Source organism: Euphorbia lathyris, chromosome 7 (genome assembly GCF_963576675.1).
Source record: "Euphorbia lathyris chromosome 7, ddEupLath1.1, whole genome shotgun sequence".
In the NCBI taxonomy this organism is placed as follows: domain Eukaryota; kingdom Viridiplantae; phylum Streptophyta; class Magnoliopsida; order Malpighiales; family Euphorbiaceae; genus Euphorbia; species Euphorbia lathyris.
In genome coordinates, this window is record NC_088916.1 from 78966627 (window position 1) to 79038715 (window position 72089).

The window sequence follows — 72089 nt, forward strand, 5'->3', positions numbered from 1 at the left end:
ACTCAGCATTTCCAGGTGCGCTTGATTTGGTCAGTTTTGCAGTTAACTTAGCAAAATATCCTTGAAGTTCAGCGGAAGTGGCATACCCTGGATTAACTTCTGATGGTTGTTGGATTTTGCCTTCAAGCGAGTTCAGATGGTTCACCATTGTGAGAACCAATTTAGTCAACTGTGTTATTTGGTCTTGCCTTGGTTGCTGAGTTTGAATGGTGGTCATAACACTTACTAGATCCTTGAGTCCTCTTAGTTCATTGAGAAGCTGAGTGATTCCAGGCAGTTGAGAGGGCTCAGTATGAGAAGATCTAGCAGCATCAGCTTAAGGAGGGTTCAATTCTTGAAGCAAGGACTGAGCAGAGGCAATGATGCGTCGGCCTGACTCAGTGGCATTCAAGTAGGTGAATTGAGCCGCATTTGTCTCAAAGGCTGGAATTGAGTTTGAGGGTGGAGGAGTTGGCTGTTTGCCAGATTGATTACCCTGATTGGTGACTGGACTTTGATGCAGATTATCTTCAGGAGCTGAGTTGTCAACATGATGAGTTGGAGGTGGAGTTTGGTTAGTCATGTTGACCTACTCATCCTGAGTGGATGAAGTTGAAGCAGGAATTGTTCCATCTTGAGCAGTTTTTGGATTCTCCGGAGTCTTGGCTTGTTCCTCAATATGAGTAACAGAGGCTTGGTTTTGCACAAGATCCGTTGTAGGAGACTCAAGCTCAGCATCATGAGAGAAATATTTGAACTGAATTTTGGACATTTCAGCATCAATATCTTGAGGAGGAGAGTCTGCAAGGAGATCAATAACTTGAGTTTTATGGGCTTTCTTCTTAAGCCGCTTGAACCTTTGTTCCTTGGGAGGAGAGGGGTCAGCATCAATGTTCTCCTCATCAGTATCAACTGTCTCTTCTACCATAGTTGGATGCTCATGTTGCTCAACATGATCCTCAACAGCAACATTTTCTTTTTCCTCAACTCTTTGCTCAACATCACCCTGAGGTTGCTCAACATCAGCATGTTCTTCCTGCTCAGTATGGACGTTTTCCTCAACATGAGTTTCTTTCTCAGCTTCCCTTTCTTTTTCAACACTTGCTTTCTCAGCTCTTTGCTCAATTTCTTTCTCAGTTTCCTTTTCTAGGTCAGTTCCATGACCTTTGGAGGATACAACCCAATCTAGGGGACCAGCTTCAACTGTCTTTAAGGTATTAACCTTCTTCCTTTTCATCAAAGGGGATTCCGGAGTTCCCTCTTCTTCATCCTCAGGCTCTTCTGGCCTCTTTCTCTTCTCTGCCGACTCAGCTTTCTCCTTAGCCTTGTCAGCTTTAACTTTTTCTTGAGACACTAGTCTCACTTTCTTTGGGACAGCATGGATGTCTTTGGAGCATGTTTCAATGGCCTTTCTCTTCTTCGTCTTCTTTTCCTTAGGTGACTCAGCAGGAGCCTCTACTTCTTTCTGAGGCTCATTTTCAGGCTCAATTTCTAGCTCAGCTTCATCATTTTTCGCAGCATCTACAACTTCTTCATATCCTTTCAACAGTTGATTGTACAACAGTCCAACCAGCAAAGCTGCTGTGATCTCACTTCCCAAAGTGTCAGTTTCATTTATGGTCTCAATCTGTTTGTCCTCAATGATCTTAGTTATCAGAGAACCCATCCTGAGCTTCTTTCCACTGCGTTGAAGAGCCCCAACCAGAAAGACGGGCATGTTAAGTGGAGTGTAGGTCAACATGTGCCATATGAAGCACTGTTCAAAATTGGAGGCAGATGAGGCTGGGTTGAGTTTGGGGAAGATGAAGTTGGTCAGCATGTAGTGAGCCATCTTCTGTTCTTGCCCCATACAGGTGTTGGGTATTTCACCTTTATGATCTTTGGGTTTGCAGAACCCCTTGATCTTGTCAAGCTTCTCCTTTGGTACCTTCTCTTTTGTTGTCCTAAATTCTATTCCTTCGTCTGGTAAATCTAGAAGAGTAGCCAGATAGGCAGGGGTTATGGTGATTTTCTGACCTTTGACTGTAGTCTCCAAATAGTCAGCATCTTCTTCATCAACAAATATGTTGGAATAGAACTCTCTTACCAGTCTAGGGTATGTTTTTCCGGCGAGTGAGAAGAGACCGGTCCATTTGTTCTTCTCGATCCAGTCGCAGAATGGCTTCTCAGAAGTGACGAATCCTGGAGAAAACCATCTGCACTTCAGAACCTCCAAGTTGTTGACCTTTTTATGAACCTTGATCATATTCCTTTCTATTTGCTTTGAAGAACCAGCAGGGTCAGCTTGAGTGGGTTTGCCAGAGGTTTGGCCAGGCTGAGTGGTGACGTTAGGAATTTCATTTTTGCCGGAAGCCATTGTTGCAGATGAAGGTTTTGAGGTTTAGGGAGAGAGAAGGATTCGATTACAGAAGATCGTAAGCGTAAAGGGTAATGAGTGGGGATTCTTCCACTACTTATAGAGTTTTGAGTCATTAATGAACTAGCCGTTTTCATCTTGGGACTTTAATCGACAAAGATTCTTCCATTTATGACAGGTTCGGCGCATGGGTATTCATTATTACTTGCGTTTTTCTAGGTATGATTTGTTACACGTGTCATTGTTTATTGGTGCGAGTGGGCATTTACTCAGTTTGCCAGAATATGAGTCGTTTATGATACTGAGTATTTAATTCTACGTAGATGGATTTCCTATCTCTTAGTAACTCAACATACGTTCATCACACAACATGTACATTCACTCAGCATAAGGTGATTACTCAATATGTCTATCTACTCAGCACAGAATATTTACTCAGCATTTGTATCTACTCAGCATAGACTATTAAGCTCAATGTGCAGTAGTTACTAGCATGATAATCATTCAACATTTATTCAAATACTTAGAATTATTGAAGAGGATTAGACACACCGATAGCTTCCCTTAGTATGTTAAATTGTTCACGGGCCAAGGGCTTGGTGAAGATATCTGCAAGCTGTTCATTTGTTGGCACATAGGTCAGCTTGATCTCACCCTTTAGTACGTGATCTCTGATGAAGTGATGCCTTATACTGACATGCTTCATCCTGCTGTGTTGAATAGGATTCTTGGATAGATCAATGGCACTTTTGTTGTCACATTTGATCTCTATTGTCTCAGTTCTTACTCCACAATCCTCAAGCTGTTGCTTTATCCATAGGACTTGAGCTACACAGCTTCCAGCAGCAACGTACTCAGCTTCAGTTGTAGATAGAGCAACTGATGACTGCTTCTTACTGAACCAGGATACTAGACAGCTTCCAAGGAAATGGCATCCTCCTGAAGTACTCTTACGCTCTAGCTTATCCCGTCCATAGTCAGCATCAGTGTATCCTATGAGTGTGAAGTCATTTGAGGCTGGATACCACAAACCTACATCAACTGAGCTCTGCAAATATCTAAAAATTCTTTTTACAGCAATTAAGTGAGATTCCCTTGGGTCAGCTTGATATCTTGCACAATAGCATACTGAGTACTGTATATCAGGTCTACTAGCAGTGAGATAAAGTAAGGAGCCTATCATACCTCGATAGAGTTTACTATCTATTGACTTACTTTTCTCATTTCTGCATAGGACAGTATCAGTACCCATAGGGGTTGATATGGGCTTACAGTCTTCCATATCAAATTTCTTTAACATCTCATTGGTGTACTTGGACTGACTAATGAAGATGTCGTTCTTACCTTGCTTAATTTGAAGTCCAAGGAAGAAGCTGAGTTCTCCCATCATAGACATTTCGAACTCAGTCTGCATCTGTTTGCTAAACTCTTGACACAAAGATTCGTCAGTAGCACCAAATATTATGTCATCTACATAGATTTGTGCAAGTAGGGTATGTTTACCCTTTTTCTTAATGAACAAGGTTGTGTCAGCTTTTCCTCTGACATAATTCCTGGTCAGCAGGAAGTTGGTCAACCTTTCATACCAAGCTCTTGGAGCTTGCTTCAGGCCATATAAGGCCTTCTTGAGTTTATAAACGTGGTTTGGAAATTTTGGATCTTCAAAACCGGGAGGTTGATTAACATATACCTCTTCGTTTATAAAACCATTAAGAAATGCACTTTTAACATCCATTTGATACAATTTAAAGTTCATGAAACTAGCATATGCACACAATATACGTATAGCTTCTAACCTAGCAACTGGTGCAAAGGTTTCACCATAATCAATGCCCTCTTGCTGACTATAGCCTTGGGCTACAAGTCGAGCTTTGTTCCTAATTACATTTCCATGTTCATCTAGTTTGTTTCTAAAAACCCACTTAGTTCCTATGGATTTTTGATTCCTAGGTTTAGGTATTAAATCCCATACCTCATTTCTCGTGAATTGGTCAAGCTCCTCTTGCATGACATTGATCCAATACTCATCATGCTCAGCATCAGCAAAGTTCTTTGGTTCATGAACTGATATGAAAGCAACGTTGCTGAGGAATTTTCTAAGCTGGTCTCTAGTCATTACTTTATTGTTGGCATCATCCAGGATGGATTTTTCTGAATGTCCTCTTGGAATTTTTATCTCCTTGGGTAATGTTGAGTTGTTTGGAACAGGTGTTTCTACAATCTCTGCAGGGACAGATTGGTCAGCAAAGGTAATTTCAGTTTCGATTTTACCTTTGGTCAGTTCTTGTGCTGGTGACTCAGCATGTCCATTCTGGTCAGCAGAAGCTGAGTTGGGTTCTTCCTCTGTGTGTTGAGTTGTTCTTCCTGCAGGGTTAGTTTCATCGAAATCTACATGGACTGACTCTTTTACAACCTGGGTCCTTTTATTATAAATTCTATATGCTTTACTGTTTGTTGAGTATCCCAAAAAGATCGCTTCGTCAGCTTTGGCATCAAACTTTGCCAGATTATCCTTAGTGTTGAGTATAAAACATTTACACCCAAAGGCACGAAAGTATCCAATATTGGGCTTTCTTCCTTTCCAAAGTTCATAAGGAGTTTTCTTTAATATGGGTCTTACCAAGGCCCTATTCAATATGTAACATGCTGATTGACAGCTTCTCCCCAAAAATACTTTGGAAGCCTATTTTCACTCAGCATTGTCCTAGCAATTTCTACTATTGTCCTATTCTTCCTTTCAACAACTCCATTCTGTTGAGGAGTTCTTGGGGCAGAGAAATTATGGTCAATACCATTAGTTTCACAGAATTCATCAAACAATTGGTTTTTGAATTCTCCACCATTATCACTTCTAATGTGAGCTACTCTTAGGTCTTTGTCATTTTCAAGCTTTTTGACTAATGTAGTAAACATCTCAAATGTTTCATCTTTGCTACTCAGCAAGATGACCCAAGTATACCTAGAGAAATCATCCACAATAACTAAGGAAAATTTCTTACCTCCCATGCTGAGTGGCTGGATAGGTCCGAAAAGATCCAAATGTAGTAATTCCAATGGTCTTTTAGTTGAGACAACCTTTTTGCTATGAAAAGACTTTTTGGTTTGTTTACTTTGCTGACAAGCATTACAAAGTTGATCTTTTTCGTACTTTAGTTTGGGTAATCCCTCAACTAATTGCTTTCTAGCTAGTTTGGCAAGGAGGTCCATGCTGACATGCCCAAGTCTCCTATGCCATAGCCAGGAGTTGTCCTCTTTTGACACCAAGCATATACTTTTTGAAAATTCTTTTTCCAAACTCAACATGTAAACATTTTCTACACGAGGGGCTGTTAAAATCAAATCATTTGTTTTTCCCTCGAGTATTTGACACTTAGCATCATCAAATATAACCTTCCTTCCACTCTTGCAAAGCTGAGCTACGCTTAGAAGATTATATTTGAGACCTTTAACTAAGAAGACTGACTCAATTTTAGGGTTACCTCCGATAGTTCCTGAGCCAACTATCTTGCCCTTCTTGTTGTCTCCAAAGCTTACACTACCTCCTCGTTTAAGCTCTAGTGTGATGAACTGAGTTTCATCACCTGTCATGTGTCTTGAGTATGCGCTGTCTATATACCAGAGTTTTGATTTCTCCACGCATGTCAAGCTGACCTGCATTTTAAACTATTCGTTTTTAGGTACCCAATTCTTTTTGGGTCCTTTCTTGTTAGTGTAAACAGGTGCAAACTCATATTTTAACTTGTGACGACATACTTTTGTAGTATGGCCACTTTTACCACAAAAGCCACACATAGTTACCCTTTGAGGGTGATGTTGAGTGTGGTCAGCATTGTTGTACTGAGCATGCCAGCATACCTTGGTAGTATGACCTTTCTTACCACAGAAGTCACATTGGACAGTCTGTTTGTTATGCCAGCACACAGCTTTTGTGTGTCCTTTCTTCCCACAACAGCTACATTGAGTAAACTGTTTATGCTGACCAGTACCTGAGTACTCAGCATGGGGTTTATTCTTAGTTGAACCTTTTATTTGGTTCTGTAAAGTTGTGACATCCTTTCTAAGTTTCTTTGACTCAGTTTGAACCTCCGTGACAAACTTATGTAAGATTTGCATGTTGGTATGTAAATCTGAGTTGTCCTGGAGGAGATATCGGAGGTCACTCAGTTTGACCTCCTCAATCTCATCGCAACGCCTGCTGAGTGCCTTAATCTTTTTGTTACACTTCTTAGTTAGTGTATATAAGTCACTCAGGGCATTTACCATTTCGTTTCTAAGCAAAAGTAAGGATGTTACCTCATTGTTGTTTTCCTCCTACTCAGAATCTCCAGAGAGGTCAGCTTGCTCATATTTAGATTGGTCAGCTCCATCATCTGCCATGAAACATATGTTGGCTGTTTCATTTTGCTCAGCTTCAGATGATGTCGGCTCATCACTGTCACTCCACGTGGCCACCATTGCCTTTTTGCTTCCATTCTTATCTTTCTTCATATTAGGACAGCTTGACTTAATATGCCCAGTTTGATGGCACTCATAACATGTGACGGGCTTGGAGCTGTCCTTTTTGTATCTGGTGTCACTGGACTCAGCTTTATATCTGTCTCCTCTCTTGTATGGCCGCTTACTATTTCTTTCATTTCTTCTGAACAGCTTTTTCATTTTTCTAGTAAACATGGCTATTTCCTCATCATCAGTTGACTCAGCTTCTGTGGAGTCAGCTTTCATCACTAGTGATTTCTGTTTCTTGTCCTCAGATTTTTCTTTAGCTTCAAAGTTTTTCATAGAGATTTCATGGGTCAGCAAGGAACCGATCAGCTCATCATATTTGTATATGGTCAGGTCCTGAGCTTCCTCTACAGCTGTCTTCTTGGCTTGCCAGCTTTTGGGAAGACTTCGTAAGATCTTCTTCACTTGTTCTTCTTTAGTGAAATTCTTACCGAGTCTTTTAAGCTCATTTATTATGTTGGTGAACCTGGCATTCATTGCTGAGATGTCCTCATTGTCAGTCATCTCGAACAGCTCATACAGTCGCATGTGTTGGTTCACTTTGGATTCCTTGACCTTGCTGGTGCCTTCCTAAGTTACTTCCAGCTTTTTCCAGATCTCCTGTGCTGACTCACAACCTGAAATCTTATTGTATTCTGCAGCATCTAGAGCACAGTGAAGCATATTGATAGCCGAAGCATTATTTTGTAATTTTCTGAGGTCATCCTCTGTCCACTCAGCTTCACTTTTAACAATTTTCTCATTGTTAATAGTTTTGTATGGCACATGTGGACCTTGAACAATTGCAAGCCATGCACTCATGTTTGTGGCTTGTATAAAGTTCTTCATCCTATTCTTCCAGAATGTATAATTTGACCCAAAGAATAGGGGAGGTCTAGTGATTGATAATCCCTCAGGGAGTATCTGTGTTGTTTGGTTTCCTGGGAGGAAACGAGTGCTATTCTCACCCATTTTTCGGGATCAGCTCAAGATTGTTAGATCTTTGAGTAGTGAGCTTAGGCTCTGATACCACTTGTTGGTCCCTAGTAATTAGTTCCAAGGGGGGGTTAGGAACTAATGTAACTTTTTCGCTTTTAATTATGCTGACTTAATGTTATTTTAAAAGTTTGATAACTCAGCGTGTTGGTCAGCATGGCCGATTGATTAGTCAGACAGTTTTAGTTCTATGCTGACTAAGACTGCTTGACTTGAAAGTTGGGAATTGACACTTGAAAGGTCAACTTCCAACTTAGCACTCAGATTTACTCAGTTTCAGTTTTAACAATTTATAAGCTGAGTAAATACAACAAGCAACACATGCACACATATATATATATATTGAGAGAAAGAGTTTAGAAGTTACTCAGCACGACTTATCCTGGTTCGGCCTTTCTGCCTACGTCCAGTCCCCAGTTCCTCCTGGGATTTTCAATCCAATACTAAGCTCTTTCAAGGTAGAGCACAAACCCTTTACAAGGCAGTGAGTATGCAAGAGTACGTCCTCTATTCGTCTACTCAGCTCCTACTAAGTACTACAGCCCAGCACTTAGATTTTTCTACCACTGAATACTTACAACCAAGTACTCAGCTCAACACTCTCAATATTTCTATTGATCACACACTTGTTCTTTTTCAACCAAAGAACACCTTAGATGATTACAAAACAATCAATCTAGCATTTACACAGAGAATAGAAAAGTTGGTGTAAGATCTTTTTGTATTTGAGTGCTTTCAAGATTTTCTCTCTTGTATTTTTCTTTTGATACTTCGGCAAATGATCCAAGATTCTTGATTGTCCTTTTATAGATGGAAATCTCATCCTGGATCATTTTGAATTGGTTTAGCCGTTGTGTCCAAAACGGCTCTTTTAGGGAACATCTTCTGGTCAGCTTCAGACTGTTCCTCCATTCCCTTCCTCTGTTTTCTTCAGGCGTCAGATTTTGTCTTCTTGCATCAGACTTGTCTTTTTATGCCAGTTGTCTTTTACCAATAATCCATAGACCCATGTTTCTTGGAATTAGTCTTCTGTGTATTTTCGAGGCTTCAATTATTAGTGCAGAAGATTGGCAGACTTTGTCCTTTAGTGAACGGATCCTTCATGCTGTCCTGACTGTCACTCAGCTTCATTCGTTATCTTCGAATATTCAACTTCTGTGCTGAGTTCCTTCTTAGTCAACTTCGTTCTGTTTGTATAATTCTGAAGGAGTCTTCTAATTTAGTCAGCTTCGTTCTGGCAACTTTGAAGGAAGCTTCTAACGCTAAGTTCTACTCCACTCAGCTTCTATTCTTTTATGCTTAGTTCCATTCAACTCAGCTTGGCTTATGCTGACTTTTGTCCTGTTTAACTTTATATATATTTTTGCACTCAATATTGAACAAACAGATTAGTACAATTAAATCAAAGCATTTAAATTTAATTGCCTCTTAATCATGGATGATTTTGTCAAATCAAAATCTTGTGGAAAGGTGTTTCAACAGGTTCTTGCTAACTGTTTCTCCTCTAAAGTTGCGCTAAAAGCTCGGATGGTTCCAATCTCAGATTTATGTGAGCTCTGTCATGGGGCGGTGGAAGATTCTTATCATATTTTTCTCAAATTTTCTATGGCTCGAGCTATTTGGACTCTTTCGCCTATTGGGGATGTGGGAACCCAATTTCTTAACATTTTTTACTATTGGGGTTGGATCTTCTCTAAACCAGTGGAGCTTGTTGAGCTTGTAGCGGTTTTATGGTGGATTATTTGGTGTTATAGAAACGACATTGTGTGGAATCGGAAGGATTCACAAGCCTCGATCCTGTACCATTCGGGCAGTTCCTTTCTGCTGGCCTGGAAGAGAGCGCAGAAGTCGGTTTCTCCTTCTAGTAGTCCGGCTGTGACAAGCCCGACAGTGTGGCAGTGTCCTCCAACAGGTTTTCTAAAACTGAATGTGGATGGTGCTTCATTTGCAGACGATAATGTAGCTGGGTTTGGGTGTATCGCTCGGGACGAGTTGGGCCGGTTTGTTGCGGCTAAAAATGGTATCTTGCAGAATTATCAAGATGCATCGTTCATTGAAGCACTATCGGTCGGTGAAGCTCTCAGTTGGATCAAAGATCGTGGATGGAAGGATGTAATCATTGAATCAGATTCTTTGATCGTGGTACAGTCTATGGCCCGCCCGTTAGAGGTTTCATCTCCTTTTAACGCCTTAGCCAATGATTATCAATTTTCATTGAACGAGCTTGTTAATTGCTCTATTCGATTTGTCTGTCGGTCCTCAAATTCTGTTGCTCATTTGCTAGCTAGAAGTAGTATTTTACCTTTACATCGGGGTGAGTGGTTTTCTGTACCCCTGATTTTATTTGTAATTTGCTTCTTCTTGATTCTTAATATATGCTTCTTTGGTTGTCAAAAAAAGAGAGGATATGAGTTTGATTCTCACTTTTGTAATTTTTTTGATATTTTTTTAATATATAAATGTTATGGGTAGTCAAGAGTAAGAAGACAAGTTTCATTTCATTACCTCATTTTAGAATAACTATTTTTAATTTGATTAAATTTAAAAATAAAAAAAAAATTCATTTTATTACCTTAAATTGATTAAATTTGAAAATTAAAAATTAATTTATGCAATGATATGAATAAAAATCAATTAGTAAATTTTATATTAAAATAACTCTTACTGTTTGTTTTACCTAGGATCTTTAAATTGTCAGGACCAGTATTTTCAGTCAATGTCTAGCGAACGCCATTCCACTGACTTGTTGTAGTTCATAGAGTTAATGTACCTTATATATCCATTTTGCTTTTGAGATTGTACTTTTTTTCAAGGTTATCAAACCCGGACCGGCCCGGCCGGTTCAACCGGGTTGAACCGGACCCGGTAGGTATTCCGGTCCGGAAGTGGCCATTTTATTACATCTTAGAAAACCGCTAAAAACCCGGTGACTCGGCCGGTTGAACCAGCGATCCGGAAACCCGGTCACGGTTTTTACGGTCCAAACGGTTCAATATTTGTACTGTAACTTTTTAAAAAATAAATAAAAAATTTAACTAATCCAATTAAGAAAAAATTAACTTTGAATTTTATTTAAAAAATAATAATTTTCAAATTAGTATTAACGTAATACTGAAATATTTGTTAATGGTTTGATATCAATAAGTCTTTGTTGGTAATTGATTTTTGTTTGTTCACAAAATATAAACCATTAAATTAAATCATGCTCGATGGATATGTAGTAAAAAAATATTAATAATATATGTACTGAAATCAAATTATATTACTATTTAATTACCTATTATGTATCACAATATAAAATTTATAAGCAATCAAATTATGTTTTTGTTACATTTAGAATATGCAAGTTATAATTCGTCATGATAATTAAGTTATATATTAGGATATAAAATTTAAATTAACATTTTTATTATGTTTGAAGGTGTAAATAAAATTAAAATTATTATTTTTTAGGATTATTTGAACCTCGATTCAACCCCGTTTAACCCTGGTTAAACCTTAAACCCTTCACCCTTTACGTCTTTCGGTTCTTTAACCAGTCCGGTTTTGATAACCATGTTTTTTTATAACAAAATGGTATATATAGTTCTCAAGTATGAGGTTTTTTTTTGGAAATATTATTTTATTTCCTTTTGTTATTTATGTATGCAACCCAAACCACTTCACTTTGCCATTTCCACTTTTTTTTTTTTTTTTTTTTGCCCATCCAGAACAGAACAGACAATAAATATTTATTTTAAATTTTTCTTTTTATATGCTATTTTATTTTCTAAATAAATTAATATAAAAAAAATGAATTAGACAAAAATTCTCTTTTAACTTTAATAATTTTACTAATTTTTTTATTAATAATAAAATCTGCAAATATCATTTTTATCATTTATTTTTATAAACTCTCAAAATATCAAAATCTGAGAATATATTTGGAGTGAACATTCACTCCAGAATAGACTTGTTCGTGGTCGGATTGGGCTGGACTCGGCTCGGTGAGTTTTTGGCCTAAGCCCAATTTAGTCTGCTGTTAATTTAGATGGATTGGGATTAGGCTTGGACATGAGTTCAAATATCAAATTCCAAACATAGATTATAAAAGCTTATCTAAATATATAACTTTTAATACTAAAAAATAAAATTTATTCTTATAAATATATAAATATATTTTTCCAAAAATATTAATAAACGGTTTAAATTGGTCGATCCGTGTTATATTTATAAATCTCAAACCATTCCAAATATAGATGGACTTTAGCGAATATGGACCGGCATGAACATAAAAATAATTTTTTTTTCTAACGAGTCTCAACGGACCGAGCGGATACCTAACGGTAAACAGTAGTAGCTCTAAGAATACTGCAATTCATTAATAAAGTGATTTTTAATACATTTAAACGTGTTTTAAATCCATAAATAATTTAGATGATATTGGGTCAGCCAGAATCTACATAATTTTTTTTTTTTTAGAAGAGATTGATAAATTATTCATGTTCTACGGACCGACTGCAGGAAATAATATGTCCTCTGTCATGGGAATAGTGGGAAGAAGCAATGGGGAAAATGGTAATGCATGAATGAATACGTTTCTTCAGACAGAAAAGAGCCCATGGCATTGGTGTGATTGTGTATTCTTTATTGATTGATTCGCTTTTTGAATATATTCTCTTCTCGGTGGTTCCACCGATTTCTATATCTTTCTTCCTTATTGATTTCGATTTACAAGAAAAGAGCTCCATTCATGGTGATTCACAACAACTCGCGGCGGTGGATGGTAGTACAACTGCTGCTGATTTACCTAAACCATTCTATAGCGGCAGAACCGTCACTCGTCACTCGAATTGCCTTTGGATCATGCGCCAATCAAAGCGCTCCTCAGGTCATCTCTCTCTGCTACACTACTAATCCTTCATTTCTTACTCCGATAATAACTGATTCTTGTTTTTTGCTCTTCATTTGTTTCATGGATCATAGATGGCGTTATTGATCATTTTGTTAGCTTTTAATCTCGGTAGAGTAATTGAACAACTGCCGTTTTGTTTTATGTAGCCTATATGGAAGGCAATAACTGAATTCGATCCCCAAATTTTCATTTGGCTGGGTGATAACGTTTATGGAGATATTAGACGTCCTTACAAGGTATTTGGAAAGGAAAGGACTATTGGGCCATGGAAGAATGCTCCTAGATTTGTTCCTTCCTCTGAGCAGGAATTGGAGTCCAGATACCACAAAGCTAAGACTAATCCTGCTTATTCTCGTCTTCGCCAGAGGACTAAGGTGCTTTCCTCTTAATTTTTTTCTAATTCCATTTTTGCTAAGGGATTAGACTTCTTGATTTATTTCCAATCATTGAATTCTTCAGATTGCATCAATTAGGGGTGGCAATTCTTGTTATGGTGTCCAAATTGTGTTATGTCATATATATACATACGTTTGATATGATATATGATATAAACGCAATAAAAATTGATAATCATGTTAATAGTGTCTAACAACGTGTCCTCTTAATCGGGTTGTGGTCAGTAGATTGCGTTGTTGCGTCAGAAATTGCCTTTTTCTTTGTCTTTTTCCGTATTTTATTTGCTTCTGTTTCTGAGTGATAATAAGTGGAGGTTGCAGGTAATTGGCACTTGGGATGACCATGATTATGGATTAAATGATGCTGGAAAAGAATTTGAGGGGAAAGTCATCAACCAGAGGCTTCTTCTAGATTTCTTGGATGAACCTAAAGACAGTCCTCGGTGAGAGATACTCTACAAAAACTCATTTTTCCTTCCTTTATCTTTTCAATTCAGAAGATTTACAGAATTACATATGATGTTTCTGATTGACATCTTGTTTAATTCTCATTTGCATTGACTAAAAGTCAAATAAAGAAAGTGGTGTATTGCTCTGCTGGCCAACTTAATCGTTGGGATTTAAATATTGTAGGCGGAAACAGGAAGGTGTATATACTTCTTATACTTTTGGGCCTGTGAACAGACAAATTAAGGTATAAAAGAGTTAACGTGCTATTCTTTTTCATGTAGTGAGTGGTCTCTATGAGGGTTATTGGCATAACATTATTGGCGTGGCTTATTTTTATGTAGAGGAGACAAACCTTCTGCGCCTACTGAACTTTGGTGATTAAAATTTATGTAGATTATTCTCTTGGATACGAGATACCACAGGGATCCATTGCGTAGTGATGGAACTATATTGGGGGTTTCTCAATGGAGATGGCTAGAAAATGAGTTCAATGGACCCAAAACAGCCATTACAATAATTGGATCTTCTATTCAGGTATTATTCAAATTGTCATCTACCTCTAATAATGTTTGTGAATGAATGATTGTATTGTATACACAAGAACTAGTTATATTCCAGCAGTTTCATTGTGTTGTGGCTATCTGTCTAAGGTGAGCAAGCATTGCGATGAGGTTGTGATCATTTCATACCTTCTTGTGATGTCATTATAATACTATGCCAACTAGTATATAACATCATCATTGGCCAGTTTATTTTCTAGTGGATTTTTTTCTCAAATTAATGCCTTTTCTGAGGAAAATTCCTTAAGTAAGGCCTGGTTAAAAGAAATCCGGACCTAATGCTCCTATATGGGTTTTCAGAAGACATAAGAAACCGGTGTTTTGAAAACTGGTGTTTAATACACTGCTTTCAAATGCAAAGAACCCGGTGAAACAATCTTTGGGTTCAGTGTTAAATGTTGCTGCCATTGAGAAAGTTGTAGAAGCTGTTCTAACACTGGTGTTTGAAACACCAGATGTTAGATGTCAGGTTATTGCATTTGAAGCCGGTTTCATAACATGGTTAAAATTAGCATTACAATGGAATTTTTGTTAACCAAGGCTTACCCTTGATAATTATTAAGAGTAAATTTTCTGGTGACCATAATTCTTCTATTTGTTTATACAGTTTGAATGGAGTGTGTCATATTGGATTAATTCTGCAGTCTCCCCTCAAATTTCAGGTTATATCAAATCTTTCAGCAGCCACTGGTCCCCTGTTCTATTTGGAATCTTGGGGACGTTTCCCAAAGGAGAGGAACCGCCTATTCAAATTGATAGCAGATAGTAAGGTGAGAATCTCCATTTACTCCTCTTAAATTGCTTTAGAATCTGAAGTTTTACATTGCAAAATGTATGACAATCTTATAAACTTTTGTCTGAGATGTATTCTTGTAATGGTCCTTGTTTAACATTCATATTTGCTTGTGCAGAGAGAGGGAGTGTTTTTCATAAGTGGAGATGTTCATTTTGGAGAAATCTCACGATATGACTGTGCAACAGGATATCCACTCTATGATGTAACCTCAAGTGGAATTACTCAAGCTGTTGAAAAGGCAATTCCCTCGCCGCTGAAATTCATAGTGAGATTTGTAGCTTGGTTGACACCAACTACAATGAGAGTAATGAACCAAAATTGCAGATTCAAGTCATGTACATATGGTCAGTGAGGATTTTCATCAACCATAATTTTATTTTGAAAAGTATATTTTTGGGGCATGATTCTAAAATGTAGTTTCTCTATAGGCCAACCCAACTTTGGAGCGATCGAAATAGACTGGAGAGCGAATCCAGTGACCTTGAACCTTGAAGTTAGGGACATGAATGGACACCCTGTCAACAGGGTAAAGTTCCCATTGTTGGAGTTGCAATCACATAGCATGAACTCCACGGAATCCATCAAAGTAGGAAAACATCAAAGATACTGCTCTCTTGAAGTGAATTTACCATGGATAGACAGATATCGCCTAGCAATTTTATTCTATGTTGCTGTTTCAGGTATGCCTTTTTTTATATATGCAGCATTATTTTAAACCGAATCCTGTTCCGTTGGCTGAAATTGTTTGGCTGCTCTCTGTTTTGCACATTAAAAAGCTAAACCAAGGATAGCAAACGATAATAACATTCAAATTGGCACGAGTGTATGGACTGATAAATACCGAACATGTCCAATCCAACATAACGTTTTCCACTGGGGAAAACTCCGAGCCTTGTGAATGATATTTATGGGGTTGACACCACATCCAACCCAAAATCACTGGGCTGAGCTTTCCTTTGTTCGCGTCACCAAGAATTAACCATTGACTTTACAAAGTCTAAATCTAGATAAAAACATATGGACAATAACTTCGTGTATTCTTGAGTCACCATATAATTCTTTTTTCCACATGGAAGGCCGACCCTAGGAGCATTACATACTGCATCATACTCATCTTAAGCCAAACAGCCGGCTCTGATACTACTTGTTTTGATCCGAGAGTTTCTCCCATTGGGTTAGAATTTCTGATCCTTATGAAAGTGTACACTTATGGACTTGGCACCACTTTCAACGCAAAACCTTAAGGAGTAGTGGGTTAATGGGTCCTTCCCAATTATATATCCTTCATTCATCTCGTATTCTTCCAATGTGTCATTTCCAAAACCAATTCACACTTAGCATCCTGTTACTGTGAATAGATGCAACCTCATTTGTTGGTAATATGGGTCTATAATATATTATGCATGTTTCAAGCTCAGTTGCAATTGCAGGGTGTGTCAGATGTTAATATGAATTGAGTCTTTAACTATCAGCTTAAGTTTTTAGTTCAATTAATTCCATTATTAAACAGAGTCCGATACTGGGGGCAAGCCTTCCCTTGCCAATTTTTTTGGCAAGAGGCCGCTCCTAAGACTCGAACCCGTGACCTTCGGTCACACGACAACAACGTTTTACCGTTGCGCCAAGGCTCGCCCTCACATTTCTTGACTAATATTTGATAATATTTTGAGTTCTAACATGAATAGTTTATTTTTTATAATATTGCGATGCACGAAATCCACATTTTGTGAATCTCGATGCTAATCAATTTAGTTTGAATTGATTACACTTCTTACTGTAATAACTGTGGTGGCATTAATTGAATGTTGCAGTGTTGGTGGTTGGCATGATAGGAGTCGCATATGTAGCTATATCAGTCTTCAGGCGATACCTCAGGAAATGCAAGTCTGATTGATCAAGTTTTCTTTATAGGGGCATTTAAGGTTAGGATACATCAACGTCTCGTTTCTCACTCAAAACTTGAGTAGTCAAGCATTTTTTTCTGATAAGTGTAAATATAATTTCAATAGCTCTACTGTGGTGGTGGTGTCTATTGCCTAACGCAGTTATTGGTAGCTTTGAGAAGACATGGATTGGAATAGAGGGGTCAAAATAGTTTGCCTCAATCATAATCATAACTATCTATTGCACATGATTATATTATATAAAATTAACAAAAAATTATGATAATTGTGTCACTGTTTTAGATGAGTTATTTTATTAAGGCTAAATAATTTAGGCAAAAAGCATAATTAAATTGTTTGTTTTAAGGATAAGTCCTGATCAATTATATTTTCACATTGAGCCCTTGATCATTGATTCTGTTATGGATTCGGTCTTTATTTATTTTTTCCATCGAGTTTGGACAATACGAGCCTTTGACCTAGACATTTGCACTTCCGTGTGGACAAATAAAAAAATAACTTTTTTGACTAGGGGAGAAAAAAGTAAAAACAAATTTCATAGGTTTTTTCAAGGTTGAAATCGAGCTTGGAAGAACTTGCTAGAAATGGATTTTGGTATTAAGGGAGAATATCGATTTTGGTAATAGGCCGAATCGTCTTAGTGCCGTCTAAACTCGATGGAAAAATTAAATAAGGTCAAATCCACAACAGAATCAATTATCAAGGGTTTAATGTGGAAAAATAATTGATCCGGGACAATGATCCTTAAAACAGGTAAGGTTCATAGGTTTAATTATGTTTTTTTGCCAATAATTTATTAGAGCATCTCCAAAACACTCTTTAATCTACTAGGACATCTCAGTCTACTAAAGACATCTCATCTCTAACAAGAGGTTGGAGTGATTCTTCATTCTCCTTAATTTTGGAGCCACTAAGTTATATTTGTTTAATCTCATATATTTTAGTAATACATTATTATTTATTTCTTAATTTTTTTTTGTTGTATTAACAGTTTAATCTTTTCAAATATTTAAATTATTAATAAGTTTACCCTTTTTATTTTTTTTAAGTGGATTGCTATTTACCGCCTTCAAATTACTTATCACCGCTCCTTTTTGGACATTTTTGCCATTTTCATTTTTTAAATTCAAAAACTGAAATTCTCTCAAATTTCTTCGAAATTCAGAAAGCCGAACAACATTCATGGGATTTAAACACGGTAAAAGAAAAAGACATAATTCCCCGGATAAGTGTTTTTATTTGAAAATCGAATTGAAAACACGAGTTTCATCTCCGGATTCGGAGAAAAAATTCATCCAAAATGTACTAAACGGGTGATTCACACCATTTCGTCTAGGTAGAAACGGATGATCCACCCGTTTCCACCTAGGAAGAAACGGTTTCTTCCTAGGTGGAAACGGGTGGATCATCCATTTCTACCTAGGCAGAAACGGATCCGTTTGTCTAGGCAGAATGGTATGAATCATCCGTTTAACACATTTTGGATGAATTTTTTTATATATTGATTAAATCAGTTAGTTTTTGGAGACGAATTTCAATTAGTGTAAATAGGAATTGTAGTTATTCGATTTCCTCGATGTTCTCGGGTTCAATTTTCATAAATCCAATTTTTGGTTCGGGAGAGAAAAGACATTAAGTTTTTGAATGGAAAAATAAAAAGGGTGAAAATGTCCAAAAGAAGATGGTAATAAATAATTGGGGGACGGTGAATAGCGAAACTCATAGCTCTAAAATGAAAGTTATTGCTCCACGCACGAGGTCTACAGTTGTTTACAGTTGCATCGGATATGGAAAATGGGCCTACAAAACCATTTCACAATAAATAGAAGAAAGAAAAAAAAGAAAAGAAAAGAAAAGCTACAGCTCATTTTAGCTGTAGTTTGGTATTTCAGTGGTTGAGATTTAATATAAAAGAATACTAACTTCTAACCAACTAATAACAATAAAAGCAGAAAAACCATCGGCATTAGAACGAATTTGGATAGCACACATGGTCAATTTTCTTTCCATTAATACTAAGCGAATCCAGGAATCAACGTCCGGAGGGCTAATTTTAATCCGATTATTAATTTTTCGAAGTCCAGCCTATTAGGGTTGGACAAATTTTTTTAACCTTCTAGTACACTTAAACTTTATGGTTTTTATATGTTAGCTAAAAATTGTAACATTTTTACATTTTTTTTATTTTTAGTTATAATTTTTTTATAATTTTCATAAAATTTAATTTAGAAATTAAGTTAGTTGAATCTCAAAAAGTAAGAAATTAATTTTTTTTATAGAAAAGAGATAATAAATTCTTCAAAAAAGAGATATAATAAAAATAACTTCATATAAAACCAAAAATGAGTTTGGTGTGGTTTGAATCCATGATCTCTCACCTTAAAATAAAACTCTTAACCAACTCAACTACTTTAAACTTTTGAGAAAATACTACATAGATTAAATATATACACTAATATTTGGGGGGCAATACGGGACAAAAATAACGGTACTCAAGGGTAGAAGCTCCCCCGAACTCTAGGCTGGATCCGCCCCTGAATACAGGGGAAAAGAATATTGGGTGGCATAGCTCCTTATAAATATGTTTGCAATCAAATATGTTTGCAATAGGAAACAACCATTTCACATATCGTATCTAATTCTACTTGATTATTAAAAGCACAAACAAAGAGATAATATTTTTAAAGCTATTATCATTTAATTGGTTTAAGGCTTCATGAACACTCAAACTCTCAGTAAGCAACGAATCCAAATTGCAGTTCAGAAGGTCATAAGAGGCAGCAACCAAAGCACATCTATCATTGCAGAACAAAGCCAAAACTAGCATAGGATGGTTGCTAAACAATGCAGCATCCACGTTGCATTTCAGGGATCCTGTACGCCTATTAGAGTATTTCTAATAGAGGTTGCTATAAAAGTTATCAAAACTTAACACATCATACTAAAATATAATATTTTATTTTCTAACACATCCACATCATTTTTAGCAACTTTTATTAAAAATACTAAAATAATAAGTAACTTTAAAAGTTGACACGGTGACCTACAAATCACTACTTTATATATGTTACAAATTAAATAATAAGTCTGAGTCTGTATTTATTGTTTCATTATTGTCTGTTGTGTCTGTTACATTATTAAATATGTATAGGTATTATTGAGTCTGTATAGGTATGGGTCTCCTTACTAGTCATGGGTCTCTTCCTACACCCATACTTTCATCATATATATATATATATATATATATATATATATATATATATATATATATATATATATATATGTGTGTGTGTGTGTGTGTAAAGCTTACCTATCAAAAGTATGAAGTAAGAAATACTTTCATCATTTCATGGTATCAGAGCTGCCCTTGTGAGCAGTGATTCTGGAATTTTTTTTCAGTTCTAGAAATTTCTTTTTTCTTCACTACATCTGGTTTGTGTCTTGTTCTGTCCCAAGTACAGAACAGTTAGACACTTCTTTTTTTAGGGTCTCATAGCACACTCCAGTAGCAAGTCCTCCCGGTCTGTGGTTTCGTACAAATCCGATCACCGGAACTGAAGCGCGTCCAACGACCCTTTGACGTAGTCCAGACTTTCGGCCTCCTTGGTTAGTTTCCGGTTCCTCCAACTTTCGGGTGTTTGTTGGTCACTCTCTACTGTCTGGGCTATTTCCTTCTTTCTTAGAAGCTTCTGCTGCTGATTTTCTCCGGTGTGATTGTTCTTGTCTCTGCATATTACTTGATGTTCCTTTTTTTTCTTTCTTTTTGGGAAATTTTTTATCTGTTTGTGATCCAGTGTCATGGCTGCAGAACAAAAACAAACCTCTAAAACTGTAGTCACTACCAGCATTATTCATGTATCTCACAAGATCACCGAACACAAATTGGATGGTTCAAATTATTTGGGCTGGTCCAAAATTGTGAAGATTTATCTACACAATATTAGAAAGGGTCGACACTTGACTGATGAGCCCAAATCAGAGGACGAGGATTGGTCAGAAGATGATGCTCGTCTCTTCATTCAAATTAAGAACTCGATTGACACATCCATTGTAAATTTGGTGCAACATTGTGAGTATGTCAAGGAACTGATGGATTATTTGCATTTTTTATATGCTGGCAGTGACAATATATCGCGTGTATTCGATGTCTGTAAAGATTTTTATCATTCCGACCGAAAGGGTCAACCTGTTAAGACATATTTTATGTAGCTTAAGAAAGTTTTTGAAGAATTGAATGAATTATTACCTTTGGGTACTGATGTCAAGGTGCTTCGTAAACAACGGGAACAAATGTTCGTCATTAGCTTTTTATGTGGACTTGGATCAGATTATGAGTCTGTCACCTCTCAAATTTTGTCCAGTGCTGAAATTCCTGATGCAAATGAGGCACTCACTCGTGTTCTACGGAGTGACATTTCTTTTTCCACACCTTCAGCTCCTGTATCTAGTGCACTTTTTAGCAAGCAAAGTGGCTCTGCTCGCCCTTATCCAGGAAAAACTATTGATGAAGGAAGAAAAGTTGCGTGCTATTATTGTCACGAACCTGGTCATACCAAACGTAATTGTCAGAAATTAAAAAACAAGTCAAAGAGTAATCGTTTTGCTAATGTTGCCACCACCGATGCCACATCCTCTTCCTCAGGTTCAACCTACACTCTTACTGCAGAAGAGTATGCCAAGTACCAGGAAACATTAGCTTCACAGCCTTCATCATCGCCTATTGCTGCAATTACTGAGTCAGGTAATACAAATACATGCCTCCTTTCATCCTCTTCCAAATGGGTCATTGATTCTGGTGCCACAGATCACATGACAGGTAATTCTCAAATTTTCTCTTCGTATTCTAATAATGTTCCTTCACATGTCACCCTAGCTGATGGAACAACTTCATCTGTAATTGGCACTGGCACTATTAAACCCACCCTTACGCTTTCTCTTTCATTTGTCCTAAATGTACCTGGTTTTGATTTTAACTTGATATTTGTGAGTAAACTTACTCGCTCCCTCAATTGTTCTATCTCATTTTTTCCGATCATTGTTTGTTTCAGGATCTCTTGACGAAGCTGATTATTGGTAGTGGACGGGAATTTGGGGGTCTCTACGTGTTGGATACTCATGTTAGACGACCTATTGCTTGCTCTAGTGTATCCACTCCATTTGATGAGCATTGTCGGTTAGTAGACCCATCTCTACCCCTTTTGAAGAAGCTGTGTCCTCAGTTTCAAAATTTATCTAGTTTAAATTGTGAGTCGTGTCAGTTTGCTAAACACCATCGCGTGTCTTCCTCTCCAAGAGTCAATAAACGGTCCAATTTTCCCTTTGAATTAGTTCATTCTGATGTTTGTGGACCATGTTCGATTATGTCTAACTCTGGTTTCAAATATTTTGTTACATTTGTGGATGATTTTTCACGTACTATGTGGTTATATTTAATGAAAAATCGTTCCAAATTATTTAATCATTTTACTGCTTTCTGTGCTAAAATTCGAACTCAATTTAATGTTTCTGTACATACATTAAGAAGTGACAATGCAAAAGAATACTTTTCTGGACAATTCCAAACCTTCATGCTTCATAATGGTATTCTCCACCAATCTTCCTGTGTTGATACACTGTCTCAGAAGGGTGTTGCTGAACGCAAAAATCGTCATCTTCTTGAAACCGCTCGCGCTCTTTTATTTCAAACACATGTTCCCAAACACTTTTGGGCTGATGCAATTTTGACAGCCTGTTTCCTTATCAACCGAATGTCGTCAACCATTTTACAAGGCGAGACTCCTTATGGTACTCTTTTTCCTAACAAACCATTATTTCCTATCTCACCAAGGATTTTTGGTAGTATTTGCTTTGTTCGGGATGTTCGCCCACAAGTCACTAAACTGGACCCTAAATCCCTCAAATGTGGCTTTCTTGGTTATTATCATCTTCAGAAGGGGTATTGATGCTTTTGTCCCTCTTTTAATAAATATTTGATATCTTCCGACGTCACATTTATGGAATGTCTTTCCTTCTTTTCCACATCATCTGATATACCTGCTACTACAGACGATGATAACATGTTAGTCTATCAGGTCCACCAAACTCATCCGCCTGTGCCTACACAGCTGCCAAAACCGCCAATTGTTCAGGTATATTCAAGACGTCAGAATCCTCCTACTTGGGATCTGGTAACTTTGCCCATTGGGAAGAAGTCTGTTGGATGTCGATGGGTATATGCAGTTAAAGTCAATTCTGATGGATCTATGGCTCGTTTAAAAGCTCGTCTTGTCCCGAAGGGGTATGGTCAGAGCTATGGGGTTGATTACTCCGACACTTTTTCTCCAGTCGCTAAGATGGCTTCTATTCGATTGTTTATCTCACTAACAGCTTGTTCTCAATGGCCCTTACATCATCTGGACATCAAAAATGCTTTCTTACATGGGGACCTTCGTGAAGAAGTCTATATGGAGCAACCACCAGGGTTTGTTGCTCAGGGGGAGTATAACAAAGTTTGTCGTCTTCGTAAATCTCTATATGGCTTGAAACAGAGTCATCGAACATGGTTTGGGAAGTTTAGTCAAGCAGTTGAGCAGTTTGGGATGAAAAAGTGTAAATGTGATCACTCTGTTTTCTATAAACATTCTGCATCGGGCATCATTCTCATTGTCGTTTATGTAGACGATATTGTTATTACAGGAAGTGACATTTCAAGAATTTCATCCCTAAAATCCTTTCTTCATGGTCAATTTAATACCAAGGACCTAGGTGCTCTAAAATACTTCTTGGGAATTGAAGTATCAAGGAGTAAGAAAGGAATCTTCATATCTCAAAGAAAATATGTTCTTGATTTGTTGTCAGAAACAGGAAAATCTGGAGCTAAGCCATGTAGTGCGCCTATACTCTGAATTCGCATCTTACATCGGAAGGAGGGTTATTTGAAGATCCTGTGAGATATAGGCATTTAGTGGGAAAACTGAACTATTTAACTGTAACTAGACCTGATATAGCCTATTCTGTTAGTGTCGTTAGCCAGTTTATGTCTTCTCCCACCTGTGATCACTGGACTGCACTTGAACAGATCTTATGTTACTTAAAAGGGACTCCTAGAAGAGGAATACTTTACAAGAATCATGGTCATGCCCAAGTTAAATGCTTTTCTGATTCGTTCATTGAGATTCAATGTTTCTGTTGAGCGATTTCCGCAAGTGCACGGTATACGCTTGTAGTAATAAAAGATATCGATCCCACAGGGAACGTTTTTTAACAAAACTTATTTTGAATCGGTTAAATTTACTTTTAAGGTTTATAATATGGAAAATCGTTTAATCGGTTTTGGTTTTGAAATTGCCAGAATGAGAATTAGACTAGAGTATGAAGACGTTAGAAAATACTCTGATTTAAGAATGAATTTGCAAGATAGGAACATTTAGTACTTTTTAGAAAAGTAAACAAATGTATTTATTTGCATTAAGCAAAGAAAACAACTTTAAACTTTGTACGAATTATTAAGATGAAATAAATGACGGAACCTCTAATTAATTGGCTTTGAACATGACAAAACCCTTCCGGGATAGTTGCCCTTAATCAAATTAAAACTCTTTCGAGATAATAATTTGCCTAAGTGTCACCAAAGTTTCCTTGTAAAGATTTTGGATTAAATACGTTTTAATGAAAACACCAGCAGTCACTTTAGTGGATTGGTTACCATAAGTGCTGCATAAAAATCTATCGAATAGAACGAACTTTATTAGATGAAATATAAATTGATACAAGTTTACAGAGAACATGGAGCATGGAAACATTCGACGACTTGCAAGTGAACGGGTTGTCAATCCTTTCCTTGGGTTTCGTTAGAGTTTGTCAGACTCAGGGGCGGATCCTCTACTCAATCTTCTCGTTGAATCTTCGTAATAGAGACTGGGTCGGTCTACTACCAAAATGAAAACTAAACTGGAACAATGTCTAAATGCTACTAAACTTGTTATTATTGAATAAACAATGTGTGTACAGCATATTGCTTTTTACAGAATCGAAATCTAACTTCTGAATCACTTGACTCGGAATTTCTGCATAAATTCTATACTAATCTCTTTTTTCAACATATCTTCAACTCTCCATCAACTCTTTATTTATAGATGTTGAAGATTCTTGATTGAAGTGTCGTGTCCGTTGTGAAGGATCGTGTCCATTGTGAAAGGACGTCTTTATCCACCCGAATGATCGCGTTTCGTCGAAAATGAAAGTGTGTAACTAGGCTTCTAAAAACTCATGCTCGTACCGAGAATATTAAATTCTCTACCGAGAATGGGGGAGCATCAATTGGTCTTCAAACGGAGGGAAGAGAAGCTGGGGAACACGTGTCGCGACCGTGAATGTGGGGGCCGCGGTCGCGGCACGGAATGTTTTTCGGATCTTCTGCTTTCGTTCGCGTCCTCGATTTGGCGTTATTAATTTCTGTCGTCTTCGACTCCTTTTGTAGGGTTTTTCTTCTGTTTTTTGAGCTCTTTTCATTCCTATTTGGATTTTACCAAATATTTATGTACCTTACAAGAAAGAAACATATTCGAGAGTAAAAGCTTTCTAAACAGTTATAAATAGCATAAATTCGTAGCAATATTGATGTAATTAACGATGATATTTTAGGTATATTTTGGGCTTAACAGTTTCTCCGATGCAGACTAGGCAGGAGATAAGGACAATAGAAGGTCCACTACAGGCTATTGTGTTTTTGTTGGAGGAAATTTGGTATCTTGGAAGAGCAAGAAGTAACAAGTTGTATCTCGCTCCAGTGTAGAATCTGAATATCGAGCTATGCCCCGATCAGTTTATGAAATTATGTGGATTTGCCATCTTTTGTACTTGGATTCAAGGTCAATACTCCAGCTAAGCTATGGTGCGACAACAAGGCAGCACTTCACATTGCTTCTAACCCCGTGTTTCATGAACGTACCAAGCACATTGAAATAGATTGCCATTTTGTCTCCGAGAAAAGATAGAACAAAATATCATCTCTACAGCCCATGTCGGGACGAATGAACAACTTGAAGATATATTCACTAAAGCTTTAAATGGTGTTCGGGTAAACTATATTTGTAACAAGCTGGGCATGATAAATATCTATGCTCCATCTTGAGGGGGAGTGTTACAAATTAAATAATAAGTCTGAGTCTGTATTTATTGTTTCATTATTGTCTGTTGTGTCTGTTACATTATTGAATCTGTATAGGTATTATTGAGTCTGTATAGGTATGGGCCTGCTTACTAGTCATGGGTCTCTTCCTACACCCATACTTTCATCATGTATATATATGTGTAAAGCTTACCTATCAAAGGTATGAAGTAAGAAATACTTTCATCATTTCAATATATAATTTATTTTAGTTATTAATGTTGTCCTAAAAATAGACCAATAGTAGGCACCTAAATCAATTTTTTATATTAAAAAAAAGTTAAGCAACTTTGTAAAAAGTTACCAAAAAATGGCAACATTGCTTGTAAATTTCAAACACTCACCATCACTCTAATAGATAACACTATTTGAAAAGTTGTCAAAATCATTGCCACATCACTAAACACTCTTATGTTTTTATATATCTCTTTCACAGATTAAATACTTTTTGAATTCCAGAACCAATACCAACCATCATCAATGTTGCGTTTGCTCGAGGGCATTTGATGAATAAGATAAAAGCTCAGGAATCGAACTTAAGACTCGCAAGTTAGAACTATCAGGCAGATAAATATTTTCCCTATTAGCAACCCAAAATCTTGCCTCAAACTGAATCAGCTCTCGCACCACCATAATACTGTGCCATATAAAACTCGGATTATTTTTCAGCTCAACCACAAGAAAGTGTGCATTCAAATAATAACGACTTTATAAATTAGGAAAAGTAAGGAACCTCCAACCCTATTTTGCTAGGACAGCAATGTTAAAGTCTTGAATCTTATGAGAACCCATACCACTAACAAATTAGGGTAACTATATTTTGTCTCGAGATTTTCACCGCATACCTTTGTTATTTCCACCCATCAGAACCCCACCAAAAAGAATTCACATGCCTCTCCAGCTCCGCATATAACAAATCTAGAAATAAGAACAAACTCATAGCATAAGACGACACAAATTGAATCACAAACTTAATTAAAACTTCTTTCCTCACCTGAGAGAGGAACTTGGACTTCCGATTATGAAGCTTTGCCTTAATTTTATCTTCCACATAACGAAACACTTGAACTTTATTCCTACCAATCAATGAAGGAAGATCCATATATTTTCCTAGCGTAGAGAGAGTGGAAACACGAAAGAGAGAGCTCAACTCATGTTTAATTTTAGAAAAGAAATTTTTGCTAGAATAGATGGAAGTGTGGGCACGGATTTTTCTGATCCATATAATGTGCATATATTAACCTTGCATGTAGGTATGACAAGGTATAAATCTGCCTCGAAATGCAAAGTCGAAACTCTTTAGAATGTGAAGGAAAAAGAAAGAACAGTGAAACTGAGTGAAAAGTGACTGAAACTTAGTGAAACTTAAGTGAAATTGAATTAAACCGAGTGAAACTCAAAGAAAATGAGAGAAAAGCAAGAAAGCAAGAAATCGACTATCGTCACAAACGATCGCCTGTTAACCACAGTCGATCGCCTATAAAAACCAGTCGATCGCCCTTCATTAAGAAATTTTTTTGAACCGCATGGAGGTCAGAATACTTTTGACTTTGACCGTCCACGGTTGATCGGTGATCGACCCTAAAAACCAGGCGATCAACCTTATTTCCCAGAAAAGCGAGGTTTCTATAACCTCGGCCTTTTTCTTGAAAAGATGCCTTCCTCTTTGATTTCTAGTGCTTCCAAGAGCTCAATAAAAAGGGGATTAGGGTTACATTTCGAGGGGGGGCCGAGGGTATTAGAGAGAAATATCAGAAATGAGAGAGAGAGAGAGAGAGAGCAACTTCTCACTAGAAGAGGGGATTTTAGTGAGAGAAAATAAAAAGGTTAGGTTTTAAGTGAAATACTGTACCTGAAAGCTTAAGAAGAGTAGCTAGGAGTGTTTACTAGGGTTGTAACAAACCTAAACCGACTGGGAAGTCGATATGAGTTAGATCGGTGGTGAAATATAAAGAAACAACTTGGTTTTGGGTTTTTGGAGGTGTTTAAGGAGTTTTGACACGTGTTTCGAGTAAAGAATCACTTCATTAGGCTCGTATACACTCTAGAGGCACGCTTCAAAGGTAATAAACTGAGTGGTATGTAAAATCTCGTGTTTTGTTGCAAATTTTTCGGTTATTTCCTGAGTTTTGTCAAGCTTGTGGTTTTCTGGAAAGAATGGTCGATCGCCTCATAAGCGATTGACCATCACTTTTGGAAAACCACAATCGATCTCCTGTCAGTCACAAGAGACCGGCCACAGTTGTATTTTAGCTAATTTTCTTTCCATTTAACCCTCTAAATCCCTCTAAACAAGTTTGGTCTATGGATTTCAGTGGATGAAAATAGATCTTAGGGTTGTATAGGGTGCTTTAGTAAGTTAAGGGCACAGATCCAAGTCATTTTCTTCCCAAAACGTTCTTTTCATCTACTTTCAACATGTTTATGGTTTCAAATGGTGTAAATAAGCAGCCTTTATCATGTTTTAGTGATTAAAAATGGTTAAAATGTTATTTTCAATAGTGTTTGATTTCAAAGTTTGGTCAAGTAGCCACCTTTAATGTTTTTGCATTCATAAAAGTCATTTTCGAACTCGTTTACGTTAGGGGTGCACACAGGGCCGTCTTAAACATTTTTGAGGCCCTATGCTAAATGAAAAAAAAATATTGGACCATATTCTTTAAAAAAAATGAATACTTTCATATAATAATAACGTTTCTACAAAATGAAACACCAAATTAATACTTTTAACTTGATTTTTAGCATTATAAATGTAATTAAATAATTAAATTAGATATTGTATAATAACAATAAAAAAAAATTGGGCCCCTTAAAACTCTTAGAGCGTTAATTTTCTCAATAAATTAACATTCACTTAATTTTTCATATAATAATTAATAACAATAATTTATTTAGATTTGTATAATAAAAAAAATTAGGTCCCTTTAAATTTGGGACCCTGTGCGGGAGAGCTCCTTGTACACCCTTCTCCTACTCCCCTGGGTGCACGTGGTCGGTTAACCAGTCTATTAAGGTTAATTTGGTCGGTTAACCATTTTATCGGTTTTTAAAAAACACTAACCATATACTAGTCCACTAAATTCGGTTTACCACTAATCGGTTAACCAATTTTTTCGGTCGGTTAATCTTTTATTTCGGTTTCTAACAATTAGTAAATAAAAATAAAAATAATAAAAGAATTCTAATTTTTATTATGAGTGAGACGGCGGGTCAATGGCGAGTTGAAGAGATCAACTGCAGAGAAGGAGATGTGTGTGCATTATGTCCTTGTGGTTTTACATAATACACTAATTATTTAACCCTTATGGTTTTACATAATACACTAATTAGTCCCTAACATTTTAAAAATAATTATATGATCCCTCGGTTTTGATTCCATTAAATTGTTTAGTTCCTATATCAAATCTCCGTCTACAGATATGTTTAAGAACAATTAAACGGATAAAAATAAATTTCCCCTAATAAAACTTCTAGCTACAAAGTTTTGGAAAACAAGTAATAAAATCTTGTCCTTGTAACATAAAAGAAAAAAAACCGCATAAACTGAAATTAGAGAGATAGCAACAAATAAACTGAGAGTTATTTAAATATTTTTATCTCATTTAATGTTAATATTTGATAGAAGGATTAAACCATTAAAAGTGAAAAAATTTAGAGACCTTATGATTAAATAGTGGACTAATTAATGGGTTATGTAAAACTATAGGGACTAAATAATTATTTACTCATATAAATAAATGTACTTTTATATTGTTTTAATATTTAATTAACATTCGGTCGGTTTCGGTTAACCACAGTTTTTGAAATAAAGAAACCGTAACCGTAACCATTAACCACTATTTTTAAAATTAAAAACCGTACACTAGTCCATCGGTTTCGGTTAACCTTATTTTCGGTTTGGTTTCGGTTTGGTTTTTCGGTGTTTCGGTTGTTCGGATTTTATGTGCACCCGTAGTTTACGTTGTAAATACGTAGTCAGTGTTGAAATGACCGGCATAAATATATAAAAAGTGTCCAAGTGCATGTTTAAGCTTGCTTGAGTAGTTAAATAACAATCAAACCGGCTTTTTCAAATTTCCGATAACGTATGGATAAAATTGAACTTACTTGAAAACGTTAGCGTTAAAGTTGCTTATTTCATATATTAGAACTAAATTTGTACTGTTTAAAAAAACATTAGAATTGATTGAAAAATCAACGTCGTTTCTGAAAATAAAGGCTTAATTACTCTTTCTATGATTACATTTTAAGAAAGTTAATAATGTTATCGAAACATTTTAAAAATTTAGGGAGCTAATAAGCTTTTCCACAAGTTGAAAGAGTGTATAAAAAGCAATGTTTCAATCCGATTAATAATTCACGCATGTTTATTAAAAATAAAATAAATATATTAACGATGAGATTCAAATTTAGACCATTAAATATGATTATATATATTTTATTAATGAACTAACTTTCAACTGGTAATTAATAACATTATATACTTATATATTATTCTAATACTTAGTAAAATTTAAAATTTAAAATATTATTTAATATTTATTTTTATAAATATTTTTTAAAAGGATTTTTATAAATATTATTAAAAACTTAATTGATCTTGCGATATAAACAAAGTTTAATCGATATTTAAATTTTAAATATACCTAAAATAAAATTTGAACTTTTAGTCAATTTTATAATTCAACTAAATTAAAAAATATATATTATTTATAAGATTCTACCAAGTCAATCTAAGTCAATTGGTCAATCCGATTTAACTTTCGGACTGATTTTTAAAACATTACACGATTTTTAAAGGTTTAATACATCGTTTGTCCCTTGAACTTATTTAAAAAGTTTGATTGACCCCCTGAACTTTCGAAGTGCCTTGATAGCTCCATAAACTTGCATAAAATGTTTAGTTAGCCTCCCGAACTTGCGTAAAATGTAATTAATTAATCATTCAATTGTAAAAAAGTAAGTTAAATGCGGAAGATGTGTTGCGCGTGCCTTATAATGTTATTACATAATTCACAAAATAGATTAAAATATATTAAAGAAGAAATTCTTAGTTGTTCAACTATAAAACTTTTTCTTCTCTAATATTAGAATCGCATACCCTGACCTTGGTCGTTTTTACTTTTTAAAATACATGCAACATATTTTTCGTATTTAACTTACTTTTTTACAACCAAATGATTAATTGATTACATTTTACGCAAGTTCAGAAGGCTAACTGAACATTTTATACAAATCCAGGGGGCTATCGGAAAACATTGAAAGTTCAGAGGACCAATCAAACTTTTTGGACAAGTTCAGGGAGCAAATGATGTATTAAGCTATTTTTAAAACATTGATCAAATGCCTACTACATCACCCACCCGCTCCCTAAACTTGTCCATAAAAATATATTGACTCCCTGAATTTTGTTAGTGACACCAGCTCTCTAAATATCAACAACTCTCTAAACTTGTCCATAAAAGTATATTAGCTCTCTTAACTTTGCAAGTGTCTCACCAACTCCCTGAACTTGCTTATTCTGTAACACCTAAATACAAAAACCATAATACTAACTCTCGATCCTCATTCATTCGATTTCTCAAACCTGCAACACTAACTCTTATAATAGCTTGAAAGGTATGAGAAGAGAAAAAATTACCTCTGAAATAGACGAATATGTATTTTTAGAATTAGGTTTAATAAATTTTTATATTTAGTTGTTACGGAATAAACAAGTTTAGGGAGCTGTTGAGACATTTAGCTAATATACTTTTATGAACAAGTTTAGGAAGTTGGTCATACGAAATAAGTAAGTTTAAGGAACTGGTGAGTATGGATGTAAATGGAGAGGGAACGGGAACTAATATGTGTCCCGTTAGCGGGGGCGAGGCAGGGATGGGAAAGGGTATCCCCGAACCCGCCCCGTATTGTGTCCAGCGGGGATTCCCGACGAATTACCCGTTTAATCCCCGATAACATATTAATTATAGAAAATAAAAAATACACATACAAAAACTTGAACCTATGATAATCCGATCCAAATGTTTTACCTCTATTTCACTCTATATCTATTTGTTCATCGTATTCTTTATATTTTCTTTCTTTTTTTTCTCTATTCTTTTCATTTATTTCTTTTTTCATATATTATTTTAAACTTTAAATGGGTAAACGGGGATATCCGCAGGATCGGGGATTCCCCGCAAAGCGGGAACAGAGATGAATTTTATCCATGTTTGTTTCGCAGGACAGGTATGGAGATTCCCCGTTTAGTCGGAGAACGGGGATGGGAACTCCAATCCTCATTCCACCCCGTTTACATCCCATCCCTACTGGTGAGAGAGTAACAAAATTCAGAGGGTCGATCTATTTTTCCAGACAAATTCAAGTAGACGGGTCATGTATTAAGCCTCGATCAAACGTGAAGAACATATGGAGCCATACAATTACCATATCTCACGATAACAAGTTGACAATAAGCAGAAAATGTGAAAATAACAGCAGAGAGAGCAATAGTCAAAGCCGCCAATGAAGTCTTTCCGGCGAGTCTCTGCGTCTTTGAGTACTTGACGCGTTCCCTGATTTCCATTTCCAATTCCAAATAAATCTGAATATTTAATTCAAAATCTTGGATCTTCTTCTCAAAACATCCATATCCATATCCATGGCTTCCATTTCAATTTGGACGCTAATGGTAATCGCCGTTGTCTTCTTCTTCCCCAACAAATCTCACCTCCATGCTCAACAATCTTATGTAAACAACAAACAACTCGACTGTTACAACACCGCCTTCAACTCCATCACCGAAGGCTTTCAGTGCAACGCCGTTCAATCCTCATCATGTCAATCTTATCTCACTTTCCGATCATCTCCACCGTACTACGTCACTCCTGTTTCCATCTCTTACCTCCTCGGCGCTCAAGACTCCACCTCTTTGCTTGTCTCCATCAACAACATTTCCTCCGATGTGGCTTCGATTCCGGCCGATACTCAGGTCATTGTTCCGGTCAACTGCTCCTGTTACAACAACCAGTACTATCAGCATAACGCTTCCTATACTCTGAAGTTTGCGTTGGAGACTTACTTTAGCGTTGCAAATAATACTTATCAAGGGCTTTCTACTTGCCAGGCGTTGATGGATCAGAATCCTATCGGAGATCGGAATATGACGGTGGGACAGCAGCTACATGTTCCTTTGAGGTGTGCTTGTCCTACTTCTAATCAGACTTCTTTAGGGTTTAATTACTTGGTTACTTACATGGTTACTTGGGGCGATACTCTCTCTTCTATCGCTCGATTGTTTGGTGTTGATCTGCAAAACCTTCTCGAGGCTAATGAACTCTCATCTACCTCTATTATATTCCCCTTCACTCCAATTCTTGTTCCTTTGACTACGAAACCTACGAATTTCTCACCGGCGGTGGAGTCTCCACCTGCCGCCGCTCCACCTCCTCAGATTTCCGTAGCTCCTCCGCCGGATTCTAATTCTTCCAGCAACAAATTTGTATTTGTCGGTGTTGGATTAGGAATTGCTGCTCTCATCGGATTCTGTTTGTTTGGATTCCTGTTTTGGTACCGCAGATCTGCCAAATCTCATCGTCCTGTACCAATTTCAGCTCCGATTGGACCTAAGACGGTTCAATCGGAGTCGGTGGCAATTCCAGATAGCAACTCTTGGTCTTTATCTTCTGATGGTGTACGTTACGCTATTGAATCGTTGACAGTGTACAAATATTCCGATTTGCAAATGGCGACTGGCTACTTCAGCAAAGACAATATAATAAAGGGATCTGTTTACAAGGGCAATTTCAAGGGAGATGGAGCTGCAATTAAGGTTATGAAAGGAGATGTTTCAAGCGAAATTAACATTCTGAAAAAACTAAATCACTCAAGCATCATCAGGCTTTCAGGATTCTGTGTGCATCAGGATAACACTTACCTAGTTTATGAGTACGCAGAAAATGGAGATCTCAGCGACAAAATTCACACACTTCCCTGGAAGCAGAGAGTTCAGATAGCTCATGATGTTGCAGATGCTCTTAATTACCTTCACAACTACACAAACCCTCCTTATATCCATAAGAACTTGAAGACCAGCAACATTCTATTGGATGCCAATATGAGAGCCAAGGTCAGTAACTTCGGCCTGGCGAGATCAGTCGATAACGAAGAGGAAGGCGGACTTCAGCTCACCAGACACGTTATCGGAACGCAAGGATACATGGCCCCTGAATACATAGAGAATGGAGTGATTACCCCAAAATTAGATGTTTTTTCATTTGGTGTAGTGATATTGGAGCTGTTATCAGGAAAAGAAGCTGCTAGTGACAGGAAATCTGCAGAGGAAGAGATGCTATCAGCAACAATAATCAGGGTTTTGGAAGGGGATAATGTGCGACAGAAATTTTGTGAGTTCATGGATAATAGTTTAGGAAATGAGTACCCCATGGATTTGGCATTCTCTCTGGCGCAGCTGGCTGAAACCTGTGTTGCTGTTGATATAAATGCTCGTCCTCCTATCGCTCAAGTTCGTATGACTCTGTCTAAGATTCTCTCTTCTTCGATAGATTGGGATCCGTCCCTCGAGCTCAACAGCTCTACTACATCTATTGGCAGTGGCAGGTAAGTTTCATGCTAAACAATCACTTGATTCTACTTGTGTGGATCAAGCACAATTGAGGAAACTGAAAATGTGTTTGGTTCTTTATAGTGCATAATAGTGCTGTTGGTACCAAAATAATCCTGCTCTATAGTGTACATTATTCGGTAAAACCTGAATTATCGATCCAACTCAATTCGGTTTTCCGGTTCAGTTTTTATAGCTTTACTGTTGAGAATCGGAATTAAGCAAGAATCGGAATTAATTTTGCTTATGTTTCAGTAGTTTTGATAGTATAGAAAAGAAAAATGTAGAACGAAACCGAACTATATTACTTGTATTATTTCACGTGTATATCTATACACATTTTTTTATTGTAATTGAGATAATAATTCAAGATTAGTACACTTTAGAAGTTTTCTTTATTGTCGAAGCAAATTAATTGCAGAAACAGTGATTTTTATTCGCTTTTATATTTATCTTATCTAAATTTGGTATTTCGGTTTTAAACCGAAATAATAGTTTGGTTTGGTAATATTTCAGTTTTACATGCTGTTGGGTTTAATATGTTTGCTTTAGAAATACAAGATTCAATTCCTTCGGCTCGGTTTTGAAACGATGTACATCCCATATACCAGGACTAAATCATCAATAAACAATTCTATTCACATGATAAAAAAAACAAAAACTGTCTAAATTTCTATACTAGTAATAATCTTTGAAAGCATACACATTCTTACTATGAATAAAAACTAGCATAACACGACTGTAAGTTACAAAAGCTAATTTACTCGCACGAGGATGGCATATTACCAGGCAGTCCATACCCTTTGGTTACTGAAAAATGCCAGGCAGGTCCGGTTATCTAGCAACGGCACCATCATAGCCATTCGTGCTATACATTCTGTCGACATAGCTCCTAAATCCGCCGCGCGGGTGTATTTGTGCATTATATGATGATGCAGGATGGTATCTTCTCCCAAGTGCTCTCATCAAGTGTGTGCATCTCATTACATGAGCTTCGGTAAGACCTTCCAGTATTTTAAACACGAAGGATTCGTATGGATTGCTCGAAGAACCCATTTCTGCGGGCTTTGACAGAATTCCACGTTGGACGAAGGGTCACATCTGGCTTCTGATTGCCTTGCAAGCAAATGCATTTGAAAGAACAGCTCTGCAGGTCTCATTTCTGAGAATAATATAGCAGTTGCTTAGTCAGTAACCACAATAAAAAGCAATTCACAAGATTAATGGGCAAGGTTGATTGCAGCATTTCGAAATTTAATTCTAATAATCTATCCACTTTCTGGAATACAAGCCGGTTGATTTAACATACGCATAGACAGTTACGCGGTAGAAAGCACTGACATGGGTACGGGTACTGATGCAGCAAAAAGCATTTTTAGAAAATGTGAGACAGATACAGCAGGGACACGCCATATATATATATATATATATATATATATATGTATGACAAATAACATTCATTAGGCATTACAAACCATAAATAACATCTCATCAAAAAGAAACATTTAATACTTCAAATTATTTAAGCTACCAAAAAAGGGACGGCTGCTATATTCTTTTTATCAGATTTAGATTTTTTTTTATTAGCCGCCCTTTTTTTTTTTTAGGGTTTTATTTGGAGGGAGAGAATTTGTGTTGCTGACTTATATGATAGTTCATGTTAGCCGACCCCGAATCATTTCGGGACTAAGGCTTTGTTGTTGTTGTTGTTGTTGTTGTTGTATATATCAACCCCTCTTTATTGTAAAATTACTAAAAACTACCCCTATATTCTACTTAATTAACTTAGAATCCGTGTCCCAGAAGTATCCCCATCAAAAAAGAAAAGAAAAGAAAATGAGGGGACACTTACGTTGGAGTTTCGGGTGCGTGTCCCCGGAGTGTCCGACACTCGTACATTAACCTCCTAGAAGTGTCGGTGCTTCCTAGGTTATGTGTAGAACAAGTTGATGACAACTTCTAAGCAACAAATACAATTCTTTCAAGGTGATGCAAATTTACAAATGGAGTTGCAATTTGAGTGGGTGAAAAATCAGAGTTGAATTATTAGTTTTCTCGTCTTTTAAGAGAGATTAAAATCTCTTCCCATAAATAGAGAGAGACTGGAAGTCCTAATTTCTATATTATTGCCCATGATTTTTCCCGTGTCGTTATTTTTCTTAAGTTTTAGCTGTAGATTTGCACTATCAAGGTCCTATTTCCACAAAATAATTGACTAGTAAATGCATTCCAAACAAACACAAGTGTGAATACATAGATCGCAATCATACCTGGTGGCCAAGAGAACCATTCAAGCCGAAGGTTCTTCTCCCATTTCTGCTTCGAACCAAGGCTCCCTTCTACTTGCGCCAGCAATAAGGACACATAAGGCAAGGGAGTAACAGAGTTTGCATAAGCTTGGGTGAGGCTTCTCATTGCAATTGATAGGAATTGCGAACTAGATAACTGTCTCGCAAGCTCCATGCAAGCAGCACCTGAATCCATTAACGATTACCTCAGAAATGTGCAAAGCTACAAATATACATATCATCACCAATACGATAAATTATTAAATACCATGACAAAGAAAGAAACAGCTGTCAGAACCCGCCAATGAACAAGCTTGCGCCAAAGATTCTTCAGCAACTAAGAACTCCTGGTTCCTTAAAGATAATAAACCGAAAACCAAACTATACACAGCCATCCACATTTTCCATGAATCCTTCCATTCTTTTGAGCACTCCTTGAAACCGAACCCTGAGATATTTGAGTCGGCTTGGATTTCATATTGGGATTCCAAGATTTTGAGACATATCCATCCTACATGGTAATCAGTCCTGAGCTCCAGGCATCTCACATATTCTTCTTTAAGTTTTCCATAGTTATTTAGAGCAGCATAGATGCGACATAATAGCAAGTGTCCAAAGAATAGGTAGGTCGTTGGCAGCAAAAGTGAGAGAGCACTTTTAGCGTACTTGATGCAATCTCCGTTCCCACCTTGCAAACTGATTTCAGAACGACAAAGTAAAAGTTGAAACTTTTGGTATTGATATGGCAAGCTTTCTCTAGTGTATAACTCACTGGAAAGTGCCACAAAAAGTAGTCGCTCAAGTGCTGCGCAGAGTTGTGGAGGAAACCTCTCCTCACGTGCCCTCTGAAAAACATTAAGTATAAGCAAATACCGTGCATTATGGTTCCACGGTTCTCGACGTAGATACCTATATATTCAAATGAAAACAGGATAATCACCAAAAAATAAGCAATTATCAAGATTACCGTACTACATAAGTGCAGGACAGCGATTTTTTTAACATAGTAACCAAACCACAATGATACTGAAGTGCTAAAAACATACGGCTTTTTAAATGGATTTTTCAGAAGAACGATAATGCTTTCGCAAACTTCAATTATAAAAAGAGAAAAAAGCAAGGGCTACCATACTTCTGCATTTCTAGAATGGCTTCAGGTCCACTTAGGCACTCATAACCGCATGTGGGGAAACAAAACTTCGGATCTTTGTTGCCAACTGCATAGCAAGCAACTGCTCCAGCACCAATAATCTCGCATCCTGACTTCAAACCTGCTTCACTTGCATTGCAAGAACCATCAGCAATGCTGCACCTGGGAGCTACATGAGCATCTTCCCATTCTTCATTGGAGAGCAAAAGTTGTCCAAGTAAATCCCTGTTTTTGTAATGTAAAATTAAGTGCAATGTGAGTGCATTTGTTGCAATGTTTTATTAGGCAATGAAACTCGGAAAATCTGCGTGTTTCAGATGTATGATGTATCTCAAACTAAGTCTTCACACAAGATGCTTAAGTGTGCATCTAACATGAGGATATCATATAGCAAATCAACATGGAACCTCCTCATAATGCAAAAATCATAATGCAAAGAAAACTAGAAGTAACTCTTACCCTCCTCATAACCTCCTCAATCGCGCAAAAATAACACTCCCTATCATACATATACAAGCGTGCTTCTTTTTTTCTTTATTTTTACTCGGGTTTCTCTTAAACTAGATTTAGTAACACTAAGCCTCACCATTTGTTTTATGCTTTACTTCCACATAAAATTTTTCAATGATGACAAGTACAACTACAATTGATTAAACAAAAGATTTTTGTCATAATGAAGTTGCCAAAAAGCAACAATTATCAAGACCATGACCAAACAGGTAAAAAGAAAAACTTCATTTCAGTATCCAGCAGGTTGAATAGTTGTCCACTCTACTGACATATTGATATCAGATAAGTTACAAAACCAAGTAAGAGTAAATGGTTCTAGTGTCAAAAACTTGTTGCTAACATTCTGAAACAGAAGAAATAAAACAATTGTTGCTAACAAAAAAGTATAAAAGAAAACCAAAATAAAGTTATAAAAAACAATTGTTGCGGAAGAAAATAAAAATAACATTAATACACAGAAGAAATTTCAAGTTTATCAAAACAATAACAAGTTAAGTTTATAACTGAAAACAATTCTGTATATATAGAATCTCTTAAAATTTAAGATGTTTAAAACTGAACATGAGGTGAAAACCATTCTTATTTTTTATGTGGATTTATATAACAACTCAAATCTTAAAATTGTCAAAAAAATGTAATAATACAAATGGAAACACAAAAAATCGGAACACATATTGCATAAGTAGGCCGCTAAAATATGGCAGTGTGGAACCCAGAGAATCACTGAGAAATAGGGCATAATATTTCAAATCTTGACTTACCTTATTAATCTACTGTTAGGGTATATGGCAGTGTGGAACCCAGAGAATCACTGAGAAATAGGGCATAATATTTCAAATCTTGACTTACCTTATTAATCTACTGTTAGGGTACTTATGAAGGACTTTCTTTAGATGATTAATGCCACTCTTAAATCCAAGGCAAAATTCTGACTCATGTTTCACCTGCATGGGATAACAAGAGAAATTCCGCTGTTAAAGTTCAAACCCTGTAAACAACTGCTGCACCCAGCTTATAGCATAAGCTTTTTAAGTTCCAACAATAAAAGCGAGGAGCTTACCAATTTACCAAGTGCTATTAAATAATGCATTCCAGTAATGTCTTCGTAAGATACAAGAGAATTACGACTGATTGAAACAGCTGACTCAAGTCGATTACTTCTATCAAGAGAATGCAAAGCAGACAATGTAAAGCTGACTTTTGAGCTTTGGAAGAATTCTGTTGGCATTGTCAATATGCTAGTAATTGTTGCTTCTAGTCCAGAAACAGAATACAGCAATTGGCAGATAAAACTAACAGAAGCAACCGCAGATGTTTGCTCCATTGTAGGAATGCTAGTGGCCAGATTTCTCGCCACAGAGAGAGCAAGGTCATTCTTGCCAACTTGCCATAGAGAAACAGCATATATCTGCATGCCTTCCGCATTGAGCAAACCTAAAAAAATTGAACCCAATCAGGTTGCAAGTCCAGAAATAGAGGATAGAGATCTCATTTGGGCTATATAAAGTAGTAACATTTGATGTTTGTTGAAAAGAGTAACCCCAAGATTACAGAACATGCAACCAAAAAGTTTAAAAAATAAGGCTTCTTGCGTAAATTTATCAACTGTTAACTCTAGCTGCTCTTACACTCTTGATCTTACCCCATATTTATGAATTCAGGACATCATAAAATATAAAAGACTATAAAAACATAAAACTGAAACAATGGTACTGCAATCGACTCACTGCATAAAGCATAAAAATAAAACTGAGGAAAAGGGGGCTAAATTCAACAATTAAGTATGCATCATCGGCAACAAACCTTCTCTCTTCAAACTTTCACATTCTTGAATAGCATCTTCAGCATACCCAGCCTGCATTAAGTGAAGATATTTACTAAAGGAAAATAAAAGATATATACAAATCTCTTGTACACTGAAAAAAGGGGATTGCATAACGTATGAACATATTTACAGGTTCAAAACAGAAGCTTAAAATTAGAATTTTTACCCTACAAAGAGATCGAGCTAAATTAATTCTTATATCTGGCAAATGATATCTTGCAGCTTCTCCTGATGAAATTTTCATTGCATAGAGGGCTAGCCTGTAAGAAGTGACAGCAATCTGATACTCAGATCGTGCCTCACAAATGAGCCCTTTCAAATTATGAGATTCAGGACACTGAGGGGCCCGTAAGACTGCCTGCCGGATGGCTCCATATACCTGTAGGATGACCAAGACAGGAAACATACATTTTCTTCAACTGAGACTAATTTATAATGTACCATGCTATTAATTGAAATGATTATACCTGTGAAGATGCAAGGTTCCCAGAAAAAAAGGCAAGCTTAGCAAGACCAATTTGAAACTCTGCCAGCTGCCAGAAATGGGATATATCAATTTAAGCCATGAAAGACATTTCAAAAAATAACAAACACCTTAAGGGTTAAAATCAAATGCATTGGAGGTTAGTGGATGGAACCCTTTCCACATTATTTCCACAAGACCAATATCTACTTGTCATTAAAAAAAAGACCAATATCTACTTTAAACAATATCCACCGTTGAGCCTACTGGACTGTAAGCTAGATACTCGTGTGCTAAATGCAACTTTCCTTCTCACAAAATACATTCAAATTGTAAAAAGGAGGCATAAGTAATTACAGGCAATATCTGCACAGCTCGTAAACTGCTCTCAAAAGCCTCCTCCGCTGCACTTTCCCTGAAGGCAAGTTACATATTCAACATTATTAAAAATATCATTTGATAATATGTACTACAGAAAAATTAAAAAACAAAGTGAACTTGAAAACATACACAGGATGAGCATCAGCTGCCATTCCTGCCCATGGTAAGGCAAGTGAAGGATCTATGCTTCTAGCACAGTCAAATGCTAGTCTTGCCAATTTCTTTTCACCTTCTTCTCTATAAAGCTGTAGAAACATGAAACTCAGACACCTAGTATGACATCAAAGGCAACTGAACAACAGATCTCAATATACATTCCTTGTCAAATTGAAATCCTATAACATCAATGATACTTGGCAGATATAGCTATTGCCATTGAATTTCTTATCATTTGGAAGACATTATTTTCTTAAAATGCCACCAGTTATACATGGGACCTAGGATAACTTCAAATGAAGACTTCAGTAGAATCAAGGGCTAATAAAGACTGATCATATTCCTTCTTATTCTAAAGGAAGTCCTCAAATCTAAATGGTTAGCATTTTCCCAGTCCTCATCCAATTGTAATCCTATACAACAAGTATTGCAGTAATGTCCTTACATCACCTTGAAATCTAGCCACTACAAAAACCTCATATATAAGGAGAACAGTTTTGAGAGGCAGAACATCCAACTCAGGACAGGTCTTGCTAAAAGGACTACTTGGGCTAGCTTAAATTAATTGGCATCAAGTCAAAACAAACCTTGCAATACAACTATGACAACCAAATAGCTTTATTTCCCATTGAACTGCATTTACTTCTCCCTAAAACAAGTAAACACAAACATAACAACATGAAGAAGTCACAAAAAGATTTTAAAATTTTGCAGTATATTTTCGAAGAAATAAAAAAGAGACCTGCAAAAATTGACATTTTTAATAAACCACAAGGAATTTACATTACAAACTCCGACATCCATTTTGGAGACAGATTGGGTTGATTAGATGCAGGTGAGTACCTTTCCAAGAAATGCCCAAGCAACAGCTGAAGATACATCCAAATGCAATCCCCTGATGAAGGCATGTTGTTTCATTGCATTATGGCCAGATAAACAACCTAGTGCCACCCAGAACTCATAATTGTCACCCTCAAGTAACAAACCCCCCATAGCCATCTTCTCTGACAGCTGCCTGGTGAAAAAGACTGTAAGGGAGAATATATGTATTATAGGATGAGATCAAATACAAAAAACACAATTCCATAACATACCAAGGAAATAAATCATGTTCACAATCCTCATCCATAGAAGAAATGAGATCCAAAGATAATGCAACGTCAACATAAAGATTAGCTTGCCATGGAGCCAAGTGCAACGCCCGTTGATATGACCTTCTGGCAGACATTGCAGCCAAAAGACAGGTTTGCTTCCAGGAACGGATGGAAGCATCAAAAGTTTTAACATCAAATGCTGCACTTTCATCCTCATCCATCCAGGGAAAACATTTTGCATAGGTGAGCTAGCAGGAAGGAAACACAACTTAGTTAATTGCGAGAAACATTAACACTTCTAAGCATTGATCAACTGAATAAAAGAAAAATTTCAGTGACTACTTCCTGAGCAAGATATCAATAATAAGAAAAATCCAAAGTTTATTGCAAAGATAGAGAAAATAACAATAGCACGATTATACAAATAAATATCTCTAAACCCGCTTACAGAAACACACAAGGTATAACCAAAACTGAAACATATTGATATTCCAGAACACATATACCTCACAAAATTAACACCAAAATAGCTTTAAATTGATTTCAAATCAATGAAGTCAAACAGAAATTGCACAAATCATGTCTTGGTATCCCCTTGGTGAAAGTTGACAAAATTTAAAGCAGAGAATTACTAGAGAAGAGTTGCAGCAGGAAACAAACTGCTATTGGTATAGTAGTTTTCAGAGTAAAAGGAATATGCTCTGCCAAACTCGCACTTCTTGAAATTACGCACACTGGAATTTTGTTCTTTTTTATAGCTAGTGAAGCTACTACTAACCGACTTAGGTGGTTTGGCCATATAAGACGAAGAGCGCTTGATGCGCCGGTTAGGAGGACTGAAGAGTGGCAAAGGATGTAGTGGTGAGGGGTAGGGGAAGACCTAAGCAAACTTGGAGGAGGGTGATCGAGAGTGATATGAGTTTATTGGGGATTGAGGAAAATATGGTAGTGGATAGGACAGAGTGGAGGGAGAGAATTTGTGTCGCTGACACGACTTGATTTCACGGTTTTATACGATAGTTCATGTTAGCTGACCTCGAATCATTTCGGGACTAAGGCTTTGTTGTTGTTGAAGCTACTACTAACACTATTTGTAAAACTCCTATATTATTATGAGGAATATTCCCTTACTAGATATAATAGGAATGAAATGGATAACAAGCCCTATGCTTACTTGAATATCGCCATTTAACTTCCACATACATGAAAAATTTCCAGCTGCCTGAGAATTTGAATCCGCGACTTTCCAAGCATCCTGAAATTAGTTAGGAACCAACTGTTACATAAATTTATTTTGATATATGAAATAATATGAAAAATGGTAAGATATATGAGATGTGCAGTTGGCCAAACCTCCAATAATGATGCCCCCCATTTCAAAGCACCCAAATTCATACATTCCTTTGACAAACTGAGGAGTCCAGAAGCAAGCCCATAGTTTGCAGACAGATCTTGAGGTGAGACCTCAAGAGCTCGTTTATACTGCTCAACTCCCTAATCAGCAAAGGAACAGATTATAAATTGACATTCAAGTCTGAACAGGGCCAGAATCAGAGACAGGAAGAGAATTATGCAGTAAAAAAATAGCCAAACAAGTTTATCCTATCAGGTCCTAAAAGTTGGTAATATTGTTTTACTTTGAATTTTTTAAGATGAAATTGAGAATTCCTTTAGGATCTGTATTTAAGGTAATCCATACTTTAGTTGATATAAATATATATTTAATTACTAATAACGTGTTGTTATTTAGTGGAATAACAAAAGACCACATTGTAATGGTTTGACAAGGTTAGAGATATAATTGCAAGAGAAATTAATTTAGAGTGTTTAACAGAAATTTTGGTGATATGTTGGAGATTTCATGCAATCTTCCCAAAATATAATAAGTGCTAGTTATAGAGTCAGAAGATATGCACTAGCATTGCAAAAAAAAAAAAAAAAAAAGGCCTAATCCTAAACAAACAATAATTGCAGGTTACTGATGCAGCTTCAAAATACTGATTTACAATCTTACGGTCAATCTTTGCCTCAGATTTTAATCATAAGAATATGCAATACTCAGGTACATTAATGTGGTTGACTAAAGCCCTTGAATGCCAAATGAACTGAAGTAAGATTCATGTAATGCTAATTGTGTTTTCTTTTATACTTTCTCTGTCCTTTCAATATTTATCTTCCACCACTTTTTGGGAGTCTGCAATGCAGAGGATATGCAGTTCTTGACAAGAATAATACCTTATTGGGAATTAATTACAAAATATGCCATCACCAACAAACATTCTTACAAGTTTTATTAGTTGGGCTTACATGGTATTCTAACAAAAAGGGTGTTCAGGACAGGACCATATCATCTAAACTTGAAAACCTATTTACTACTTCTCAGTGGTTGGAATAGACATAAAACAGCCTATGTACTGAAGCTCAAAGATAGCTCAACACTGCCACAACATTAATAAGTATATCACAGGAAACAAGTATTGTGAATATAGAAACTTCACACAATCAAATGTTAAACAATGAAAGCAGCAGCAAAAGAAATCAACGAGGTGTAAGATAATTAAATTGGACTATGTTTATTCGTTGTCAAATAATAAATAAAACGGAAAAGAGGAGCAACAAGGGAATCTCAAGTGATTATATGTAAACATAACAACAGATAATACCTTTTTGAAGGAACCAAGCATCAAGAAGATATTTCCACTCTCAACTAAAGCAAAAACTCTTCTATCTTCCAACTCAATGGCACGCCCGTATGACTGGTCAAATATTAAGACAAGTTGGCAAAAAAAACATGTGAGAACTTGATCCAAATTCCAAACTCAAACACATCGCGCACATGCACCACAGCTTTCATAACATTGGTGCACAAACATAATCTTTAGACAAGTTTAACATGATCTGTTGTATCCAAATATGCATTGGCAGATAAAAATAAAATAATAAAAAAAAAAGAAATCAAAACAAAATGTCCAAATTTAAATCCAGTAGTTCTGGTAAATGGCTCAAAATGATGGCTAAAACTAATCCATCTGAAAGAGATTCTCAAATAAAGGGCGGCCCGGTGCACTACGCGTCCCCGCTGCACTACGCGTCCCCGCTGAGCGAGGGTCCGGGGAGGGGTCCCACCACAAGGGTGTACTGGGAGCAAGCATTCCCCTACCAATTTATTTGGCAAGAAGCCGCTCCTAAGACAACAACGTTTACGGTTGCGCCAATTTATTCTCAAATAATAATTAAAAAAAAAAGGAAAAGGAAAAGACAAGACACCAAAATGAAGGCACCTTGGTAGCAGCAGTAAACATGCCAAGTCGCTGGTAGGCAAGGCCCAGTGCCTATAGCAGAAGGAAACAATAAGAAAACTTCAGATTAAAACAGCAAAAATTCCAGTATGTTGGAATGGATAGTATAAGCAGCAAACTTACTTCCCACAAATCAGCACAGGTTGGATAACCTCGAATGGCATGCTGAAGACACTGAACGGCTTCAGACCATCTAGTCTGATGGATATATAGGTAACCCAATCGCCGGAAGGCCCAAAAGGCCCTGGGTGACTTTTCTGAAGCTTCCTTGCACAGTGCCAATTGTAAGCTCTCCTTCCCGGAATTGTCCAACAAATCGCAGAGGGCTTCCCCAGATTCAGAATCATCAGGATTAAGAGAAACCGCCCTCTGATAACACTTGAGAGCTCTCTGAATATCAACAGAAAATCGAGAGTAGTAAAGCCCCAAATACCTGAAAGCTGCTGCATTACTAGGATTCAATTTAACCGAAATAACAAAATTCTCAGCGGCTTTCTCCTTGATTTCGCTAGAATCGCCTCCTTCCTCCCATAACAAGAGCGCCTGGCATTATTATATATACACGACTGAATCAGAAATGACCATGAAAAAGCGGTTTCTCTGTACACTAGTATAAAAGTAATACAAAAATAGTTACGAGATCAAATCGAATAGAAGGATCTTCAGGATGAGCTTCAACCAACTCCTCCAATTTTATCAACTTAGCACTGTTATCCTCCTTGTCTTCATCATCCTGAAAGAATGTCTCCAATATTTAGTTTCAGTTAATGGAGGGAAATAAGAAGTGAGAGGTGGAAGATGAGAAAAGCACCGTTTTCGACATGCTGGATTCGGAGACTTCGAATGCTAAAACCCTAAACCGCTGCGGATGTGAACAGATTCCGGGATTGTGTCCGAGACAGGGATTCCGGTATTGGAAATAGAATCAACAAATTCTGTAATTGTTCTTCAAAAAAAACAAATCTTTAATTGTTGAAACAAAACAAAATAAGGAAGAAGTATCAATTTTTTGAAAAATTAATTTTGCCCCTGTTTGAGATTGGGATAAGGTATAAATTTAGAAGTTATTAATAAATTCATTTAAGTTATTAATGCATGATAAGTATAACTTTTTTTTTTTTTTTTTTTTGCGAAAAACCTTAATTTCTAATGTAACTCCTACTTTTATAAAGGTATAATACCCATTTTAGTCCTCAAACTAAAGTTTAAAAGTCAATTAGGACCTTAAACTATCAAAATCATCAATCCGGTCCCTAAACTAAGTAAAAATCATCAATTGAGTCATCATCCTAAGAAAAAATCATCAAATGAGTCCTCATCGGAAATCATTTGGTTGAATAGTTTCAGACTTTCTTTCCCAAATCCATTTTAAGCCAACACAAAGATCATTACAGTTTATGTCAAATAATCACAGTTTCTGATTTTAAGATAGCATAAGGACTCAATGGATGATTTTTGCTTAATTTAGGGACTTAATTGATGATTTTGATGGTTTAAGGTCCAAATTGAATTTGAAGCTTTAGTTTAGGGATTAAAATGAGTATTATGCCTTTTATAAATGGTGGTTCGTTAATTTTTTGGCAGCCTCCAGATTTCAGGTTCTTTAAACTCAATTGTGACGCTTCGTTTTCGTTAAGAACATGTCAATGTTCTTTCGGAATGGTGGTTCGTGATAGCAATGGATTGGTTTCAATTTCCGGTGTAGGGCTTATCGGTACCACTATGTCTGCTTTACACGTTGAATTATTAGCGATTTTGTTTTCTTTGCGTGTTGTTAAGGACCGTGGTTTTCAAGAGATCCTAGTTGCATCTGATTCAACTTCGGCCATTTCATTACTAAAAGGAGTTCAAAATTTATCCAATTGGCTCGGTGTAATTCTTGGAGATATAATTGAGGTGGCACTTGGTTTTGCTTCAGTTGAGTTTGTTTATGAGAGACGGCAAGCGAACGTTGTCGCACATAATTTGGCAGCTTGGGCTCGATCTCTTTCTTATATGGAAATTTTCGTTGAAGATTTTCCAAATTGTATTTCCTATTGTATTCAGAATGATGTTTTTTTTTCTCGATTAGTAATACAAGTTTGTTGATAAAAAAAAAAACTCCTACTTTTATAAATGGGAAAATTATAAAATTGGATTAAATGAAACACTCATTTACATATTTAGACCATTTATGTAGCTATTTTTTTGTGACTTTCACATATATATATATCACTTAGAAATTTTTTAGTGTTTCTTCTTTCTCCCTTCCATCTGACTTCACATGTTGCGAATTATGCGAAGATAATATTTGCTTCAGAACATAAATTTAATTCACATATTTCGTAATATGCGAAGCATGCTAAGACAATACTAATTCGCAGGATAACTTTCACTTTCCCAAATTTCGCAATATGCGAAGTAAAAGACGTGTTTCTAAGCAGTATTATCTTCGCATACTTCACATATTGCGAAATATGCGAAGTGGTATATAACAAAAAAACAACATAACAACAAGAGTGCAACAATAATTCTAACATTAAAATCATAACATTATCAAAATTTACAACATGATTGCAACAATAATGAAACTCTAAACCCTAAATCTCAGGCTTTACAGAATCAATGACCTTTTGGGATGATAACAGTGATTTGTATTTTCTTCCCCTACATCCGAGAACCACATCCCCTACATCTGAGAACCACATCCCCTGCATCCAAGTACACCAGCTACTGGGATGATAAATAGAACCCAAAGGGCGTTAAGAAAGAATCTAAGAAAAATCGGCACCCCTCACTGTGATTGATGCTTTTGTATTTGATGTTTTGTATTCAACCACCTTCACAAAAATTAAGTCGTGTTAGCAAAAAAATGATGATTTTGCTTCACGAAACAAGATTGTGCGAAGTCTGCGAAGAGAAATTAACAAGAAAATGACGATTTTGCTTCGCAAAAAAAAGATTACGCGAAGTATGCGAAGAGAAAAGTAACACAGAGAATGACGATTTTGCTTCGCAAAAAAAGATTACGTGAAGTCTGCGAAGAGAAAAATCATGAAACACTTGATGATTTTAGCTTCGCAGACTTCGGGTAATCTGTTTTCGCGAAGTCAGAACGTCATTTTCAGCCTATTTGTCCTCGCAGATCTTCGCAAAACTCATTTCGCGAAGAGATTTTCTAGAAAAAAGATGAAGATTAAACAGTAGATACTTACATTTTTTCCGCATTTTACCATTGAAATCGACAATAACAATATGATAAAAGCAGAAGAACAGTGTCGAATAACCATGCCTTTGATTCGCACAAGAAGAAAGAAACCAAGAGACGAAAAGAAACAGGAAGAAGAAGAATCAAAAGATAAATAGAGGAAGAAGCAGACATGGTGATGAAGAAATTAGTAAGATTTCGCAATATAAAGAAAGAGAAGAAAATGAAAGGTCTGGGAAGGGAAAGGGGAAACCGTGCAAATGGAAGATGAATGGGAAGGGGAAGTTGAAAGGTTGAGGTATTTTGGAAAAGTCACAATAATATAGTCTAGATATATAGTACGTTGGGTAAGTTGTCTAAATATATAAATAGGTCTCCCATTTGACCCAATTTTTTAATTTTTCCTCTATATATATATATATATATATATATATATCTTTGACATGTAATTCATAAGCGAGTAACAAAAAGAACATTTAGAACATGTTTGGTTTTTTATAAAAAAAAAACATGTTTGGTTCACTTGTTTGATGTTTACTGTTGCGGCTGATGTGTAGTAGATATTAGTTGATTTTTCTAATAAAATAAGTTGTTTTGGAATTTTACTAAACATCTTCTATCTCCTGTTTAGAATTAAAGAGAAAAAAGTAGTTCTGAAAAATGGAACTAAACGAACATTCACTTTCTTTCCGTTTCTTTGAAATTGTTCTTATTATATATATACATATATATATATATATATATATATATATATATATATATTATAAAACAGTAACAATGGAGTTGATGTGTCATTTTTTTATCTTTTTACTAATTAAAAATATAATATAATAATTTTAATTATCTATAGATTTTACCTTTTTATTTTAACACAAATCCATTGCATTCTCTGTAACATATCTGCCCCCTCCAATCTGTACCAATTCTAATCCCTAACCTCTCAATATTCTCTCTTCAATGGTGGCGGCTACTCAATGACGTATGCAATTCTTATAATAATCGTCACATCTCTGACCGTTAACTATGGTAAGGATACCCTCATTCTTCTCTCTTTTCTTTCTCAGTTTCCTTTTACCTCTAACTCTATGTACATATCATGTCTCTAGTGAGGATCTCAACATCGTCGATAGTCTTTTACGATCGTTTGGTTTAGAGGCGGATGCAACTAGAGATAATAATTCATATATCATCAACCATAAGAATTGAGGTGCGTTTTTTTTTTTTTAAGTTTCTACTGTGATTTTTACTAGAAAGTTGCTTAATGGTTATCAACTTCTTTTTTTTCTTCAAAGGTTGTCTTTTGCCATTTTTAGTTGGTTTTGGCTTCTGGATATCGATGCTTTCATTGTGAAATTGAGTTTTACGATAAAAAATAGTGTATGCATGATGTTTACTAAGGTTATGAGGTTCTAGAATATTTCTAAGCTTGTATTTGAATTATGAATATTATAGGATTGTTGATTTTGTTTTTTTTTTTTTGACATTTTTATATGTTAGGGAAGATCAGTTGGATTTTTATCAGCTGCTCTGCTCTTCTCTTCAGTTGTTTATATATTTCAATTAATGTTGTTGATAATGAACATTTTCACTTGATATTGGTATGTAGTAGATAGCCAAATTAGTCTATTAATCTTTGTAGGGTTAGGAGGAATGGTAAAAAATTTCAGATTCTTTATTAATTTTTTTCGATTCTTATTCTCTTCATTTGATGTTTTGAAATTTTGTTTATTTGGGTTGTTATTTGTGAATTTGGGCATTTGCGACATTCATATTACAATATCCTCCTATTCGTTTATTTGGATTGTTATTTGTGAATTTGGGTTGTTTATTTAGATTAAAACTAATCATCTTTTCCACTTTATTCTTTCTCTCTCGCAGCCCATCCGAATTTCTCATTCTTTAACGTTGTATACCTGTCCAAATATGAATGCTGGTTTTTGGTTTTAATTTACAGGTTTACAAGTGCACAACTCCGACTTTCAATGGTACCATAGGTAATCCGTGATTTTATTACTTTTTTGGATCTTTTACTTTTCTCTACTCCTTCAATTTCTCTAAATTCTCATTTTACGCCAATGGGACTACCTCTGCCTAACATTTTACATAATTTGTTTTCCCTTTTTTAGATTCATTTTCCTATTGATTTCTTATTTTATTGGTTCTATTTTGTTTAATTTGCATGTTTGAGTGGATTATAATGAGGAACCTATTGCATATTAGTAAATTTTGGAGCTTTTATGTCCTTCAGCAGTAGCTATATATGGTTTGCATTATATTATCTTTCAGATGCCTATTTCATTTTTTGATTATTATTGTACAAGCAAATAGAAGTGAATTAGTGTTGAGTCAAGGAACAGAGGATGAGAAAGAATCTATAGATCATCATTTCGGTAGCCTCTCTTTTTTTACGTTGGTCAACTTTAAGATCAATCGAATCTCTCTGTTATTGTTGAAGAATAAAATAATCAGAAATAGAATATTGTACTATGAACAATGGAGTTGAAGAATGTGATGTTTCAAGACAATTTAAGACTTTACCAAATAATTAAAAATGTGACGTTTCAAGACAATGTAAGACTTTACCAAACAAAATAACATTTATAAACTAACCTAATTAAGAGGATCTAGACTTAGTTAAATTAATTCGATTATGCAGATACATATTCAAAAAACAGAAAGGTACAAAGTTATTATCTTCTATGGAAGCATTATTATAGCCCGAGGAGTTTCAAACAAAAACAATCCACAATTTATAAATTGCATCTCATGTGTATATACGTTAAGCAAAGTAATAAAGAAACTTAAAGACAGTTAAGCATACTGCACAACCACTTCTCAGGGAGGTGCTCAGGCAATCTGCTAGAGGGCAACAACCGCTATTTTTTACAACTGTCACAATAGACCTAATTGTCCACTATAAGCTCTGAATCCATCATTTTTTTTTCTGAGTCCCATAACCATTTGTTGTACCTAGAAGAGGCATGTTTATTAGATACCACATTCTTACTCTTTGGGTTCTCATTTTCTAACTTCATCTTGGTTGGGAATGTTGTACCAGCCATTTCCAAAAATAATATCATTCATATGTTTCACTTCTACTGCCTTTTCCATCTTCGTTGGAAATTTCACTTCTTTCTTCTTTGAAAGTTTACCCAACAAGGCAGAATTGGTTTGACCATCCTTGAGGAGTGGGACACATTTAACATCCCTAGAGAATCTCTCTTTTTTCTTCAGGCAAAGCAGATTTTCTTGAAGAGGTGATACTCTGGCACCCCTAGGAACTAGAAAGGAAGTCATTATCTGTATCCAATACAAGCATAGCCAGATAACTTTTAGTTCATCAATTAACATACGATGTCTATGAAAAAAATGTCAAATAAGCAAAAAAGACTTACCTTAAGAATGATGGTAGGACATTCATATGCAATTTTTGTGATGGCATTCCACCACTTACCTCAGGACTTTGTGTGTTACAATTTCTTTGGTGAGTCTTTGGATGAGACCAAACAGAGCTTCTTGGAGGAGATTGTAAAAATGAGCTATAAGCACCATAGTTAGTCATTGAAAGAAAAAATGGTCACCCATCATTATCGATATATAAAAATATCTCACCCTTACTTGTATGGATCTTGAACAACTTCCATTTGGAGTCACTTACTCAATTCCTCTTTAGAAACCTCACCCGCAAAATCCTTTTGAAAATGCCCCAAGACATTTTTAATCTTCTCATCCTTTAGAAAAATAAAGAAACCGACTTGCACAAAAAGAAGCATGAAACATATTATATGATAAGTAATATATGAAAGATATGACAAATGCATATCTTATTCAAATTGACAAAATCTAGCATTCTAGAATAGAATGATTGTAATCCACAAAGAATTTAGTTAAGCATAATATCTTCAGTATAACTTTTATTCAAATGATTGTATATCTCGAGTAAATAAATTTAAATAGTCATTCTGCAAATGCAAGTTTTTCATAGCATTCCCCCTGCCATAACCAATATGACAAACTTAGCTTGATAATCATCCTTTCCTACTTTTATGTGTTCTTTAAAAATAAAAAATAATTCATTTTAATGGTTATACCCAAAGCAAGAGTATAGCCAATAGAATCGATATGTACTTTAAGTCATAAACCAATGCATTTGCTTATTAAACCCATGAATTTCTCAAGTGCTCAACCAAAGTACAATTAACTGTTGAAACTCCCAACTTAAGTTTAAAATGATATTGTTATAATGGTTGCTTCCTAATTCAAGTTATAAAGTTATTTGAACATCATCATAAATATGAACCCTTGCAATGTAAAAGAGAGCAATATCATGGTTTATCTTGTTGTAGCAGTCACCTTATACTAGAAACCTCACGTTCCTTAAGCTTAGGAGGATTATCATGCATCTCCATATCCCCCTTCCTCTATTAGGTAATGCATTGGACCTGCCATATGCCAGCCCTGATTTGTGTGGATTTCTTTGTGGAGTCATTGGATGAGACCAAACATAGCTTCTTGAAGGAGATGGTGCATAGGTAGGCAAAAATGAGCCATAATAACCATATTTAGCCCCTGAAAGAAAAAATGTCCACACATAATTATCAATATATAAAAATATCTCAGCCTTAATTGTATGGATCTTGAACAACTTCTATTTGGAGTCACTTACCCAAATTCTCTCCAGAAAGCTCACTCGCAAAATCCTTTTGAAAATGGCCCAAGACATTTTGAATATTCTCATCATTTAGCAAAATAAAGAATATTTCATTGACTTGCATAAAAAGAAGCATGGAACATGCCATATGATAAGTAATACATGAAAAGTGCATACCTTATTCAAATTGACAAACTTAGCTTGACAATAATCCTTTCCTGCTTTATGTTTTCTTTAAAACTGACAAATAATTCATCTTAATGGTTATACCTAAAGCAAGAGTACAACACAACCAACATAATCAAAATATATTTTTAAGTCATAAACCAATGCATTTGCATATTAAACCCATTAATTGTTCAAGTGCTCAACCAAAGTAGAATTAACTATTGAAACTCCCAAGTTAAGTTTAAAATGTTATTGTCATAATATTTACTTCCCGATTCAAGTTATAAAGTTATTTTAACATCATCATGAAAATGAAACCCTTACAATGTAAAAGAGAGCAATATCAGGGTCCATATTAATATTGTTGGAGCAGTCACCCTCATCATACTGGGAAACCTCCCATTCTTCAAGCCCAGGATTATCTTCCATCTCCACAGCTCCCAAAGAAAAACTTAAGCCTAACCCCAAAGCACTAATAGTATGTTCTCTAAACCATAACGCTCGAAACCAAGCAAAAAATGGTGAATTCTCGCGATTGGGTTTCAGAGAATAAAAGGTTGGAAGGTTGATTGGTAAATCAATCGATGGTTTTATATGGATTTTACAAATTTAAACTCATCAAAGCTTTGAATTTCAGTTTTTGGTGATTATTAATTCATGTAATTATAACGTTTTCAAAGTCAATGCAAGTCGCAAATGATGGAGTAATGAGCTTGTTTACCTCTTTCATGTTTCCATTTTTGTTCTTAGTTGCCTGTGAGATAAGAAACAAGTGGAAGTATATTCTTTCTCGAGTGATATTAATCTTCATGGCTCTATAATTCCCCAATTTATATGGTTGTTCACCCTTACGCAGGGCCTATTAGCAAATTTTCACATTGTTGCCTCTATCTTGTGATATCTTCCTAGTCTGAGTTGTAATTGTTAGGGTTTAGAAGTTGAAAACTATCTTAAAGTTTGCTTGGATTAAGGGAGGTTAAATAATGGAATATGAATTAAATATTATTAAATAACCTTGCTTTTATATGAGATATCAAAAGAAAAAACTTAAAAATATTAAAAAAATAAAAAATAATCAGGGTATAAAAATTAGAGTTTATTAAATATGACTTATAAAAATTGTATATATGTAATTTATAAAAAAAATATATATATATAGGTAAAAAAAGATGTATTGATTATTAAAATTTATCCTATCAAAAAATTAAAAAATTCAAGTACAACACTTAAAATCCCACTAGCACTTGAGCCATTCAGTATATTATTTAAGACATCTTCTCAAGATGACGATTTAACTGTGACTGTTTCATTAGCTTAGTGAATGGATCAACTGATGTTATTTTCTGCACCAAGGTATCTCCTCATCCAACAATCTCTCTAATTAAGTGATATTGCCTAAGCACGTGTTTGAAGTTCTTGTGAGACATTGGTTCCTTTGATTGTGCAATTGCTCAATTATTATCACAATACATAGGGATTGGACTAATGATGGCAGGAACCACACCAAGTTCAATGATAAAATTCTTCAACCATACAACTTCTTTAGCGACACTTGATACATCAATATATTCAACCTCGGTAGTGGAATTGGATATAGTGTATAGGATGACCTCCCACTGAAGTGTATGTTGGGGTTTGGTGTCCTATAGATAATTGTTGCATGATACAAACTTAATGTAAATGAATTGTTCTTTATATCATTTGTTTTAATGAGATATATGTTTTATAACTATATATAAAGGCAATCCCTTTTAAGCACTAAATAAAGTCTAATAAAAGAAAATCCGTAAGTTTGTTTAAAGTGATTATAAAGTGTTCATACAAGCATGAAGTGAGACAACACTTTATAATAAACTAATAAACTTAAAACCACCCCAAGTCAAGTGATATGTTTAGGATTGATATATCACTGTTGAGACTTGTATATAACAATGTCTTCTGTCCGACAGAAAGCTGATCTCACAAGCTTCATATATATAGATATCTGGACAGTTACATAGATCCGATGAAACGTCGTTCATTAGGATTGGGGATCCGATTTGAGATAACAGGATGGGTAGATTCATCCTTGTCGCCTGTTCATCTCATTGGTATTAATAGGTATAACTAATCCTCAGACTCAAAGGAATGTTAATTGGTCATCCTGAATTACTGAATGTGAGACTTTGATCCTGCGGTCCCACGATCCTTAACAGAGATGACCCTGGAGTGTGAACTGCAAAGGTTGGGTGTCACAGGAGGTAATGTCAGGGTAGTTATACATTGGATTGAGCATTTATCACTCCCGATTAATGGGAGATACATCTAAGGATCGCTTGTGGAAGACTCGACTCTAAATCCTTGCAAGGTGATAGCTTAAGAGTAAGAAATACAGATTTCACTTAACCTATCTATTTGAGTTGACTCGGCCTATACAAGTAAAATGAACGTCTCGCTATATGTGACTTGACATCACCCGTAGTCATAAGATTCAGTTCAAGGATGTAGTTGATAAAGGATCGAATTATACTGTAACTAATACGGAAGGGTTAACGACAGAATCAACCTGTCTTCTTAACGGACTCTGGGGGAATGATTACAGACTTGCCAATAACATACTCAGTACATCATTCCGTTATGCAAGGATTAAATATAATTCTTGAAGAAATTAATTTAATAGTTGCATACGGCCAGAAGTAGTAAGAACCTAATGGATCACACATAAGACTTGGAACCAAAAGAGAGATGGATGTCATTAATAGATGGAAGCCCAATTGAGCCCAGTAAGGCCCATTTAAATAGAGGGGGCCGAAATTTATATATAATAAATAAGGAATTATTTTAATTCCATTAATCCTAATTTGATTAGGTTTATGAATTAAATTAATTAAGAGATAATTAAGTTAGGAGTTTTAATTAGATTAATATACTCCTATTATTATCCAATTAGGTTATTTATTATTATCCTAGATATATTAGATGTATTATAAGATAATAATTGGGAATCCTATTCCGAATTGAATTCCTATTAAGTAACCTATTCCTATCTAACTAGGGTTTAGATACAAGTTATTATGTATACCCCCCTACTACATGAATTTTGACTAAGCCTAACCCCTCCCCTCATTGTGATTTTCGAAACATACAATTAGAGAGAGAAAGTGAATTCGCATCCCCTAGTTCGTGGACAAGAATTCATACGGCTTCCATCGATCGATTAATTTCATCTATCTTTCTTTCTCTTTGATCTTGTGTTGGTTAATTAGAGGCAATCTATTTTGGTTGCATCTCATACGGTTGATTCTAACTTAACCTCACCGTGTTATACTTCGTGCTTGGGAACTCGGAGAAGAATTGTGGGCGCTTCTTTAACAACGGTAGATTGTTCTTCAAAAGGTATTTCTTCTTATCCCTCTTTATATGAAATAACGGTTAACAGATCCTATGGTTAAAAGGAAGTAGGCTAAAATTTTATATTTCCACTGCTATACCTTAGCCTTAATTTCCTTCAGTGGTATCAGAGCCATCGTTAAATCCGTTATTTCATATATGAAAATTTAGAAGTTTTTCAATAGGATTGTATAAATATTTATGGTTAGGATTAATTAACAAATAGTTTGATTAATTAATTCTAAAGATAAATAAATTTTAGTTAATTGTTAATTAAAATAGATTATGCGTATGTTCCTAATTATTTCGGTTGATAATCATTATAACAAAATTGATAACTTGCTGGATCCGCTTTGATATTCTTTGCCGGAGTTACCTGCAAAACAAAACCGGAGACAGGATCTCCGGGAAAACTCTCCGACGATCAAGTCAGTTTTTGTAAGAGTGAGTCTATAATTTAGCAATAGCTTTGTGGAAAAAATGTGAACGTACCTCCCCCCTTATTCTTAAGGCCTTTTATAGGTGTTTTTTGAGTAACCGCCGAGGGCGGTTACTCCTTAGTGGGCCACGTTCTGAGGGCGGTTACCCCTTTTTAGGCCATGTCCCTTTCGTGGCTTTCATGGCAACGAACGTGGTTCTGAGTGGGAGTCTTGACGCTCCGTTTAGGCATTCGGGGCGGTTTACTCGCTACGCCCGCTTCTTTCATTCGGGTCCCGTCCAATCTTAGCCCATGGGGCTTTAATATGGGCTGGGCTTGCGAAATGAATATAACCCGTTTTGGGCTTCGCGGGTTATCACATGCCTCCCCCTTGGTCTAGCAAGAGCCCTTTTAGGGTCTTTTTATAGGGGACGCTTCGTCTTTGTCCGATTATTTCAAAGTTTTGAATTTGTGCATTTCTCCTCTTTCGTTTTCTCCGGCGTCGACCTTTTAATTCCGTTACTTCTTTTCCGGCGTTGACCTCTTAATCCCGTCACTTCACTGTGTTGTCTTTTTCATGTAAGTTTTTCTTTTCACATTTGTTCCTTGTTCGGTCTTTTTGCTTCTGTTTTCCTTTTATCGATCATGTCAGACCTCGACTTCGCGCCGTTTGACGATGATTATGTCCGCGAGGTTTCTAACGAGGTCGAAGAGATGGTTGAGGAAGCTTCAACCAGCTCTCCTAGGTGTAATTCTTATCCCGCCGACTTCCTTCATCTGGCGAATACAACCGACGAGGGTTTAGGTTTTGACCCCAAAAAGTTGATTCCGCCACCTGTCCCAACCCCTCGTTTGTTACCAAAGAAGGACAGGTCGGGAAGTCTGGTTTGTCAAGAGACAATCGATGATTTGCGGGAGCATTATCCCTGGATCCGAGGTCTCGAGACTATCATTCCTGGGGAGGATAGGGGACCGGGCGATTACCCAAAGGGGTACTTCACTATTTTCGTGGCCCAGATTATCTGCGGCTTCACTTATCCGCTGGCGGATGAGATTGCTTCCGTCCTAGGCGGTTACGGAATCGCGCCCGGGCAATTGCATCCTAACGGCTGGGCCGATTTGACTCTGGACAAATTCTTGGCGGATTGTTTGGAGGTTCCCTTTTCGCCCAAAATCTTCTCCAATCTCCACCATTTCAAAAGCTCGGCGGGGTATTTCACTTTCATCCGCCAGAGCGGATACTATGGTTTTGACAAGAAGCTGAACAAGATCCGCGAGTGGGATCGATCTTACTTTTTTATCAAGTTTAATGAGGAAAACCTGAACTTCCTTCGTTGCTGGAGCCGACCCAACGTAAAGAGTTTGAACTTCGGGTATCCCAGCAAGGAAGAATCCACAGTTATCAAGTTCCTGAAGAGCACTCCTCCTTTTGTATGGACATACGATCAGGCCTTTCATATGCTAAGGAGCCGAGTAGCAATTGCGTACCGCGAGGAGGATCGCGTTGTCTATATTCCTTATCGCGTTTTTGTGCAAGGTACTTTTTATTTTCAAGTTGATGGTTTCTTTTAACCCTTTGCAGGGGTGATCCTTTATCTCAAATTGCTGCAGATCGGGAGGCCAAAGCCCTGGCGAGAAGAAAGAAGCGGATGACGGAAACCGCTTCCATTGTAGGGGCGGATCCTTCTGGAGGGACGATTCCTTCTATTGGGGCGGCTTCCCCGGTTATGGCTTCCGCTTCACAAGGTCCCGCTTCTGCCTCCGAGGATCTTCCTTTAACCAGGAAGCGGAAGATAAGTGCGGATACAGAGTCTTCTCGTTCTAAAAAGAAGAACACTTCTGTGTCCCTTACTGTTGGCGGCGCACCTGTATCCGCCTCGTCTAAAGGAAAGAGCAGTACCCCCATTCACGAGGTATCTTGATCTACTCCCTCTCGTATTGCTACTTTTTCCTCATGAGCTATCTGCCGTTCTCTTGATATTTTTCTTTATGCTTTTGCAGCCAATCCCCGATATTAGCGGATGGTGGACTAGGACTTTCGGCCTGGCCGTGAACTTCTCTTGCAAGGATATTGTATCTTCCATATGCAATGTCCTCGGGCGACTTCCCTCTGCCTCCCGTGTGCGCGAGCAAGTACCGCTCCCTGCTGCTGTGGAAGGGATCGAGAAGCGTTCTGTAGAGGTATATTATTGCTTTGTCCTTCGCTTTCAAATATCGTGTGTTCATTGTAACCGCATATTTCTATTCGCCCATTTTTATTTGTGAGACGTGTTATATGTAGATTATCAATTTCGCTGAGGGCATTCTCCGAAGGGATGCAGAGCGAGCCAAGGAGTTGGAAAGCCTTGGTACGGAATTGGCGACTCAGAAGTCGCTTTATGATGATGTCCAAGGGAAGGTGAAGGTCCTAGAGGGCACCTGTCAGAAGGCCGTGGGCGAGAAGGAGGAGGCCCTTAAATCCCTTCAGGCCAAGTCCGATGAACTGCAAAAAGCCCTCGACGACCTAGCTGCTTTCAAGGAGGCCCAAAAGAAGAGGGTTGAGGAGATTTTGGCTGAAGATGGCGCCCGCATCTACTGGTATGGGGAGCGGATTCATGCGGCTTATGAGCACGGGCATCAGGGTCTAGTACTTAACCGCCCCAAAGTTCCCATCCCTGAAAAGGATTTAACTGGGGAGTGGGATAAGCTGGAAGCCGAGGATGCTGATATGGATGAGGTACTCTTCTTAGATTGGAAGAGTCTTCAGGATCCTCCGGTTAGCTGCGAGATCCCTATTCAGCCCGCGGAAGGAGAGGCACCCCAAGCCGTTTCTCAACCTGTGCAAGAGGTACCTCTCACCGAAGAGGTTACTGAAGAGGTTACTGATTCAAGGGTTGAGGATTCGCTTGAAGTAGATCCTCCTACCGGAGGAGATGAGGGAGTCGCCGCAGTCCAGGAGGGCATTAGGGGCGAAGGAGAGGAAGCTGTAGCATAGCTTAACTTATATTTGGACTTTTGTATGTAAAAACCATGTAACAAACCGCTCTGATATATATATTCGGTTGTTGCTTTTCATATGTGTGTGATTGTCACTTTTTTGCCCTTTATATGTGCCCTTTGTCCTTTTGCCGACTCCATATTTGTGTTTCTTCATAGCTAGGGTGGCCAGACCCTTTTTGCAATTTTGAGTACTCGTTTATTCGCTTAATTTTATGCCTTAACTTATAATTCTTCTTTCGAAAATAATCATAAGTTTTGATCATAAGGTTTTGCGAGTGATGCGTAATCATGCATCCGCCTTTCTTTAACAGGCAACACATTTATGTGTTTTTTATTTTAACCCTAAGGTTTTTTTTGCGAGTGGTGCGTAATCATGCATCCGCCTTTCTTTAAGAGGCAACACATTTATGTGTTTTTGTAAAGAATCCGCATTTTTTTGTAACATACTGAGTGAATGTAATAACTTTTATTGATGACGAGAAAAAGTTTATTACATATGTACACCAATTGTGCGGGATCGAAGCCTCATTAAAACCTTTTATCAGAAAACCCAGTGGGAAAAACTCATAAAAGGAAAAAGAGTACTCGTCATTTCCTCGAACTACTCGGCCTTTCTATATAGGCGTAGATTCTCTAGATTCCAGGTGCGCGGGAGCTTCTTTCCGCTCATTTCTTTTATTTCAAAAGTGGCTGGTCCCAGCTTCTTGGATACTTTGTATGGTCCGATCCAGTTGACGCCCAGCTTGCCTTTGCCATCTCTGGATTGTATTTTATCCGCTTTTTTCAAGACCAAGTCGTTTTCGTTGATCATTAATTTTCGCACTCTTCTGTCATGGTATTTCTTGATTCTATTGCGGTACATTGCCATTCGCATGTAAGCTTTTTCTCTTCGTTTCTCCACAGAATCCAAAGCACCTCTGATGTTGATAGGATTTTGTGTGTCGCAATAATAAATTGTCCGATCTGTGGGCGACTTGATTTCAACAGGTAGGACTGCTTCGGCTCCATAAACTAGCGAGAAAGGTGTTTCGCCTGTTGCTGCCTTTACAGAGGTTCTGTATGCCCACAACATATGGGGTATCTCATCCGCCCAACCTATTTTTTTGTCACCTAGCCGCTTCTTAATGCCTTGAACCATGGCCCTGTTGGTAACCTCCGTCATACCATTTGATTGGGGATGGTTTACAGAAGAAAAATGATTCTTGATTCCCATGCTTTCGCAGTATGTTTTGAACTTGGCACAGTTGAACTGGGTGCCATTGTCGGTTATAAGCTTCTGCGGGATCCCAAATCGCATGATAATGTTCTCTCGTAAGAACTCGATCATTCGCTCAGGTGTTTGTGCAGTTACTGCCTCCGCTTCTACCCATTTACTGAAGTGGTCCACTGCGACTATCAAATACTTCCTTTTCTTTGTTGTTTCTGGGAATGGACCCACTATATCAATTCCCCATGTTGCGAATGGCCACGCCGTCATTATAGTGATTTGTTCAGCTCCGGGAACATGCTTTTCATTCGCATGGATTTGACAGTTGTGACATTCCGCAACCATCTTCTGGGAATCTTCCACCATCTTGGGCCAGTAGTATCCCATCAGTTTGACCTTTCTTGCCAATACCGCCGAAGCTTTGTGCGCGCCACAAATTCCTTCGTGTAGTTCTCGCAGCACATAGTCTCCTTTATTGCGACTAACGCATTTCAACCATGGACATGTGTACGATTTCCGATACAAAGTTCCATCCCGCATTGAATATCGTGCCGACTGCCCAATTATTTTTCTGGCTAAGCTTTTATCAACCGGCAAATCTCCTTGCTCCAGATATTGACGGATTGGCATCCGCCAATCTTCATCGTCTTCCAGTTCCTCGATGATCATAATCTGATCAACCTCGAATGCTGGTGCCGATTTTATTTCCAAGCTGCATGCTTTTTGACTCCATGGTTCTCTACTTGCCGCTGCTTTTGCCAATTCGTCAGCTTTTGCATTTTGGCCTCATGGAACATGCACCATCTCCCAAACGACTCCCTTGTGCGTTAACTCTTGTGTCAATCGGCTGACCACCTGATGGTATTTTACTAGCTCCTCCTGTTTCACCAGATAATTTTTTGTGATCTGGTTTATCATGAGTTTGGAATCGCTGTAGATTACCACTCTTTCTGGGGTGAGTTCATTGAGCAAATTCAATCCGCATATCATTGCTTCATACTCTGCGGCATTATTGGTAGTTTTGAAAGTTAATTTTGCTGCATAGCACAAGCGAATAACCTCCGGGCCCTTGATGACGACTCCTAGCCCAGCTCCGTCTGCAGATAAGGCCCCATCTGTGTACATGCTCCACTCTTCTTTTTGTGCCTTTGGACATTCATCATCATCCCAGGTGAATTCGTTCACGAAGTCGGCGAGCACTTGGCTCTTTAGCGCTGGTCTTCCTTCATAGCGGATATCGAATTCTCCCAGGCGAATTGACCATTCCATCAACTGGCCGGATGCGTCAGGTTTCTGTAATACCTTTCGCATTGGGATGCCAGTTCTCACAATGATAGTATGCGCCTGAAAGTATGGTTTCAATCTAGCCGCCGTGGTTATCACTGCGAGGGCCATTTTGTCCAACTTCGAATACCGGAGTTCTGCATCCTTCAGGACTTTACTCACGTAGTACACTGGATATTGTTGCCCTTCTTCTTCTCGCACCATCACAGTGCATATCGCCATATTGGTGACGGATACGTAGAGAAATAAATCTTCTCCATCCTCCGGCCTACTCATTAAGGGCGGATAACACAGTAATCGCTTTATCCCCTCGAATGCTTCTTGACAATCCGGCGTCCATTCAAAGGACTTGGATTTTTTGATGGCATTGTAGAAAGGTAGACATCGCCTAGCTGAGCATGATATGAATCGCCCTAATGCCACCAACCGCCCGTTCAGTCTCTGTACTTCCCTTATGTTCCTTGGCGTCTTCATCTCCATTACTGCTTTAACCTTCTCAGGATTCGCCTCAACCCCTTTGCCGCTGACAATGAAACCCAGGAACTTTCCCGCTCTTGCTCCGAATGTGCATTTCTCTGGGTTCAATTTAAGGCCATATTTGATCAACACTTCTAGAATTTCTTTGATATCCCGCGGGTGGTCTTGCATTTTCTTGCTTTTGATGATCATGTCATCAACATAGATCGAGAAGTTCTCGCCGGATTTGTCTGAAAATATCTTGTTCATCATCCTCTGGTATGTTGCTCCTGCGTTTTTCAATCCAAAGGGCATCACCTTGAAGCAATAAGTCGCCTGGTGAGTTATGAATGATGTTTTGATTTCATCCGCCTTCTCCATGGGTATCTGATGGTAACTGGATTTCACGTCGGTGAATGATAAAGCTTCATATCCTGCAGTTCCATCTACCAATATATCAATGTTAGGAAGTGGATACATATCTTTCGGACATGCCTTGTTCAAGTCTTTGAAGTCGACGCACATTCTGTACGTTCCATTCGGCTTTTTGACTAGCACCACATTGGCTAGCCATTTCGGATAGGTGACTTCTCGAATCGCATTCGACCTTAGCAAGTCCGCCACTGCTTTTTCAATCGCCTTTTGCCGCTCAGGAGCATGTCCCCTCTTCTTTTGCCGCACTGGGGTTGCCCCTTTGTCTACATTCAACCGATGGGTTGCTACATCCGGGCTTATTCCCTTTAGCACTTCGTTTGGGGAGGCAAATGCCGACTCACATTGGATCAATACCTCGGTAATGGCTTTCTTCGTTTCTTCTGAGAGTCCAGCCGCTATTCGCACGTTCTTGTCATTCGAGATGGCGAATAGTTCCGTTTCTCCCAATGCTTCCGCCGGCAGCTTCTCTTCGACTTTATCCTCCTCTTCCGGTTTTGGTTCAAGTGATAATGTATAGGCCTGTTGAGATACAAGTTGATCACCTTCAACTATGACTCGCCCTTGGTGTGTTGGCAAATGTAACGTTAAATGCTTCATTGAGATGAGCGACTCCGTCTCCGACAGGAATGGTCGTCCCAGAATTATGTTGTAGGCCAGTGGGAGATCAACAATTGCGAATTCTAAATCACCTCGCCATTTTAGATTCTTATCGCCCATTTCTGCCTCCAACACCACCTGCCCACTTGTTTGGGAGGATTGACCCCCAAAACCAGTTACATCCATGAAGGTGTGTTCCACCCGCTCGTCGTTGATTCCCAACTTGTTGAATGCTGTCCGGGTAATGACGTTGCAAGAACTGCCTGTGTCGATAAGGACCCGCTTGACGTCCCATCCTTCAACGGCCATCGTGATCACCAGGGCATCCGCATGTGGCTCCGTGATTCTCGCAAATGAGTAATTGAGGACATCCCCCCTATGTGTGTTGCTCTTTCGCCGTTCACGGTGAGTTCTTTTTGTTGGAGGCTCGTAGATTCTGCCTGCTATCACGTTTATCACCCCTTTCTTCTGCTTCTTTTCTGGCCGTGTTTCTCCCTCATGCGGGAGCGTTGTTTTCTCATCAGCTGTTTCTTTTCTTACAAATTGACTCAGCTTGCCTCTCTCGATCAGTTTTTCTATTTCCTTCTTCAGTTCGTAGCAATCATCTGTGTCATGGCCATTCAACCTGTGGAACCTGCAATACTTACTGGGATAGCGCCCCAAACTGGTTCGGCCTTTCACCTCGGGGAACCGCACATCCTTCTTCAAGGGGCTCTTTTCGATCCAAAGTAACACCTCTTGGCGAGTCGTGTTTAGTGGTGTGTGATATCCTCCACCTTGAAAGGGACGATCGCCTCTTCGAACAAAATTACTTTTGGACTGGGTCTGACGCCGACTGTCGGAAGTGGTTCTAGCGGCATCTCTTTCTCGCCGAGTTTGGGCCCTATGTTCCCTGTTGACATCATCCACTTCTATGAATTCCTTTGCTATCTTCATGAGCTCGGCTACAGTGCGTGGTTTGTTACGGATGATTTCTTCCCGCATGCTCCAATCTGTGGTTCCATCCGCCATGATGTTGCGAATGCTCATGATATCCGGGTTTTGCAATCGCACCAGAATATCGTTGAATACGACAACAAATTCCCTTAGGGAATTATAGTTTCTCTGTTTGATCTCCTTCAGCTGCCTATCCGTCACATCCGCTGTTTTACAGCCCACAAATTTCGCACAGAAATCCCGACTATATTGATGCCAATTGTGAATAGATTCTGCGGGTAAAGATCGAAACCAGTCAGATGCGGCTCCGCCCAAAGTTGTCGAGAATAACCTGCAAATGATGCTTTCACTCGCTCCTGCAACATCCATTAGTTCTCTGTAGTTCCTGACATGAGCCTCAGGATCAGAATTTGGATCCCCATAGTATTTAGGTATCGCGGGCGCTTTGATTCTGTGATCCGGAATGAATTCCCGCAACGAAGGGGCAAAAGGTGAATCGCTCTGGACCTCTGCTCTCGGCCTAGGCGAGTACCCCATTCGCTTCATCATGCTTCGTAATTGATCTTCTAAGTCAATATCGGGTATTCGCCGGACATCTTCCATCCGCTGCTGGTGAATTCTGGGTGGCATCCATCCGCCCATCGGTGTTGAGACGTGTGCCTGTTGGGGGACTAACCGCTGTCCCGTTATAGGATCAAAGTTCCATGTGCGCTCTCGCCCAGGAGTCATCAACTCCGAATGTCTGTGAGGAAAAGGTTCCACTTGTTGTAGCGGAAGAGTGCCTTGCATTCCTAGCAACGGTTGGGATGGCTGCCAGGTCGGATGTATCATCGTAATGAGATCTGGGTGCGAGTAGTTGCTCGGGTGGCTGTGTGGGTTTGTGCGACTACTCTGGCCCACTTGATTTGGCGCCTGAGATGGCTGCGGGAGGGCCGATATGACAGGGATAGTCGGTGATTGTGTTGAGATAACCACAGGTTCTTGAGGAGCAGCCACCACGGCGGTATTATGTTCGGCGAGGGCAGTTAGTAAATTAATCATTCGATCTCCAGCCGCCTGGCTCATATTCGAAGCCAAGACTTGTCCTGCCATCTGCACGAAATCACTATTGGACATTTCCATCTCAGCTTGCACTTGGACTTCCAATAAGGGACTCAATTGTCCCGAAGGACCTGATGAGCTAGGCACCACAGGCTGTGTACTTGCAGGTTGCGAATTCGCAATCCGTGGTCCCCTGGAGTTCATACTGGTTGATCTAGTGGTAACACCGGTCGTTTGTGATGGTTCTGACATGTTCTTCGTGTACCTTTAACCAAGTGTTGGTAAAAAAGGTCCACCTTCACCGCACCAATGATAACTTGCTGGATCCGCTTTGATATTCTTTGCCGGAGTTACCTGCAAAACAAAATCGGAGACAGGATCTCCGGGAAAACTCTCCGACGATCAAGTCAGTTTTTGTAAGAGTGAGTCTATAATTTAGCAATAGCTTTGTGGAAAAAATGTGAACGTACCTCCCCCCTTATTCTTAAGGCCTTTTATAGGTGTTTTTTGAGTAACCGCCGAGGGCGGTTACTCCTTAGTGGGCCACGTTCTGAGGGCGGTTACCCCTTTTTAGGCCATGTCCCTTTCGTGGCTTTCATGGCAACGAACGTGGTTCTGAGTGGGAGTCTTGACGCTCCGTTTAGGCATTCGGGGCGGTTTACTCGCTACGCCCGCTTCCTTCATTCGGGTCCCGTCCAATCTTAGCCCATGGGGCTTTAATATGGGCTGGGCTTGCGAAATGAATATAACCCGTTTTGGGCTTCGCGGGTTATCAAAAATCTATTAGTTTTATAGTTAGGTTAATAAAATTAGTTTTATTAATTCTAAAAGATAAAACGGAAATCTATTGTAGTTTTTCCTATTTCTGAAAATCGTTTTTAAAACCGTTTTAAAAGCTGATATATATATATATGTTTTATAAAAAAAAATAAATAAATACGACAGCGGCTCGGGTCGCGCCTCACGGCGCGACCAGCCGCTGTCGCGCGGCTGCTGCCTCGCGGCGGCAGCCGCGTGCGCAGCCACGGGGCTGCTGCCAAACGGCAGCAGCCCAGTTTCGGGCCCCGGCCCGAATCCCACTTGATTTTAATTGTTAAAATCGGCTTGAATATAATTTGTATATATAAATATATGTTTCGAAAATTAATAGTTTTCTGTTTTGATTATCGAATGAAAAATTCATTTAAAAGTTTGTTTTTATCAAGTTGTAAATCAAAGCGTTAAATGAATTGAAATCAAAATAATTGGGACATGCATAATCGACGTTTTATATGGTTATATTAATCTAAGGATTAATATAAAGATACAAAACGATTAGAAGTAAAATTGGATGAAAATTAATTTGACAAGTTAATGTGATTAACCTAAATATTACATAAGCCGGTTATGTAATCCACCAATTAAATTTATTTAATTGAGTCTATGCATGTTTGGAGTTATGGACATATTTGGACCCTCTTTTAGTCTTTTGGTATTTTTGAAATAGGGCCTGCGCGTCCTGCCTTTCTACTATCTATTGTAATTTCTCCTCTCATCTGATTCCCTTCAATTCAATTGAAGTTTTCTTATAGTAGTATAGAAATTAATATGTAATTTCAAGGCGCCATGGAGAAGACTGAGGACCTAAAGAGAAATATGTAATAGTTAGTATTTCCTTAGTTTTGCCCTTTTATTCCGTCTCTGACTCGACGGAATAATTTAGATGATATGTCCATAACGCCAATGTATGTGAATGTATGTGTGTCTGATGTATGCTAAAGCAAATCAAGACTAAGTTAGATTATGAGACCTAAATAAAATCCCTCGTTAAAAAGTTAAGTAAATAAGCAAGTTATTAAAATCGGTTGCCCCTCCCTAATATTATAATTCAGCCGGCAGTACTGGGGGCCTTTGGGTTGTTGAGCAAACTCAAGCTCGGGGTCTTATGGTAACACTAGGTTGGGCGACGCCCAATTTTTTTTGGGCGTCGCCCATTGTTCCGGGATCCGTTTCCCTATATAAGGGCACGGATCCCAAGGTGAAAAGGAGGCCTTTTTGGGGGAAAAAACTTTCTCACTCTAAACATTTTTAGAGAGAGAGAGTGGATTTTTTTTGAGAAAAATATTTTTTTTTCTCAAAAAAATCCGAATTTCCTAAGTTCAATTTTTACTAAATTTTTATTAAAATCGGGAGCTCGCGGTTCGTGGAATCAATCGGCTTCGACTGTCAGATACCGAATCAAAGGTATTATCCGAGGACTAGACTCTTTATTTTATTTAATTTATTCTCTCCTTCTATTTATTTTTTTATGCTATAGTTTTTATTCCTTTAGTTATTTATTTATTTTGTCACGTTTTATTTAATTAACGTATTTATTTAATTTTCGTTTCGTGTTAGATAAAATTCGGTTTTGTTTTAAAATAAAAAACCTCGTTTTGGATATCCCAATACGAACCGTGATCCGATAAAAAGGTAGTTCGGGTATCGAAAATGTTGTAATTATAAGTTTTTTTATTTTAAAGAGGTTTCCAAATAACGTTTTAAAATAAAAACTTCGTTTTAGGAACTTCCGTTTTCGACTATGATCCATCTTTGGTAGTTCGGAAGTCCAAAACGATTGAATTAGATTTAATTTAAAGCTTTTGAATAAATCTGGAAAATATGGGAGTGCTGCTGTAATTTGCCTATTCTGTCACTAAATGCTGTTTACCGACGGATTTTCCGTCGGTAAATCTGCCAAAATGTAAAAAATGCCATTTCAGCCCCTTTTTCTTAACTTTTAGACTTTTAATCCTTAGTGTATATATATATAATTATGTAATATATTCTTTTCAAATTATTTTAAAACTTTAACATATATAATTATTTTAGGAGATTGGTATTCCATTTTTATTCTATTTTTTTGTATATGTACATATTACTTTCTTTTTTATCATTATTCATTTAAATTACATTAAATTCTATTTTAAATGTTATTTACTTGGGCATTTTGGGAGATAATTAGTAGATATTGGGGGATGAACATATAGTCTTTTTTGACATTAGGATTATATTAGTTATGTATATATATATAGTTTTGGGGTATATTTGGGTTATCTTAATTATTGTTAAATAAAATTATTTTGAGTGATAAAGGCTATTTTCCTATTTATGAATTTCATTCACTATTTTCTTATGTTTAAAGTATAAATATATTATTTTCATTATTCTTTCTTATATATGTATTAGGTAGTATATTTTCTTTTACTCTTATTTTATGTCTTTTGGGCTAAAATGTGTAAATATATATCTATATTATTTTCTTTATTTCTTTTGGTCATTTATAAGTCCATGTTTCAAATGGGCTTCACTTGGCAAAATTAATTTTTGGGCCTAAAGGTGTTTATTGATGTAATTATAATAAGTAAAGAGTCCATTAAATAAGTGGGGAAAATAATTCACAAAAAGAGAGTTTTCAATGAAATTATTTAAGCTAATGAGCTTTCTTAGATCTCTAATGTAGATAAATAGAGTCATTTTGGTTGATATTTCAAATCGTCTTCAAAACACCACGTTTTAAAACCTTAGTCCGTTCCAACGACGGATTAAGCGAACATTGTAATCAAAATCGTTTTCTTTGTTAATAATGGAGATTTTGAATCGCTTTCTTAATGAATTTGTACAAAATAAAATTGACTTGTATGTTTAACCATGTTTTCTTATTAAAAGGCTTTTACTTTAACGTTTTCAATTACTCGAGTCGTTCCAACGGCGATTCGGGTAAGCTTTATCAAACGGGGTTTTAAAACGCACCTAAATCGTTCCAACGGCGATTAAGGTGCGAACCATGTAATAAACATCGTTTTGGGGAAATAAGTTAATGTAGAATAGACACACAATATAACATTTAAATACGGTTGTAAATAAATCACTTCTTTCTTCCCCTTCTCTGTGTATGTATAAACATAAATGGGTGATTCTTTACTGGTGTGGCTTTTCAATATCATATGCTCAAAATGGTTTCCAAAAAGAGAAAGAAAAGGGTTTCAAATGAATTTTAAACTTAAAGAAGTATACGATTAGTCCGTTATCGCCTAACATGCTGAGTAGGAGGCCGGTGGTTCATAACCGGGCGATGTCGGGGTGCCTAGTAGCCTTTCTCCGGAAAGGAGCTAGCCTTCTCGGCTCGTACCTAAGTTTCCCGAACCCACACCGGTCTCCCGCAAGGGATCGGTGTTCATTTTCCCATTCGTGGGTGGCGACTCTTCCATATCTCCGAGCTCCGGCCCTGCCGAGCAGCTTGATTCCACGATTGGTTGCTTTCGGCGCCAATCACCGCTTACGTCGCCATGAGGTTGTCCACCCCCCGGTCCGCCCGGGAGATTAGGCCGCGGCACCTCGTCTAACAAGTGGCGACTCTGCTGGGGAAGCGAGAAATTTGATTCCGGAAGGCATGCACTAAGCCCTTAACGGGGACAGATCGTTTTACTTCTTTTCGTATGCATTCACGAGCATTATTGCAAACCCTTTGGGTAATTTCCGCGAAACCTCTAGCGAGAGTCCATTCGTCGCTCGAAAGAGGATAGCGTAAGTTCCCCCTTACAGTAAGGCGCCAGAGGGTCCCCATCCATTCGTTAGGGGCGAATCTGTGCGGTCCTGTGAGGTCCCGCGGTCAGCCGTGTCAGCATATAGTAGCCTTAGAAGTTTCCATAGGATTACCCGTTACTATTTTTGATGTGATAAATGAATCAGTTCGTGTTTTCAAACCGCCATGATACGTGTCTAATCCTAAATTATGTAAAGAAAATGAGACGATGCGTCAATATATACTCATGAATCGACATACTAATTACCCTAAAACATCGAAACGATTTGAACTAAAGACGACTTAGTCATCTCATATGAATGAACATGTGCGACCCGCCTTGTCCCTTTCGGTGTCCCGATGAAGGCACGTGTTCAGGAAATACGTTATGACGTAAGCACGTATTAGTATGAATCGGCTCGGTGTTAAGGATAATTACATTTCGATACAAGAGACTATATTAACGGTAGCCGTTATTCACATTCTTTAAATAAATTGGGATAAAACGAGATCACGACGAAACGAAAACGAAGAACATTTCTGTTTCGAACGACCTTGTTGTAACGTGAAAAGTTTCGCACAAGTAGCCCGTCCCTTCCGAATAAAAGCCGAGCTTTTACGTTATGCCTTGTGTCATTCTTAAGAGAAATGGACGTATCCGCAAAAGGTGACTAAGAAAATAAAAAGACAAAAAGGAACTAATCGACCAAAATCATTCTGAATCTACGATATATGTTAATCCCGCGAGTAGTTAAAGAAAATAAACCAATATCGTTGAATACGTGCCTCGGACGAGAGTATACCCCGTTTAAAATCTCGAAGCCGAATTAAGCCAAACCACATAATTGCGCCATATGGACGAGACTGCGGGTTTTGACTAACGACTCGATCATTTCGACCGTTACCAAAACTGCAAGAAATATGGCCCGATATACGTGTTTGCTTAAATTCGCGCCTAAAGGAAGAAAAACGGTGATATCCTCGCTTCGAATAAACATGCGATTCAACGAAACGTGGATTTTCTATAACCACACTGAGATGATATATCCCGTGGATTGGGAGGAACAAAGAGTTGTAATTAGCCGAA

General features: G+C 37.3%; 3 protein-coding genes across 4 annotated transcripts; 2 read left to right on the plus strand and 1 right to left on the minus strand.

Annotated features, from left to right (window-relative positions):
• The first annotated feature begins 12287 nt into the window (after positions 1 to 12287).
• On the plus strand, positions 12288 to 17077 carry LOC136201279 (uncharacterized). Its single transcript, XM_065991903.1, has 9 exons — positions 12288 to 12683; positions 12854 to 13081; positions 13424 to 13545; positions 13736 to 13796; positions 13946 to 14086; positions 14775 to 14882; positions 15024 to 15252; positions 15337 to 15588; positions 16720 to 17077. Exons 1-9 carry the CDS (start codon positions 12546 to 12548, stop codon positions 16800 to 16802), a joined length of 1362 nt encoding a protein of 453 aa, XP_065847975.1. The 5' UTR covers positions 12288 to 12545; the 3' UTR covers positions 16803 to 17077.
• A 15217-nt stretch (positions 17078 to 32294) lies between these two features.
• On the plus strand, positions 32295 to 34963 carry LOC136235367 (protein LYK5). The gene has a single exon (XM_066025005.1). The coding sequence runs from the start codon at positions 32604 to 32606 to the stop codon at positions 34563 to 34565; it is 1962 nt and encodes a 653-aa protein (XP_065881077.1). The 5' UTR covers positions 32295 to 32603; the 3' UTR covers positions 34566 to 34963.
• A 179-nt stretch (positions 34964 to 35142) lies between these two features.
• Positions 35143 to 46776, minus strand: LOC136235366 (tetratricopeptide repeat protein SKI3). Of its 2 annotated transcripts, none has more exons than XM_066025002.1 (20): positions 46543 to 46776; positions 46369 to 46464; positions 45855 to 46274; positions 45714 to 45764; positions 45096 to 45188; positions 43786 to 43926; positions 43607 to 43687; positions 42433 to 42680; positions 42182 to 42353; positions 41312 to 41427; positions 41159 to 41216; positions 40806 to 40871; positions 40505 to 40717; positions 40317 to 40368; positions 39574 to 39947; positions 39363 to 39457; positions 37986 to 38228; positions 37122 to 37762; positions 36836 to 37039; positions 35143 to 35727 (listed from the first exon to the last, which is right to left on the minus strand). In XM_066025002.1, the coding sequence occupies exons 1-20, from the start codon at positions 46552 to 46554 to the stop codon at positions 35549 to 35551; spliced, it is 3555 nt and encodes a 1184-aa protein (XP_065881074.1). In that variant the 5' UTR covers positions 46555 to 46776; the 3' UTR covers positions 35143 to 35548. The 2 variants fall into 2 exon arrangements, with proteins under 2 accessions (XP_065881074.1, XP_065881075.1); XM_066025003.1 differs by lacking the exon at positions 46543 to 46776 and having other exon boundaries at positions 45855 to 46057; positions 46165 to 46274.
• Between the last annotated feature and the right edge of the window lie 25313 nt (positions 46777 to 72089).

Bases quoted from the DNA above. Each gene is read 5' to 3' on its own strand.
- LOC136235366 (XM_066025002.1), bottom strand. The intron at 41,428-42,181 runs GTACTCACCTGC...ATGTTTCTACAG, and splicing joins CTTGGGCATTTCTTGGAAAG to CTTTATAGAGAAGAAGGTGA. The intron at 40,718-40,805 runs GTATAATCATTT...GTCATCCTACAG, and splicing joins GGAACCTTGCATCTTCACAG to GTATATGGAGCCATCCGGCA.
- LOC136235367 (XM_066025005.1), top strand. From the start codon at position 32,604: ATGGCTTCCATTTCAATTTGGACGCTAATGGTAATCGCCGTTGTCTTC.
- LOC136201279 (XM_065991903.1), top strand. From the start codon at position 12,546: ATGGTGATTCACAACAACTCGCGGCGGTGGATGGTAGTACAACTGCTG. The intron at 13,546-13,735 runs GTGAGAGATACT...TAAATATTGTAG, and splicing joins GAACCTAAAGACAGTCCTCG to GCGGAAACAGGAAGGTGTAT. The intron at 14,087-14,774 runs GTATTATTCAAA...CTCAAATTTCAG, and splicing joins TAATTGGATCTTCTATTCAG to GTTATATCAAATCTTTCAGC.